The sequence below is a fragment of the Vicia villosa genome, linkage group LG5 (genome assembly GCF_029867415.1).
Source record: "Vicia villosa cultivar HV-30 ecotype Madison, WI linkage group LG5, Vvil1.0, whole genome shotgun sequence".
NCBI classification, from domain to species: Eukaryota; Viridiplantae; Streptophyta; class Magnoliopsida; order Fabales; family Fabaceae; genus Vicia; species Vicia villosa.
This window is the reverse complement of record NC_081184.1, coordinates 136,401,471-136,473,559: the sequence shown is the minus strand read 5'-3', so window position 1 is coordinate 136,473,559 and position 72,089 is coordinate 136,401,471. Positions and strand designations below refer to the sequence as shown.

At 34.9% G+C, this 72,089-nt stretch overlaps 3 protein-coding genes across 3 annotated transcripts; 2 read left to right on the top strand and 1 right to left on the bottom strand.

Moving 5' to 3' along the window:
- Positions 1 to 20,840: 20,840 nt before the first annotated feature.
- Positions 20,841 to 24,753, top strand: LOC131602656 (receptor-like protein kinase HSL1). Its single transcript, XM_058874826.1, has 2 exons — positions 20,841 to 23,683; positions 23,906 to 24,753. Exons 1-2 carry the CDS (start codon positions 21,064 to 21,066, stop codon positions 24,295 to 24,297), a joined length of 3,012 nt encoding a protein of 1,003 aa, XP_058730809.1. The 5' UTR covers positions 20,841 to 21,063; the 3' UTR covers positions 24,298 to 24,753.
- A 27,236-nt stretch (positions 24,754 to 51,989) lies between these two features.
- Positions 51,990 to 54,909, top strand: LOC131607458 (deoxyhypusine hydroxylase). The gene is made up of 7 exons (XM_058879459.1): positions 51,990 to 52,374; positions 52,639 to 52,772; positions 52,887 to 53,122; positions 53,211 to 53,349; positions 53,766 to 53,892; positions 54,198 to 54,316; positions 54,407 to 54,909. Exons 1-7 carry the CDS (start codon positions 52,209 to 52,211, stop codon positions 54,437 to 54,439), a joined length of 954 nt encoding a protein of 317 aa, XP_058735442.1. The 5' UTR covers positions 51,990 to 52,208; the 3' UTR covers positions 54,440 to 54,909.
- Positions 54,910 to 56,532: 1,623 nt separating this feature from the next.
- LOC131607457 (F-box protein At2g26160-like) lies at positions 56,533 to 57,890 on the bottom strand. Its single transcript, XM_058879458.1, has one exon. The coding sequence runs from the start codon at positions 57,826 to 57,828 to the stop codon at positions 56,704 to 56,706; it is 1,125 nt and encodes a 374-aa protein (XP_058735441.1). The 5' UTR covers positions 57,829 to 57,890; the 3' UTR covers positions 56,533 to 56,703.
- Positions 57,891 to 72,089: the final 14,199 nt, after the last annotated feature.

Here is a 72,089-nt window from a genome sequence, read left to right as displayed (position 1 = left end):
ATTATCTTCCAAGGTATGACTCTGGCAATGTAAGTCTTCCATTAGGTTGATTTATTTAGGTATGACTCGGGCTCTCAAGAAGTAGCAACTCCTAGGAGCGAGAAAATGGGACTGTTAACTCCCTATTATTTAGGAGAATATGGTATACTTCCATGTTGACTCCATTTTCGCACCATTGTGGATTAGGACACGTTATTTTCTACGTACCTATGGGAGGTATAACTAAGAAATTAGTGCCCGTTTCAATAAATGGGTGTCTAGGAGACGACGGTGGGCATCATGTTACGTTGCCTCCCCTTAGTGGATCTTTTATGCTACCTCTTGAGGCTCCTTTACAAATATACCAATAGATCAAGTGATACATGTCCAGTAAGAGATACTTATTAAAGAGTTTCCTACAGTTGAAGAACTTATCCAATAAGAGACAACAATATCTAAAAAATGGATCTTCATTAATATTATAACTCAAGCTCATATGTTATATATGATCTCAGACCAACATATAACAGTCACGTGGAACACACGAGGGGTCTTTAATGAAGAACAACTATTCATGTCAGATTCTCGACATGTGGGCAAGTTTTCCACTTCAAGATACTTCCTTGAAAAACGATCATCCGCCACAATCCCTGGTTAAGCATCGTTAGATTGCCCATTTCTAAGAAGAAAGCTCAAGAGTTCTACGCATTTTACTAGGTCGTGAGGATAATAAATACCTAGTTCATAAGATCAAATTCTTTAAAAATCACTTACTAAAGAACTCTTGCTAACACATTGTAGGCAGAACCATTGTAATTGTACTCCTCGCAAGAACATTTGGCTTTCAATGTGGGATCTGGTAAAATGTTTATAGGCCACACTTTTTCAAAAGATTTGTTAGCCTAGTCGTTTTTCACAATAGTAGATACAAACATTACATCTAGTTCTTGAAATAAAAAAGCCCTAGCAGAGATGCATACAATGATGGATGAATTGCTTCACCAGAACCTAAACTTGAAAGCAAACATCCATAAAATCCAACACCAATAGCAACAAGATGATGCACACCAGGATGGGATAGACATTGTAGACCCTTAACCCCGCTATGCCAAAAATGGGACTTTCCACTCATAAAAAATTCCAAGTTACCCTCCTCCGGTGACGTTTAATGGGGATATTGGTCCTTAGGAGCACGTGACTACCTTCAACATAAAATGAAAGTCATAGACATGACCAACTCACTCATATCAAGACTAATCTAGGAAATTGATCCACTAGTTCTCGTTTAGTAAACACTGCAAATGTGTCCACCACGAATATCTTCAACATATGTCGGGGATACTTTGATCCTTTACATGACTACTTAGAACTTTCAAAGAATATATCATTGAGGTGGTAAACCCTAACCAATATATGTTCGCATGAGCCTTCTAGAATAGGCTAAAAGCTATACATTTTAATGAGTGTCCCATCCAAAAATATACAGACTCAATGTTTGGTTTAATGGCGAGGGTAAGTGTTATGTGAAGGGTGAGGAGAGAAATACAGAAAAAAAGATGTAGAGACGCGAAGGAAAGGAGAATCATCAAATCAGACTCCTCTATTCATTGCAATGGAAACTACCTATAATACCAATAAAAACCATGGGAACTTTAAACCTCATTCTAGGAGGCATGTGGAAAATTATGCGCCCTTGAATACAAGACGAGAATGCATATGGGAACTTTCCACCTCCTTATGAGAGGCATGTGGAACTTTTAACCTCCTTCTAAAGATTTATCACATGAAAGTCATTCCCGAATCCTAAGCCCCTAGATGGGAGTTTATGGGAAATGAACTCAACAAATGTTGCAAATACCACAAGGTATATGGCCACCATACAAATGATTGCCATTTGCTTCAGAATGAGATATATTGCCTTATTAAAAAAAGCATCTCAAAAGCTAGTTTTGGAGAGAGAGTTAGAACTACTAAGGGTGTCGGGCCTATGCACCTCTAACACATAAGAGATCAAGAATTAGAAGAAAGGAGCGAAAGAGAACTTGTTTCGTACTATAAATTTTGATGAAGTATTGTCAAAAATAAATAAATAATGATGAATTGAAAAACCAACTATACAAAATTCAAATTAATTAAACGTTACACAACTTTCAACTTTCTAAATTCAAATGAGTTCAACTTTAAAGAAAAGAAAATAGTAAGGTGTATTCTATCCGAGAATGCGATACAAAAATATTGTAAAAAAATTATATAATTAATTTTTTTAAGTTAATAAATTATAGAGATTAATTACTATGCATTATCAGTGTAAAAAGTTTATACAGTCAATTCATCTCCATCATCAGTTTGCATTATTTTATAGAAATTAAAATAAATTGTCAAATTTCTTTTAACATCCAACGTCTATGATTAATTGGTTGTGTAAAATCCTTTTACACTGTCAATGCATTTCAATTAAATTCTAAATTATATTTTTCAATACTAAATTTTTATTTTAAAATTCTTTAATAATTACCTTTAAATTTTAGCTTCCATCTCTAAATATAAAATTTTATTTTTTTTTTAAACTTTCAAATTTCAAAGTGTTTAAATAATTATTTTATCCATATATCCCTCATTAAGTCATACTTTTTTATACAATTCACACTAGATACTCTTACGCAAAGATAAAAAGATTTTTCTCTTAAATTTTTTTTTTAAATTATACAAATAATCAATAAATTTATTACTTCTACCTACTTTCTTAATTTTCATAATAGGTTTATAGAATCTTATATTTAGCTACATGTAGGGCCCGTTTGTTTTGGATTTTTTTAAAAATGATTTTTATAGTGTTATCAAATTTTGTGAAAAAACTTTTTACAAAGAAACTTTTTATAAAAGCTTCAAATGAAAATTTTATTTGAATAGTTATTCTTAAAATGTGATTTTAGGTATTTCATTTATTTATGGGTAAAATATTTGGATATCAAAATTTCAAAAAATCACTTAATTTTGAAGCTATTTCAAATAGATTTCATAAAAATCATTTTTGAAATACGACTTTTTGAAAAAAATTATGATTTTGACAAAGTTTTGGTCTTCAATTATGTATGTTTATGTTATAAGATGTCAAAGTTAGTGTTTTATTTTAGAAAAATCAAATATAAAAAAACTTGTAATATTTTAAAAAACAGTTTTAGAAAATCTATTTTCAAATATACAAAGAAAAAATCCATTTTTTTAAAGCTGAAACAAACTGGCCCGTAGTAAAGTTACAGCAAGACCACTAAAAAACGTGTGATTCAAAGAAATCGCTTTTTATGTTTCTTTAGTCAGCCCATGCATGTTGTATAAAGTGTAAAATAATTTACGTGAGTAATTATCTATTGTCGATACCGGTATTAAAAATGATAAGCATGCTTCTATTATAGCAAACCAAATAAAGAGAGAAAGGTAGAGGTTTCACACGCAGCACACAAGAGCAGGGACCAGGGAGACAATAAGTAGCATGGATTGTAGAATACGCAATCATATAAGGACAATTTTCACTGTGCATGCTAGGCACACATTATCGTGAAAAATACACATGTCTAATATATTTGAGAGCATATTCAACCCTATTTTGTCGATCACCTGCAGCTAGGTATATAGCATGAATAATGGACGTTAGCAGGCCAAGTAGTTATAAAGTGATCACTTAATGTTTTCCCGCGGGTGACTTGCTATGATTTATAGCTAAAATAGTATTCACCTAATCATTCATGTTCATCAAAACGTATGATTAGAGTAATAAATTTATTAACATAATACAACATTTGACTCAACATGTCTATGTTCTAGTTATAAAGTTTGTTCAGCCTCAAAACCAATTGTCCCCAACTGTTATCTACTAGTAGTGTTTATTTGATTGTTGGATCAAAATGAGTTGAGATAAAGATGTGAGAAATTGTTTGATAAGAAGGAAAAAGATGAAAATAAAATAGATTTGATATATTATTTAATATAAAGTGTAGTATAAAGAGAAATAGAAGATGAAGAAATGGTATTTTTAAAGTATAAGAATAACCTTTTTTTTTCCAAAAATACTAATATTAATTGAATGTTTTAGTTAAAATAAAATAGTTAATCAATTAAATTATTTATTACTTTTCTTAACTAATTCTTGGGTGAAACGATTTATTGCAAGGGGATCCCGGTCATCGACTATTAAAGGTGAATGACCGTGATTCCTTTTGAAATTGTTGTACTGTCGATGAGGTTGGTTTTGATCACATGAATACAGAGGGCTTAACGTTTCGAATTTCCTCAGGGACCGTAAGGGTTCTCCTTGGGAGTGTAGTGCTTTGATTATAGTTAAGTGTAACCAGGATCCTTCGCGATGATCTACCATTCTATTTGCCTCAAAGGGAGACAAGGATCTCTCTGGGGGATCCAGCATTTTGATCACCTCCTACGGCAGCAAGGATCCCACTTAGGGATCTAGCATTTTGATCGCCTCCAAGGGTGGCAAAGATCCCTCTTAGGAATCCAGCATTTTGATCGCCTATGAGGGCGACAAAGATCCTTCTTAGGGGTCCAATATTTTGATCACCTCCAAGGGCGACAAGAACCCCTCTTAGGGATCTAACATTTTGATCGCCTTTGAGGAAGACAAGGATCCCTCTTGAGGGTCTAGCATTTTGATCGCCTCCAACTGCGACAAAGATCCCATTTAGGGATCCATCATTTTGATTGTCTCCAACAAAGTCAAGGCTCTCTCTTAGGGATCCAACATTTTGATCGCCTCTGAGGGTGGCAAAGATTCCTCTTGGGGGTCTATTATTTTGATCTCCTCCAAGGACATCAAGGATCCCTTTTAGGGATCCAAGGTTTTGATCGTCGCTAAGGGTGACAAGGATCCCTCTTAGGGGTCCAACATTTTAATCGCCTCCAAGGGCGACAAGGATCACACTTAGGGATCCGGAATTCTAACCGCCTTTTAGGGAGGAAAGGATCCCTCTTGAGATCCAACATTTTGATCTCCTCTAAGAGCGATAAGGATCCCTCTTGGGGGTCTAACATTTTGATCGCCTCTTAGGGATCCAGCGTTTTGACCGCCTTTGAGGGCGGCAAGGATCACTCTTAAAGGTGTAACATTTTGATCTCCTCCAAGGGTGGCAAGGAATCCACTTATAGATCAACCATTTTAATCACCTCTAAGGCCGGCAAGGGCACATCTTAGGGATATGACGCTTTGTTTTCCTCTAAGAGCAGCAAGGATCCCTCGTGGGGATCTAGCATTTTGATTGCCACCAAGGACAGCAAGGATCCCAATTAGGGATCCAACATTTCGATCGCTTTTAAGGGCGGTCCTCTCCTGAACCTTTAGGTTTTTTTCAAAAAGAATGGATTGAAAATGCAGATTCTTAAGATTAATATAATGATGAGTCTCATTAAAAACTCTTGCTCTATATAAGGTACAAATGGAAAAAAGCGCTCCCTGTACAAAAATGTCCTTACAAGCGGAAGAGATATAATACTCGCCTAATCAAAAATAGCAGTAAAGCAACTAAATAGATGTTAAGAAGATAAAAACATGAAAATAGAGTGAGTGGCACTTGAGGGCACTTCTTTTGGGCTTCCAATCTTTAATCTCCTTGCCAGATTAAGGGGGAGCCTCTTCGCCTCTAGGGGCCATTCCCGACGACTTTATTCCCGAACCAACCTTCTAGGTGTTTGCGCACAGGGTTGAGACCCTTTTAAGTATGAGACTCTACATAACACTTCTTGGCAATCTCTTGATCTCCTTGGAAAACTCTCACCTGCCTCATAGAGAGCGGATAATTCAGGCACAAATACAATATGGATAAGGCGACACCCAACTGATTAAAAGTTGGATGCCCGATAATCATATAGGAAGAAGAGGGGATTCAATAACCAAATACCTAAACTTAATCTCTTTGGCTTACTCCTGCACTCCAAAGGTGGTATTCAGTACCATGTAGCCTTTCACTTGCACCTGTTCCCCGGAGAATCTAGCTAGTTATCCCTTAAATGGTTTTAGGTCGTCTGGGTTGAGGTGGGGCCTCTCAAATGCATCTTATTAGAAGATATTAACAGAGCTTCCATGTCAACAAGAACTATTCTAGTCTCCTATTCATCAGACCTAACGGTGATGACCATGTGATCGTCATTGGGCAGGTGGACGCGGTGATAAGAAGTAAATATATTATGTTTCTTGCTTGTTCTTCTATTCATCCTAGTTCTATTTTAGGTGTTTTGTCTTCTTCGTTTATTTTCAGGTAATAAGAGGTCAATAAAGCGAATCCGAATGAAAAGGGCCAAAGATCCTACGATAAAAGGGTACCTCCCATTAAAATTTCCCGTGACCAACACGCCATAGCTATGTCCCATGACACGGGTCGTGTTGGCCCGTTTGAGCCACCTCCATACAAGCAACAAAAGGCTAACACGGCCAACTCGTGTTCCTTGACAGGACATGTATTAGCTTCTTAGGAATTTTCAAACTTTTGAGTTTTTTTATTGTTTTTATGACTTTTGGATCTTTGTAACCCCCCAAGACATTATGTTAGGGGGTGTTTGTTTCAAGTTTAAGAATTAAGTTCCCATGAATAATTTTTAGAAAATGGTTTTACCCATGTTTGGTAAGAGTTTGAAGAAAATTTATTCCTAGGTATAAAGGTTCCACGGAATAAAATAGCTTCCAATAACTTCTATAATTCCAATGATTTTATTCCCATGTAAGAAGGTGAGAATGTTCATTCCCATGAAATTTTTTATAATTTTTTTTATTAAAAAGTATAACTACTAATTTTCCTAGGAATATCAAATAATATGCCAAACACATTTTCTTAAAAATATCCAGGAATCAAGTTTTTTTATTTTTATTTCCAGGTAACCCATTCCTGGAAATATCTTTTGAATCCTTGAACCAAACACACCCTTAGTGTTTAATGATGATTATGCATGAATTAATGGTGTTTAAAGTACAAAATTATTATTGTTGGTGAGGGAGTTATAATTAGTTTTGTTATAAATAAGACTTGAGTTTCAAGCAAAATGAGAGAGACACATTTTGGGGGGATACGTTAGAGAGGCCTAAGGGTGAGACTTAGGAAACTCTATCCACCATCATTTGTATCACTTTATAAATTTCATATTTTGCTATTTTCTCCAATGATGTTTACTTTGAGAGCTAAAAATCTTGCTTCTTTTGTAATAATTATTGGTATTGTAATCTTTTATCTTGCCTTCATTTTAATTGCAACTTATTCTTAATTTTTAATTGTCTGCTTTAATTTATTTACCTTTCTTGCAATGTTTCTAAGTATTGCTATCGTTGTTTTCAACCTCACCATTATATGTGAGTAGTTCCTTAAAGACATGGGGTTGTGAGAGTTGATCGCATGAAAACCCCCTAGGATTTTATCCTCTGTGTATTATGAGAAATTTTGAGTTTATTTTTATTTTAGAATCCAAGTCACAATTCACACGTCTATGTCGGTTGCAAAAGCAAATGCAACATGGACACGAGCATGATTCAAAAGAATATGCATTGATGTCGAAAAGTGAATTGCTAAATAGTTGAGTTTCGAGATCACTGCCTAGATTGTGCACTCTAAGAAAGTGGGTGACACACACTTTTATCTACTTTTCTATAAAAACTCTCAACGAAATATCGTAAACCACGTGTCCTATTTTCATCATTTGCTAATTTCAATTTTAAACTCCATCAAACAAAATGTTTTGCGATAGCATTAGCTAAAAATAGTTAGAGTAAAAATTCCATAACCATACATCTCTTTGTGGGTTTGATCTTTTTACTACTTGACACAACCGTGCACTTGCGGTTCACACATGATCATACATCTCTTTGTGGGTTCGATCTTAGAGAAGGAAATTTTGGTTTCTGGCGTCTTCCGTTCGCCTTCATCCACCTTATTGGAGAGGTCTTCTGTAATCAGTATTTGGAGGGCATACCTTCAATGGCAGAGCTAGTCTCCCCGTCTTTGGCGAATCCTCCTACAATAGTGTTGAGCATATCAGTTACAACTTTGTTACCCTCCCCTATGAATTCCTCTTTTGATCTATTGGGCCTGGGGCTTCTCGCGTCATGTCGCCCGCAAGAGCTTGATTTGTCTGACCCACGGGAGGAGTCGCCTTTGACATACTTCTTGAGGTGTCCCTCCTGGTTCAGCTGTTCGATTTCCTTCTTGAGTTGGTAATTGTATTTCGTGTGATGTCCCTTAACATTATGGAACTTTCACCATCTACCTAGTTTGGGCCCCATCACATCTGCTTTCAAGGCTAGAGGCACAATGATGTTGTGTAGGTGGAGAACCTTGCGCCATATCTGTTCACGTCGAGTGTTCAAGGGCGTGAAGCTCTCCGTCATTTTTTGTACTTGCTTGAATGCAATTTTGTCCTTAATGGGAGAGGTATAGTTACTATTCCTTTAGTGGTGCGAACCTTCAGCGATATGAACACTCTTTAACGTTCCACACCTTCTTCTTGGTGTTTCTCTCCTCGTCTTTTATGTAACATTTTGCCATGATGACTACCTTCACTAACAAAATTGCTGGCTTTTGGATGAGAGACTCGTTGAAGGGTCCCATCTTGAGACCGTTTTGGAATGCCCCCACAAAAATTTCTTAGTTCGGGAGGACGGCCCTTATGGTGGCTTCGTTGAACCGGGCGAGCTACCCCCTCAACGACTCCAAGGGACCCTAACATATGTTGATTACACTAGTGGTGGACATCTTTCCGCGACGGTTGGTGGCAAACTAGTGTACGAGTTTCTTCACTAGCTCTTGATAGTTGGCAATGGAAGCTCGGGGAAGACCCATATGCCATTGCAAGGTTGCATCCTTGAAGGTGCCAGACAACAATTTGCACTTTAGAGAGTGAAGCGCTCCGATGATGGTCATTTGTGTATTGATGGATGTGATGTGTTGAAAAGAATCACTATGCCCATCAAACTTTGCCAGAGAGGGAGGCTTGAAACCTTCAAGTAGAGGCGCTTCCGATATTTCGTTAGATAATGGTTAGGGGTCCAACACTTCCATCTTCTTTGGGGGATTGGTCTCTTGTTGGCGTTGTCGCATGTTGAGGACGTTGTCCTATAGACTTTGATTATAACAGTGTAGTTCATTCATGGGGGCCCACATCTCCTTTAGAGCATTATAATCATTGCTTCCCCTAGTGTCCTTCGACGTAAGCGATGGTGCTTTTCTATTAATTTTGGCTGAGAATGTTTAGGTACAAGAATGGGGTAATAGATAATATGGTTATTGTAAAAGAAGGTGTGGCCTAGGTTAGTTTTACTAGGGTCCCACGATGGGTGTCATTGTACTTGTCAAAAAGTACAGGAGTGCATGGTATTCCTACGCGGATATGGGTTACTTAGAGGCCTAAGTAAAGTATGGTGGTTAGAGCTTGCTCACGATGGTGAGAAACTCTATTTAGTGATGTTTTATGGTGTTTATGGTGGTATGAGAAGGGCAGCTCACGTGAGGTGGGATACTCTATGTTTGTGTGTTATACAAGGTAAGTTATGATTTGTCTAATACTCAAAGGGTCAAATATTTATAGAAGCACTTGAGCCTAAGGTTTAGAAAATCCTAAGAGGTGATAACCACCCCTTGACTGGGGGAGACTATTGAGTAGCTATTTTTCAGGGAGTCGTGGTATGATTTATTTTATGTGACTAGTGGAGGGATAACGATATTGTACATGTCTATCTTGGGGGCGAGCCCCCTCATGCTACGCAAATGCAACACCCGCGCTACGCCTCACGAGGTGGAGACCCTAATGTCACCCTTATTTAGGACTCTTACAAATATATCATTACACAAAAGATCCAAATCTAACTCTTAGCAGTGTAAGTTCCAATAATGTAATCGTACTAAATGAAGTCATGTTTTATATTGGGATTGAAGTTAGAACTTTTGGTGGTGATCTCAATGAAGATAATTTGTGAAAAGAAAATTTCTTCACCCACCTCCTAACCTTCTTGCCCACCCCTGATGAATTTACCACACTACCCCTTGTTTCGTAAGTTCATTTCCGAAAAGGTACTTTTTTTGTAAAAAAAGGTGTTTTCGGAAATGTATCTCCGAAAACGTGTTTTTTTTAATATAAAATATTGATTTCGGAGATGCATCTCCGAAATAAAGTTACTTTTCAGAAAATGTGGTGTTTTCGGAAGTTCATCTCCGAACGCACCCCCCTTGGGGGAATTCAGAAATGAACCTCCGAATTTATGTCTGGACAGAAGAAAAATGAAAAACAACAACGATTCGCTTTATTTAATCGGGTGAAGATTACAACGATAATATTACTGAAAATTAAAGTTATATATTGTTGAACACGGGTAGTGAGGATGAGTCAACATTTTGATAACGTCGTCCGCCGATCTTTGAAGTTTCGCGTCCAACTCGATCGGGCCTTTCGAAGAAAATCGGTCGAACGTTGTCCACAAAACCGCTACATCTTCGTCGTTCTTGATCTCAAAAGGTGTGAACTTAATGCCTCCCTCGTCGTTAAGCGATGGCGAGCGGTACTCGAGCTTGACAACCTTTCGATTCTCGGGATAGTGCAAAAGCGTGTTGAGCGACGGTATCAACTCCGCAAACGGCGTGTCGCGCGAGAAGCGAAATTGGAACGGCATCGGGTAGCCGGTTTCAAAGTACACGAATGCTAGGTGGGGGTAGGTTTGTGTCATTTGTGTTTTGTGGTGTGAAGAGGATGAAGAAGAGTGTGTAGTATTTATAGACTTATTGGAGCATTGATGGCCCAACAGAACTTATCCTGCCTCAGGGGACTTTTCGGAAATGAACTTTCGAAAATAGGAGGCAGAGATGTATATTTCGGAAGTTCATTTTCGAATTATGCAGAAACAGACATAAATTTTGCATTTTGTTGATTGCTTAGTGTGTTGTGTAAATTGAACAAATGGAAGGTACATTAAACATAAATTAGACAAAGATGACATAAAACATACTTATATTATATATGTATTGAATCGGTCCGATTTGACATGATAAACAACAATACATACAAAAATGGTCATTACAAACCAAAAACGATCCAGAACGAACTAAAATTCACCGAACCAATCGGTGGATCCTAAGTCCAAAATAGGCACGTTCTTCGACCGCTCTCTATTTTGCTCGCGCTCTTGGCTCATCATTTCTTCAAACTCCGCCATTCTTGAAACGAAAGGATCCGGCCAAGTCTCCGCCTCATTTGAACGATGTGCGGTCCATTGACAACAAGTAGCCGGTATAGGACACCCCGGTTTCAAAAACACTTGGACGAAGTGACGCGATCGTAGATATCCGATGCATATGATCCAGCCCGACGAGTCCAATGGCGGTCGACTATGAAGTGGAAAGAAAGTCTCACTTAGTCCAAACCTCGTCAAATCGACGCATACAATATCATATGCACTTGCTATTAGATGACCCATATCGGGGAATGACATCCACTTCGAGACCGGAGCGATACCGGTAAGTGATGGAACAAGTGAATCATGAATTTTCGCAAACTTTTCTTGATTTTCATATAGTAGGCCGTAGATGTCCCGATACGAAGTCAACTCCGCAATAAGTTCCCGTCGGACTAAAGTGTGATTATTTTCCCCTTTACCGAGCAAACCCGCAACGGCCCGATATCCACAATTGTCGTCGCCTCTAACATCAACGATGTTATCGATATATTTGTGCATAAAAAGTGGCATCTCATCAATGTAGACAATGGGTGATTTTTTTATCGGCGGTGTGCGAGGTGGCTTCGAAATACGGGCACCTTTGTTACCACTACACTTGGACTTAGGTGTCTCATGAATTTCCGGGAACGATGCATCAACATGTTCAAAGTAGGAAGGAGATCGTTTTGTTGACGTGTCATCTTGTGTAATTTTTGACTTTTTCGGTGCACCTTTCGTCTTAACCGATTGAGATGGCGGTTTCAAATCGGCGGTCTCCGGAAATGCGATCTTTCGCAATTGTTCTTTTATATGCATTTTTGTTGTGTCGTCCGCTTTAGCAAACTTCTCCATTATCACTTCCAACTCGTCGGAGATGGTGATTTTGGAGTCATTTTCTTTCGGCGGGTCAAAATCATCAAAACGAAGTTTCTTCCAATGGTCGGCTACCTCATCCATGCGTATGGGTGAATTCAACTTTTTCTTTTTTGCAAGTATACAAGCACATGGAAGGCCGTATGTCTTTCTAATGGTGCACCCACATAATGAACTATCCGTCCCCGTGGTCTCCGACCGCTTAGCTTCATGAAACAAAAAATTCAAACCCGTTCGAGATATGTTGTAAATCAATTGGGAGAATAGAATTTGGCCCTTATACCGGTGTTCCATAACCGTCTTGCTCCGACCGAACGATGTTTGAATTTCATTGTGTTAATTTTGGAGCATTTGGTTGACGGTGTCCCATCCCCGACACAAATCTCCCTTGCTATCACCCAACCACCTCTTGAAGACCGCATGTGCGGATTCAACTCCGTTAGTCGTGGTGCAACCAAGATGTCTAACCCGATTTGTCCAAGCGCACACGACTTTTTCTCTAACTTTGTCAAGAATGGTGGATTCGACGTAATGACAAAAAGTCTTAATAGAACCACACAAAGACCTAAAGTGTACCAATTTCTCGGTATACACCTCTTCGGAGTATGCATCCAAAATTTCCCTCCATGCCGCCATTATCCTATCAACCACAACACCGACTTTGACAACTTTACCATTTTCATCCGGCCTATCTTTTGTCCCAACCGCGGGTTTCAACTTGCTTCTCACGTTGCAAGTTATGTGATACCGGCAAAGTAAAGCGGTAGATGTCAGGAAGACGGTATCGACCGCATTCATCAAAGCATTGTCCCGATCGGTGACAATGACGTTTGGCATTACCTCTTGATCAACTAACAAAGACTTGCAAATTCCCAAGGCCCACGTAAAGTTGTCTTCTTTTTCACACTCCAAAAAAGCAAACCCCACCGAATAAGTCTTGTCCGTCGAGGTCACACCGACTATCTCTAGAAGCGGAAGCCTATATTTGTTTGTCTTGTACGTCGAATCCATGACTAGAACGGTTGGAAATGTGTTGAATAATTTGATACTTTCGGGATGAGTCCAAAAAATATCACGCACCGTAACTTTATCCTCGGAGGTTCGGAAGCTTGAAACATATTTGTTATCGCCTAGTAGTTTCAAAAGTTGTTGCATTTCCGACCGAGGGTCCATATTCAATACTTTGAGATTGTGCCGTTCATTGTAAACTTGCTTGATATTTGAAACGCTATCCGGATTCTTACGCTTCAAATCGGCAAGTATGTTGCGAGGCGCCACTTTGACTATCGTTAGGTCCGATATCACATTCCTCTCTTCGCGGGACAAACGACACGCCATTGGATGTTCGTGTAACTTGACATCCAAGGCATGATTATGAATTCCACAAATTACGGTTAACCGCCACAAATCATCAACCCTCCGAGTAGCACGCAACTTAAACGGACACCCGCACTTTCTCGATCCCGTGTCCTCGTGTTTTAGCACCCGGTTTGATTGTACATAACTACCACCCCGTTCGCAATTCAAAATAACGAAAGCTTTCCGCCTACTATTTCTGTTGTCCGACCTTAAAATAACAATTCCAAATCCATGTTTGTTAGCTTCCTTCCGAACCCAATCAATCAATTGTTCGCGACTACCGAAGCTCCGATCATTTGTAAAATGTTGCCGAACATCAACCGCATTGATCATAGGAGTAACGTCAATAACCAGATCGTTATTAACGTTGACAATATCCGGAACTAATACTCCATCGTCTCGCACAATGTTGTCCGGATGCACCATACCTAACAAATGAATAAATTAGCAAAATTGGCCAAAACTGTTTTTTTTAACTGCCAGGGCATATTTCGGAAGTTCATTTCCGAAATTTATTAGGTAATATATTTCGGAAATGAACTTCCGAACCATATCAGTTTCAGCATAAAATTTATCAATCAATGTAGTGAATTAATAGGGGATGAAATGAGTGATGTTTACCTGAAATTGTAGCTTTCTATGCTCCCTTTAACGTGATCAACGGTTTGAAACTTGATTTTAGGGCGAAAAATGGATGGAGATTGATTGGGTTTTGGAGAGGGTTTTGAGATGTTTTGGAGAAAAATGATGAAATAGTGAAGGAGGGAAATTTGTATATGCAGGAATATTTTCGGAAATGAACTTCCGAAAATATTCACGTTTTTAAATTTTTTTTAACTTCGGAAATGCATCTCCGAAAACACCAAAAAAAAAAAACTTCGGAGATGAATCTCCGAAGCAGGGGCAGTTTTGGTTTTTCGCTGGGGGTGACCCCCATAGGGAGGTGGGTAAAGAAATTTTCTAAATAATAAGTATACTTGTAATGAATGTGGGATGATGTCGTAAAATAAAAATCTTTAATTGATTTATTAATGTCATCAATGTGAGCATACTCAACAATAGCAGTCAAGAGGTAAAAAAAATCTAATGATCATACTAGAAAGAAAGAAGAAGAGATTAACTCGAATCTTTGATAAAACTCATCTTTTAGTGCATTCTTCCGTATAGTTGTAAAAAATAATAATTTATTGTACTAGTATTTATTTATTAGCATGATCGGTTTTTATGTTGGGTTTATTTAACATCAAGATGTAATTAATATCTAATGTTTTGTAGTTGGACCCCTTAAAGGATGTGGAATTTATCACCTTAATGATGTAGCAACAACCCACATGGAAAACTTGGTAGTGAGTAGTGAGTATCACCCATTAAATTAAATCAAAGAATAACTATGAATCTACCATATTACTTACTTTCGTCTTATTTAACTCCAAATTAAATGCACACTCGATCAATAAAACAAGATATCAGAATCTAGATGGGGTCTTTACCGTTGTTACCAAATGCCATATTGAGGAAGCAATATGTCTCATAATATTTGCAGTCTGTGATAGTAATTCCTCTGTCATTTTGTCACCAACAATGTTCTGTTTTCAATGTAAATCAATCTAGTTGGTACATTTACATATGGGTTCCACCTATTTCTACTATCATGAATCATTGTTTGGTTAAAAACTTATAAATTCAAATGCAGAGTAATTGAATATTCAAACATAAATGTAACATTGAAGAAGTGAATTTTCTCGTGAATGTATTTAATTTTTTGAGCGTCATTGGGTTATGTGGGGCTTGCTTCGAGGCCTTCACATTTAAAACAAGAACCAACTAGTCAAAGGATAATTCATGTTTCTTTGTAATAAAAATTAAATATTGAGATGGTAAATTAAATATGTAGATTCCATTACATCAAATTTAGCACTTGTGCTTTAACTATTTGTAGGTTTAGTTTTGTTAATGCACCACCAAACTTTTCTTAGATAAATACACAATGTGTGACCAAACATAATAAAGCACACCAACCAAGTCACTATATAGAACTTTCAAGTTGACACATGGAGTAGATGTTTGGTAGGAAGCAATAGACTCATTCAAGACACACATGAGACAGAATTAATATTAAATTATTAATTCTATTTTGGAAAATTATTATAGACTAGATCAATTAGTGTGTCTGGCTACCCTATTAGTATCTGCATCTGTTCTTTTTTAAATTAAAAAAAAACATTATTTTTATGAATGCAAAAATGTATTTCTAAAACATTGATGAAGGCAATATTAACGTTCCTTTTATTCCAAAATTATTTGTTACTATAAAAAGGAAATGCTAACTAGTGTTTTTGGGGTACTCTTTAAGTAATTAAATTGATAAGTTTTTATTAAAATGCGTGTATTCAATGCATTAAAAATGTATTGAAAATTGAAATGTTAATTTTTATAAAAAATATTTTCTTTATTTAGTATGTTTAAACAGTACCCCTGAGGGCACTCGTTAGTTAAACCTAATTTTTAATGTAACATTCCTAATTCAATGTGGTCTTCTTTTTTTTCTTGAAGAGATGAAAGAAACAAGACCAAGATGGAGGAAACACAAGACCTTAATTTGAACGCCTTTCATTAACCCTCACCATATTTAAAACTTGGAGTTTGGAATTGGGTCAATCAATGGAGAGCCATTAACTAAACTTGTTCCTTTGTTTTTAAATGCATTTGAAATTAGCGTAGCACATGCATTTATGTGTGCTGTTTTATTGATATCAAAATAGAAATGATTCTTTTAGTAATTTTCAATTAATCAATATAATCACTGGTTTTTTCTTTTCTCCTTTTTAAATTGTTACAATTAGTACTTTGTCTTTTAATTTTTTTGTTTATTAAATTATAAATATATTTGATCTATATAAAATATATTAATTATTCAATAGATAATTAATTTTACTGTTGAATGAATAATAATAATCGTCAGCTCACTTTATAATTGTGCAAAAACATATGTGTATGATCGCGGATTTGAGTCTGGAATATTTCACTTGTTCATCTTTAAAAGATGAACTCCAACTAATAGGCTACATGACCAAATATATATATATATATATATATATATATATATATATATATATATATATATATATATATATATATATATATATATATATAGCTTTAAATTATCAACCTGATATTTATTATAATTATTCATAGTACTATATATTTATTTGTTTTTTTTGTTTACTCTACTATTGATTTTTTTATTATAAGTGTTTTGGACGCTTTCAAACTATTCAAAAATATTGTTAATTTGCGTATGAAAATAAATTAAGAATTATTTTATAAAATTTTATTTGTTAATAGTACTAAAAATATATTAAGAAAATTTAAAAAAATAGATTTATAAATATCTTAAGGGTATAATAAAACACATATATTCTAAAATTAATAATAAAAAACAAAGAGAGTATTATACTTATTATATTTAGTAAAATTATTTAAATAAATAATAATAATAATTTTATCATTATAATATACATACTAATTATTTGCTTAAAAACATACTACAATCTAATAATATTATATTTGTACCAAATTATAAAAAAAAATACTAAATACAAAAAATAAGTTTTTATTGGAAAGGTCCATATCGACCCATATTTCTTCTTTTTCTTAACTCATGAAAAAGTTTAAAACCAAAATTTATTAGTTATATCATGGATAAAATGAAAGGGGAACATTAAATACTATTTTACTATTTTATTATATTCTATTTGTTATTATAAAAATTTCAATTTCATCTTTAAAAAAGTATCCACTACTTACAATATATCATTTGTACTGTCTAAAAATTATTTAATACTAATTCTATTATTCTTAATTCAATATTTTCTACTTTATATTTGTGATGAACCTGAATACAACAATATCGCATGTATATATTATAGTAAAAGTACACTTATTTCTCTTTCACTTACACAATTTTTTTAATATTACATGATAAAGTCACTTTTTTAAAATTATTATTGTCACAATTTCATTTATATAATTTTATTAATATGTGTCTTTTTTTTCTTCCTTCCTCCTCTCATGTTGTAGAATCTCTACTACTTGTTTTACGTAAAGGGGTTGTTTGATTTTGTTGTTACATGGAGTAACAACTTTTTACACGAAAAGTTGATGTCTAGATAGCTTATATTAAAATGTAAAACAAAAGGAAGAAACTTTGACCTAAGGTATATAATCATAATATGTATGTTGTAACTAACACCAACATCAATGATGTATCATTTTCTTACCAATTCAAAACTACTCTTGTAATGGTTGTTAGTTGTTGTTACTTTTCACTCACATTTTGTTTGTTTGTGTAAAAAAAAATTAAAAAACTAAGGTAACCTTAATAAAATTAGAAGAAAAAAATGTTATTTCGTAATTGTACTATTTATATACTTCATCTATCCCTTAACTATGAGTCTTGAAAAAATATTAATCTATAAATATAGTATAAAGAGATTATTATGTATGCTTATTTTTTTAAGGATACGTCTTACTAATATTATTAGTTTTATTTAAAAGCTAAAATGTTAATGTTAAATATATTAATATAAAAATAACTAAGGAGTACTATATTTTAAAAAATCTACTTATTAAATAGGACAATTGTATTGTGTAATATCAAGAAGATGATTTAGTGACTTTACTCTATGTGTGATTATAGTGTATTTATTAGATGAATATATAATTAAAATAATTTATTTATTGAGAGAGAAATATTAATTTAGAGTGAGACAGAGTGAAAGTTACCAAAGTTATCAATAGTCAATCTTGATCCATAATATTAGTGTGTTTGTACTACTCAGAAAGACAGAGTCTAAAATTTTCCATTTGAAGCATTAAACATACTGGTACTGTTACATCAAAAATAGTATAGATCTGACACATGTACGTGGAATAACGTAAGATACATCAAATGTGCATCTAAGTTCAACATTTCATTGTACAGGGTAAAGTGAACACGCAACATAACTAATAAACATAACATAAACCATTTGATATTCTTCAAGCTATCTTCCTTTTTTCTTTACTAGCTATTAGTTCATTTAAAAAGAATTGAATAAACATGGGGTGAGATGACATGCTCACAATTCATTTAGGTATTCAACTTCTTAAGGTAGAATCTTGGAGTATAACTGATCTCACACTTTTTAGGGATAACAACACAGTGTCCTTACATCTACATATACCACATATTGTGTTTAGTATTACAAGATTGTTAACGTCTTGTTAAAACCTCAAACATCAAGTCTAGTATTACAAGAATACTTATATCCTACTAGTACTTGATAATTCTTACATCTGATTACGGGTCATACTTGCACTAAGTCATGTCATTCTTACACGTTGTCAATTGTCCATCTCTTAAGACATAGTAATCATTGTAATACTCACACATTTCATCATCTGGTGTGTAAATAATTAAGGTTAAAAGCTAATCCTCTTAACCATCTATTTTTCATAACTTATAAATATGTTACAATTCACTACTTGCCCTCCTACCTTGGTTTACTAAGTAAAACTCTTCCTATAGCCAATCCTTTTTGAAGTTTCTTCGCATACATAACCTAATAGAAATAGGATACGTTCACTAGGAGGTTTGGGCCCAAAAAATGCAAGAAATCAAAGGAATTGGGTCAACTATGACTTAACCGTATGGTATGCTACAACCTTATTACTTCAGGAAGCATCCTGGTACAAAAACCAGAGGCGCCTACGATCTACCCGCAGCAGGGACTATGGGTTGTAGCACTGGCCAAAATTGTTACTTTCCTTATGCATTTTTCCTACACACGACCCAAGAACCAACACTCACGTCACTTCAAGCATCACTTAAAGGCAAAAAATTATGAAATTCGCCAACATTAGGCAAGGAGAGTAACATTGTAACACTAAATGACAAAGAATCATAGATACTAACAACCATAATCTTCACATGCAACACCGAATTTAATTTAAGCAAGTTAAAGCCTAAAGAAGAATCACACATCAACTTTGATTCTAACTTTTCAAAAGGGTTTGGTGATTGAGATGAAATTGATGATGGTTCCTTGCTTTCCTTCTTCATTCTAAACTAGTTGATCAGTTTTCACCATACAAGAGTTTGGAGAGCTTGAGCTTTGGAAATTCCTCTCTTCTTTTCACGTTGGTTTCTCTCAAAATTTAGAAGTTGAATAAGATGGGAAAAATGAAGGAAGAGCCTTCACTTTTGGTTCTTATATGAAAAATTAAAAGACCAAAGTACCCTCAAGTTAAGCCAAAAATGCCCTTTCATGCCATTAACTTATTAGAATTCTCAATTTTGCCCTTGATATCTCTAACTTGATAAAATTTATAAATTTAGTGACATCGTCGATACTATCTCAAGTTAATGCATTATTTTAGAAAATGTTATGGGATATTACTACGTTCATCTTTAAGAATCATATTATGTAATACGCGGTATGTTCATTTTCAACAACCATGTTATACAATATGATGCACATATCTTTTATATGTTGGAGAGCATCTAAATATCAAGATTGCGTCAAATCATGTATGATATCAAATCGAATTTGGAGAACTCCAAATGTCTGTTTAATATCCTTTATTGCGCCTTCATGACGTTGGGCAAATAATTTTCTTTATCTTTGTGAGTCATTGAAATGTTTTTTATACTATTGTGACTCATTGAAAATAAATGTCATCTCTTAAATAGAAACTCTTGTTATACTTTGTACGATTCACTCTATGACGAATCTTAAGAGTCAGTCCCTTGAGAACATCATTGAAGACGTCAAATTTGTTTAGCTCGTTGATATTATTCTTTGAACCTGCAACTCTGATGAATGACTAAAATATTATTTGTTGATTTGAAATACAAGAAGAACTATCACCATTTTGTATAAAGTTAGACAATAAATTATGGTGATTGAGATTTATTGATAAATAAAATATGTAATAAAAAAAATAAAATTAATTCTTCAAATTTATATTACATGTAAATGAAAGATTGAGATAAAATAAATCGGTTGACGTTTTATTTATACTAAAAAAATGTTAACATTGCAAAAATAATAATTTGGAATCTATCCAACCGGTTCCAATCTAAATAGTGAATCCATTAACCTGATTCCGAGGTTTAGATGAATAACTAACTATCTAAACCTTATTTCTCTCGAATTAAACTTGGATAGTATGTGAACGATTTGTACTTAGTGAAAGCTTTACCATTGCAAAATTTTGATACTATGTTCTCATTACTAATTTTAAACTAACTTATCAATACTGAAGTTATTATCCAGAAGATAATGACCCTGTCTTCTATTTACAACTGAACAAAAATAAAAATAGACATATCATAAAGCAAGAAATTGAAATTCCCATATTAATATTTAGTTTCACAAATTAGTGAAAGTGCAAACACATTCCAAGTTCCCACCACCAGTGCCAACTCAGCACTACTTCTTGTATTGTTGGTTTGTTCCTAAAAACCATCTCAGTAGTAATCAGTACCACTCGTACCATGCGTAGCAAACTACACTCAAATACTCTCTCTCTTGTTCACATAAATAAATTGAGCTCTCTCTGAACCATTGCAAAACTGGACACAACACAACACAACCATTCACATTTCACAAATCACAATGGAAGAAAAACAAAAACCATTGTTAATGTTTTGCATTGTTCTTCTGTCAATGCTATCTCTATCAACAAACGTAACATGTCTGAACCAAGATGGGCTCTACCTGTACCAATTCAAACTCACCTTAGACGATCCCGACTCCTCTCTCTCTTCCTGGAACCCAACAGACACCACACCATGCAACTGGTTCGGCGTCCGCTGCGACGCCACCAACACCACCGTAACAGAACTCGACCTCTCCGACACCAACATCCAAGGCCCATTCACAGCCTCAATCCTCTGCCGTCTCCCCAACCTCTCCTCCATCAACCTCTTCAACAACTCCATTAACCAAACCTTCCCCCTCCAAATCTCCCTCTGTAAAAACCTCCTCCACCTTGACCTCTCCCAGAATCTCCTCACTGGCCCCCTCCCGGAATCTCTCTCCTCTCTCCCTAACCTCCGTTACCTCGACCTCACCGGAAACAACTTCTCCGGTAACATACCTATCTCCTTTGGTACATTCCAGAAACTCGAAGTACTCTCACTCGTGTCGAATCTTCTGGAAGGTACCATTCCTCCGTCTCTTGGAAACATCACTACTTTGAAAATGCTTAACCTCTCTTACAACCCGTTTTTCCCGGGTCGGATCCCGTTGGAGCTTGGAAACTTAACGAACCTCGAGGTTCTATGGTTGACGCAATGCAACCTTGTTGGTGTGATTCCTGAAACTCTCGGGAAGTTGAAGAAGCTTAAGGATTTGGACCTTGCGTTGAATGATCTTTATGGCTCTATACCGAGTTCGCTCACTGAGTTAACGAGTTTGAGACAGATTGAGTTGTATAATAACTCGTTATCCGGTGAGTTGCCGAGGGGAATGGGGAAACTTACTAATTTGAGGCTTCTTGACGCGTCGATGAATCATTTGACGGGGAGGATTCCGGAGGAGCTTTGTTCGTTGCCGTTGGAGAGTTTGAATCTCTATGAGAATCGTTTTGAGGGTGAGTTACCGGCGAGTATAGCTGACTCACCGAATCTTTATGAGTTGAGGTTGTTTGGGAACAGGCTTACCGGGAAGTTGCCGGAGAATCTCGGGAAACGTTCTCCTCTGAGGTGGCTTGATGTTTCCAGTAACCAGTTTTGGGGAAGTATTCCGGCGAGTTTGTGTGATCTTGGTGAGTTGGAGGAGCTTTTGATGATATATAATTTGTTCACCGGTGAGATTCCGGCGAGTTTGGGGACGTGTCAGAGCTTGTCGCGTGTGCGTTTGGGTTATAACAGATTCTCCGGTGAGGTTCCGGCGGGGATCTGGGGTCTTCCTCATGTGTATCTTCTCGAACTTGCTCAAAACTCGTTTTCCGGTTCCATTTCGAAGACCATTGCCGGAGCAGGGAACCTTTCCTTGTTGATTTTATCGAAAAACAACTTCTCGGGAACTGTTCCCGATGAGGTTGGGTGGTTGGAAAATCTCGTCCAGTTTTCTGCCGCTGATAACATGTTCAGTGGCTCACTTCCCGACAGTTTGGTCAATCTTGGGCAGCTTGGGATTCTTGATTTTCACAACAACAGGCTCTCTGGGGAACTACCAAAGGGGATTCATTCTTGGAAAAAGCTCAATGATTTGAATTTGGCCAACAATGAGATTGTTGGGAAGATTCCTGATGAGATTGCTAGCTTATCTGTACTTAATTTTCTTGATCTTTCGCATAATCAGTTTTCAGGAAAAATCCCTCATGGGTTGCAGAATATGAAGCTCAATCAGCTGAATTTTTCGTATAATCGTCTTTCGGGTGAACTTCCTCCTCAGTTGGCTAAGGAAATGTACCAGTCTAGTTTCTTGGGTAATCCTGGCCTGTGTGGAGATTTGAAAGGTTTGTGCGATGGTAGGAATGAAGTGAAGAATTTGGGTTATGTTTGGTTGCTTCGAGCGATCTTTCTTCTCGCCGTTTTGGTGTTCCTTGTGGGTGTTGTCTGGTTCTATTTTAGGTACAAGAATTTCAAGGAATCGAGAAGGGCCATTGATAAATCAAAATGGACTTTAATGTCGTTCCATAAGCTTGGTTTTGGGGAAGACGAGATTTTGAATTGTCTTGATGAAGATAATGTCATTGGAAGTGGCTCTTCAGGAAAGGTTTACAAGGTTGTACTTAACAGCGGGGAAGCTGTTGCGGTGAAGAAGATATGGGGAGGTGCCAGAAAGGAAGTGGAGAGTGGTGATGTTGAGAAGGGGAGGGTTCAAGACAATGCTTTTGATGCAGAGGTTGAAACTTTGGGAAAAATCAGACACAAGAACATTGTTAAGCTATGGTGTTGCTGTACTACTAGGGATTGCCAGCTTTTGGTTTACGAGTATATGCAAAACGGTAGTCTTGGTGATTTACTTCATAGCAGTAAAGGAGGGTTGTTGGAATGGCCAACAAGATACAAGATAGCTGTGGATGCTGCAGACGGACTCTCTTATCTCCATCATGACTGTGTTCCCCCAATTGTTCACAGAGATGTTAAATCTAACAATATCTTGTTGGATGGAGACTTTGGTGCAAAGGTGGCTGATTTCGGGTTAGCTAAGGTTGTTGAAACCACAGGGAAAGGAATTAAATCCATGTCCGTCATTGCTGGTTCTTGTGGCTATATTGCGCCAGGTTAGCAGAAATTTCTTGTTATCTTATTTCATTTCATCTTTCTAATTATGTTCTATGTAATATAGTACTTTTTAAGATTCTGATATACATTTTGTGGCATTTAGAAGTGTAACAATCATCCAATTTGTTTCATGATTCACATTGTTGCATATTAAAAGTTTCCTAATGTTTAGTATTTGTGTTTCTTTGGAGACAAACTGACATGATCCATTTCATGCGCAGAATATGCATACACGCTTAGAGTGAACGAGAAGAGCGACATTTATAGTTTTGGTGTTGTTATACTTGAATTGGTTACTGGAAGACGGCCTGTGGATCCTGAATTTGGGGAGAAAGATTTGGTTAAATGGGTTTGCACTACATTGGATCAGAAAGGCGTGGACCATGTAATTGACTCGAGGCTTGATTCGTGTTTCAAAGAAGAAATTTGCAAGGTTTTCAACATTGGCCTAATGTGCACTAGTCCTCTTCCAATCAACCGGCCTTCCATGAGAAGAGTAGTGAAGATGTTGCAAGAGGTAGGAATAGAGAACCAAATGAAACCTGCCAAGAAAGATGGAAAATTAACCCCTTATTACTATGATGATGCCTCAGATCATGGAAGTGTTGTTTGAATCAATCATGTCCTTGCAAGGGTTGGATTATTTGATTCTGAAAGGGAGTTTACTACATAAGCCAGCTCCCCTCCATGTTTTCCATGCATGATGTTCTTTGATTTACAAAGTGGGCTAAAGAAAAGGGGTAATTTTGTTTCTAAATTTGAGGGAAAATTAGAAGCTTTGAGGAGTTGATATTTTACCCTATAAAGTAGTCCTAATCAAGGCAAAACCCTGCCACAAATATAAGTTGGTGTTAGCTAGTTGTAATTTTACTAACTCTTGTATTCAGGAAATATATTTCCATACTATAAAGAAAACAGTTTCTGTCAATTTCTGTTAGGTAAATTTGTTAAAAGATTTTTACCTGCCTCTTGAGTGGGTTTGGTAGGTGGCTTCAAAATTGTGACATTTGTTTGGTTTTTCACATCTTTTTAGTTAAGGGGAAGGTGTTATTATTGGACCAAAAGAGAATCTAAGTGGAATCAAATTAAATTCACATAACTAATAACTTATGCCCTTTCATAAATATCAATGGAAATATATGAAAAAAATAAAACTAAATAGAAGTTTAGGCAGGCTACATCATTAATTTACAAGTTTGTAAGCCTAGTTATATTTAATTACAGAGTTTGTTATTTTTGGGAGCTTATTTTGTATCTATGATGCCTTTTTTCATGGGTGAATGGCCATTAGAATTTAGCATTCGTTTTATTGTAGATGTTATGATTAGACTCTAAAACTATGGGGTAAATTCTAGTGGCTCCAATTAAAATCAATTACGGAGATCATAATCAATTCTAATTATGATAAACAAAACCAACAATATTAATATTGATGTATTTGTCTTCTTATGTGTGTTGTTGGCCAAAAGAAAAAGGTGACAGAACATTTAAGCAGGAAATGGGTGGACTTATCCAACCTGACCCAGAGTCCATATATTTCACCAGGCCCAACCCAAATGTCTGTTGCTGGGTTGATTCTTGCATAATTTGTCAAATTGACCGACCCGACTCATGGACAGTCACAATATAGATCTGCTGTTACTTGTTTAGCTTGCTGATGCTATATTTAAGATACACTTCACCTTGGATATATTTGAATTTGAAATTTTTACAAGAAACAAACTACTCCATAATTTCCATTTACTTGAATTACAAGTCAAGGTAAAATGAAATAGCCACTGATGTTCAAATACTCATAATTTGCTGCTTGTTCTAGACTAGTTTAAATGCATTTGAATGTTAAAAACTGAGAATTTTCAAGTCACAGTGCTTGAAGATACATATGTGTTGGGGACAGCTATAGGAATTGAGTCAATGAGTTATGATTCTGTCCTCCCTGGGCCCTATTTCAAGAACAGATTCTGTCTTAGAACAGGCTTCCATTTTTGTTTGTGGCTAATGTGATGTGATATTATGTACATCTTTTTAGAAAATGACTAATACCAATGTAGTGGATTTGATCTTTTTGCAGCATGCAAAGCAGTGGAATTTTGGCAGTTCTTGCGAGCGAGTTTTAATTCAATCCAGTGGTTATTTACATGTCAATTCTCAACTACTGTACTCCATTGTCCCAAGAAAGAAATGCAGTACTCCTAGTAAAATGAAATTGAAAGATTAAGCCTTTTAACCACTCTACTTTAATTCAAATTCTCTCTGTGCATTACTATTGTGTATTGCTATTGTCCGGTGGATTATATTGGTAAACGCTGTGTGGGTTGTGCCAAATGATAGCATCACATCACAATCCATGGCTCCCAAAACGTGCCACACATGCATGTGTCTTTGGAAAACAGCGGATGCAGTGAGGCAGTACCAAATTGCAAGGAAATTCAAATGCATGGGTTATTATAAATAAATGTTGGCGCCTGGCCCTGCCTCAATCGTATCCATAATATTCGCAAATCTCATACGTACTACCGTAACTTTCTTCCCTTGATTTATTTCCAATTTCCTACATTGTCTAATCTTAATACTCCATATTTTATTAATCTTTTAATTACGAGTGTAATTTTAATTAACACTAGACAGTAACCCGCGCGATGCAAACTATATATTCTAATTAATTGTTTTAACAAAATTGTTGTATTTTTTTCATAATAAATTGTGATGTTTTAATAGTATTTGAAATTATAAAATTTAATGATGGTGTAAAAAGATATTAATAATAATGATAAAATATAATACTAATTCAAAGTTTCAAACATTATTATGGCATTGAAGGGTTAAAATATTATATACATAAATTAAATTAAAGGGTTAAATAAGTTTTTTGTTCATATAAATATTGCAGTTTTTATTTTTATTCCCTCCATGCTTTTAGGCAACGATTTTTATAAAAAAAAAAAACTGTTGTCAAAACCAGCTAAAACCGTTGCCAAAACTCAGGAGTGACTAAAAATGAAACTGCAATATTTATAGAGATCAAAAACTTATTTAACGTTAATTAAATTATAGAATAACATGTTTGGAAAGAAAAATATAATGACAGAGATAGACTAAAATATTGAGATCAACTTGTTCAATTTTTTTATTAATATTTAAATTTGAAGTGAAATATTTTAGTTATAAAATTTTAACATATTTAATTGTTTTTAAATTTTATATTAAAATATGTAGAAATCAAACAATACTTTAAGATAAATTATATTTATTAAAATAGAAAAAAAATGGTGTACCTTACAATACACCATAATAAAAAAAATCTTCTACCGTAATTTGAATTTTCAAAAAAAGTTGTAAAAGATATTTTATTATAGGTTATTTTACCAATAACAAAACATAGTCACATATATTAATTATAAGTAATATCATATAATATAATTACATTCACTTATAAGTAATTATAAGTTTCACAAAATTCATATAGATGTATAAAATTAATATTGAAATATTAACGTTATACAAAAGAACAACAAAAGTTATAAATATATTTTTTTCATAATTATAATCTCTAGAATAATATTTCTCACACATCCAATCAAAAGTTGGTCTTTGCCAATTAAAAATTCTATTTTTTAATCAATGGTGACTCAATCTCTCATTATCGTGGGACAGAATATGTGACTTAACTTGAAAAAAAAATAAATTATAATTGATCAAATCTCCTATTTGATATATAATTAAAAAAGATAAATGAAAAATAAAGACAAAAAAGGAATAGACTTGAAATTTTTTACCTTTTTTAATTCTTCCAATTAATTATAGAAAAATAAAAGTGAACTCAAATAATAAATTATTCTAATTCTCCCTTAGCCTTTGTCAATCCAAAGTTCAATCTTATAATCAAATGTGATTTATCAACTCACTTTTTCTCGATAAAAAATGTGATTCAACACCTCTTTATCGTCTGACAAAATATGTGACTCAACCTAAAAAAATAAAGAAATTTCATACGTTTTTGTTGTTCCAATTAATTATAGAAAAGGAAAAGTGAACTCAAGTAATATATTAGTCTAATTATCTTTTAACCTTTGTCAATCCAAATTTTAACTATATCAAATGTGATTTACCAACTAATTTTTTCTCCATAAAAATGTGACTCAACCTGAAAATTCAACAAAAAATGAAATTATAACTATTCAAATCACATACATGAAATAATAAAAGTGAATTATATAAAGTAAGAAGGAAAAAAATCTTCAAAATTACATAAATTTCTTATTCTTCCTTTAACTATATGAAGGGGAATATAAATTCAAATAATATATTCGACCAATTCACAGTTAACATTGTCAGCTGAGGAAAATGAAGGGAAATTTTTTAAAAGAAAAATGGAAAAAAAAGAATGAGATTGAAGATCATTTCTTTAGGTATTTATAATGAATGCATAGAAATTAAATTAAATAAAGATTGATTGGATAGTAAAAAACGTACATTAAAGTATATTTTTTTACATTAATACATTTATATATTTTAAAAATTGATTAGTCAACCAATTATTTATCAAAATAGTAACCGATAAATAATAATAAGTATTTCACCAAGGACCTATTCAAATAGTATTTTTATGATATCTTTAATAAAGATTGAAAACTAAAAAAAAAGGACAACTTCTCTACCCATCACAAAAAATTGGGTAGTGTACCTCCAACCAATCACATGATTCCATTTCATTTAACACATTTAATTATTTATTAAAATACTATAAATGTTGGTTGTTTTCAAAATATTTTACAAAGGAGGTAACCTTACCCAACTTTTTGAGTTGGGTAGATAAGAATTCACCAAAAAAAAACTAATAATAGTAGGAAGTTATGGAATAGAAAAGAAATTGCTATAAATTTATAATAGTTCGAATCAAAATACATTACTCCCTCCGGTCTCAAATATAAGCAAATTTGTAAAAAAGCTCACCCTTTAAGGAGAATGTCTCAATGCATTTAATTCTTACTCTCTTTCTAATTCTACCCCTATTTTTTGCTTTGGAAATTGTTGCAAACATTTAAAATGTAAAAAATTGTAGGGGTATATTTGGAATAGTGACATTGAATGTAATAAATATTGATTTTTTTTGCTTATATTTAAGACCATAGATTTTTTTTTTTTTGCTTATATTTGAGACCAGAGGGAGTATTACTGTTAGAATTATATTGTCTTTTATGATATCTTTAATGAAGATTGAAAACTAAAAAAAAAGGACAACTTCTCTACCCATCACAAAAAATTGGGTAGTGTACCTCCAACCAATCACATGATTCCATTTCATTTAACACATTTAATTATTTTTTAAAATACTATAAATGTTGGTTGTTTTCAAAATATTTTACAAAGGAGGTAACCTTATCCAACTTTTTGAGTTGGGTAGATAAGAATTCACCAAAAAAAACTAATAATAGTAGGAAGTTATGGAATAGAAAAGAAATTGCTATAAATTTATAATAGTTCGAATCAAAATACGTTGTCTTTTATGATATCTTTAATGAAGATTGAAAACTAAAAAAAAAAGGACAACTTCTATACCCATCACAAAAAATTGGGTAGTGTACCTCCAACCAATCACATGATTCCATTTCATTTAACACATTTAATTATTTATTAAAATACTATAAATGTTGGTTGTTTTCAAAATATTTTACAAAGGAGGTAACCTTACCCAACTTTTTGAGTTGGGTAGATAAGAATTCACCAAAAAAAAAACTAATAATAGTAGGAAGTTATGGAATAGAAAAGAAATTGCTATAAATTTATAATAGTTCGAATCAAAATACATTATTACTGTTAGAATTATATTGTCTTTTATATAAGAATTTCTAAATCTATATATTACCTATAATTATATTCAATTTGCATTGTCAATTCAGAAAAAAAGAAGGGGAAATTTTTTAAAAGAGAAATGAAAAAAAAAATGAGATTGGGGATCATTTCTTTAGATATTTATAATAAATGCATATAATTTAAATTAAATAAAAACCGATAGGATAGTAAGTAATGAACATTAAAGTATATCTATTTATATTTTAAACCAAAAAGTTTAATAGTTAATTTTGTAAAGCATTTATATTAATAAATTTATATATTTAAAAAAATAATTAGTCTATCAATTATTTATCAAAATAATAACTGATAAGTAATAAGTATCGAAGAAAAACCTATAAAAGATTATTTATGGTATCTTTAATGGAGATTAAAAACTGTTAAAAAAAACTGATAATGGTAGGACGTTATGGATTGAAAAATGTCTTACATTATTATTCTTTTTTTTCACTAAATAAAATATTCATTCATTCTAATCGATAAAGTACATTGTTATTCTTTTTTTTCACTAAATAAAATATTCATTCATTCTAATCGATAAAGTACATTGTTGCAATACAAATTAAAAATCGCCAAAAACAAAAAGGATAAATCTGCAAACAAACTCACAACATCCATGTTAATAGCATAAAATGGCAAATTGCATATGCCTACGAATATATATAACTATGACTATATTGAAATATCTGAAATATTCATGCCTCCAGATCTGTAGCGTTAACAGCACCAAAGTCATAGATAGAATCTGCACTAGATCGAAACTCATCTTTCAACTTGAAATAAATGAACACTGCGCACAAAGACCGAAAAACAAAATACATCGCACAAAGACGGGAAATCAAAACAAACAACGACGCACTAAAATGACGAAATCACAAAAAGAACACTAAATATATGTGAAAATCACTTATTAAACTAATAGAGGAACAAGAACAATTTGGAGGGGTGATTTTGGATCAAAATCGATCCTAAATCACCCCACTTTAGGGGATACAGAAGAAGAAGAAAAGTGACGACAACTAGGGTTGGTCTACATTATTACTCTTAAAAATATATTATCTTTTTTATAAAAATTTCTAAATCTATATATTACCTAAAATTATATATTTTATAAAAACACCTATTTTTTTAATCTTTCATTAATACAAATATGACAGAAAATAAGACCAAAAGGAATAGTATTATAATTTTATTTAGTATACCAAAGACTATTATAATTTTATATTTTATTAGAATATTTTAGACTAAAACATGTTAAACAATGTTTCAATATTTCAATTTAATTATGATTAACTTAATAAATTTTTTTTATAGTTTTCTATATATTTTTTGTCATAACAAAAATGCAAGGGGAAATAAGACTTCAATAGAAAATATTATTACTATTAGAATTAGATCAATATTTAAAGTTATAAATAAAATTAAAACATAAAAATGTTACTATTTTTTATAGAATTATGTATTTGATATTTTAATGTGTTGTCTTTATTATAAGGAAATATAAGTATATATATATTTTAAAATATATTTTATATAGTAGTATCTATTTTGTAATTTTTCCTTAACAATTATAAGGGAAAAATAAGACTAAATTAAATATTATCTCAAAGACTATTATAACTTTATATTGAATTAAAATATTTCAGGCTAAAAAATTTGTCTTAACTATCTACTTAATATAAATTTATCTCCTTAATATAATTTTATATATTATTTTATTATTATTAATAGTGATAGTTTAATATTATTATATTATTATTAACCGTGATGGTTTAATATTATTATATTATTATTAATATTATTATTATTATTATTTATTTTAATATTATTATTAATTGTGGTATTGAATTGGAGTTGTTGTGAAGAATTAAAATAAGAGTGATAAAAATTCTAAATTTTAATATGACGCCACATAAGCATTAGGATTCTAATATGATGCTACGTAAGAATTAGGGTTAGGGTTGTGTTCAAGGTTGCCATCATGACAACCTTGAATTTATATTAAATAGATGTATTAATGGGTGATTATTTAAATTAATGGATAATTAAGTTAATATAGTTTTGATTTTGAAATTTAAAATAAAATTTAAATTTTTCTACAAAACATGACCCTTGCACTATGTTATTGAAGAGTAATTCAATATTCAGAAGTTGTGATGTGGGCTGATCTTCTGATGGTTACTCAGAAGATGTCGTTGACCAGAAAATGTTATCTTTTGGGTCCCATTAGCTTAGCTGTTTAGTAGTAAGGGTACTTTAGTATTTTGTAGTACTGTTTGTACCTTAGACTTGTTCACTAAGTTTACTGTTTTAGGGCTTATGTGGCAAGATTCTTTTATAAATAGCCTTGTAGTAGCTATCATTTATTAACAACGCAAGTAGAATACAATGTGAAGGCAAGCTTCTACAATACTATGTTTTGATGAAGACAACTATCATGAGCATGCATCAATAAAGGATGAGAAAAAAAGATCAAATTAGCTATGGATCAAGATTGCAACTTTCATGGAAATTAGCTTTGATTGATTGATCTTCATGTCATAATGGTACAAGCTAAATTCCTTTTACTTTGATATTTCTTAGTGCTCAAAAATCATATAAACTTTCATTCATACATACTCAAACTTATATATGCATGGCATAAGTTTCACTCCAAAGTAAACTCTTGTTGAAACCTTTTTCAAAGTCAAAATCCTAAATAAAGGTTTTAGGAACCGGGTTGTCCCTATGGGGGAACCGGTTCCCAGCATTCTCAATTTTCAGCATTCTGTGGTTTACTATGAGGAACCGGGTTGTCCCTATGCAGGAACCGGTTCCCACGTTCAAAATTCAAATATTCTGCTGTAACGTTCAGCAGGAACCGGGTTGTCCCAGACAGGAACCGGTTCCTACTGAACCAGTGTGTTTTTCCATTGCATGTTTTCACTCAAACGAAAATATATTTTCAAACCTTAAACATTGCATTGGTTGATCATTTTATACTCTTTCTAAAGGGTGTAAATACCTATATAAATACCATAAACTTCAGATTTAAATCTCACCTCTTTCATTACAATTTACCACACTTTTTGATCATATATTTTCATCATATATTTGCATACAAGTGTTTCATACTTGAACTTTCATTGAAACTTTTTCTACACATTGTTAGATAAGTTTCTCATTCATACATAAACACTTGAGCACTATTATATCATTGTAAATTGTCTTGCTTGAAAGAGAAGATCAATCTTATTGATTGGTATATGCTCATCAACATTTCTACTCAAATATATTTTGTTATTATTGACTTGCTATCCAGGATTGTTGGAAGCAAGGGTTGTTGATTAGTGAGAGGATTGTTCTCATAATCAAGTTAGTAAATCCAAGAGGATTGTTCTTGGTGGTTGTAACCTTGTTGTCCATAGTTTTGGAAACAAGAGGTATCCTTAGGGAGGGTGTTCTCTTAAGGACTTATTGAAATCCAAGAGGATTGTTCTTGGTGGTTTGGTTAGAAGATTGTAGGAGGAGTCTTGGTATAGGCTTGTACAAAGATCTAACAATAGTAAAAATCTCTTTCGTGTTTGAAAGGGGACTGGAGTACTCTGGGATTGTGAGGGGAACCAGTATATATCGTTGTGTTCTTTACTTTTCCGCAATTTACCGCTTTCGTCACTATTATCACATAAGAAAAGAACCATTCAAAAGCCTTCAAACACTTAACCAAAAAAATAAGTACAAGTATTCTAAAAACCGGATAAATCTTCGAAAACCTAATTCACCCCCCCTCTTAGGCGCACTCTTAAACTTACATACAACATTTATTCTCTCATCTCTTTTGCGCCGTTATTCTATTATTCTCTTTGTCACCATCTTTATTCATTGTGCACCAACAATTGGTATCTAGAGCTCCGGTTCCAAACACAGGGAAACACGAGTGAACGTGAGTTTGTGTGACTGTGTGATTGATTTTGTTTCTGGGAAACAAAGTTGTGTTGAATCACATTTTTCTTGATTGTTTGTGGGTTGGGAAACACTGTGTGAGTGTGAGTGAAATCTGTTTTTGTCTGCACAAGTTTAAAGATGAGTGGAAGCAACTTGAATACCAAACTTCCAGTTCTTGATGGTAAAAACTGGAATAGATGGATGATTCAAATGCGTGTATTATTTGGTGCTCAAGATGTTCTAGATCTTGTCACTGGAGGATATATTCCGGTTGCAGCGGATGCAACGGAAGAACAAAGAGAAGCGCAGAGAGAGACGAAGAAGAGAGATCAAAAGGCGTTGTTCTTCATCCATCAGTGTGTGGATGTGAATGTGTTTGAGAAGATTGCTGATTCTATGACGTCAAAGGAGGCGTGGGATATACTGGTCAGATGTTACGGTGGTGACGTATCAGTGAAGAAGGTGAAGCTTCAATCCCTGAGAAAGCAATATGAGAATCTCAACATGAAGAACAATGAGAAAGTCTCTGAGTATATCTCTAGAGTGATTGTGATCACTAATGAGATGAAGGCTTGTGGAGAAACTCTTTCTGAACAAGTAATCATAGAGAAGATATTGAGGTCACTTACTCCTCAATTTGATTATATTGTTGTATCCATTGAACATTCTAAAGATCTGGAAACCATGAGAATAGAAGAGTTGCAAAGCAGTTTAGAAGCACAAGAGTTGCGTCTGACTGAGAGAACTTCTGAGAGAGAAGTTGAGCAAGCTCTGAAGGCTTCTTTTGTCAAGAAGGACCAGAAGCATAGACGTGGTGATAGATTCCAGAAGGAAGCCTCAACTTCTGATGAGAAGAGATATCAGAAGGTAAAGGATAAGAAGAAAGTTCAATGTTACTGTTGCAAACAGTTTGGCCATTTTGCTAGAGACTGTTTGGCAAACAAAGGAAGGAGATCAGAAGAAGCAAATATAGCCAGAGGAGGATCAGATGATGAACCTGTGCTATTGATGGCTTCAGAGTCGGACAAAAGATGTTCGTCAGAATGGTGGTATATGGACACTGGGTGTTCAAATCACTTGACTGGAAACAAACAATGGCTGATAGACTTTGACTCTGAAAGGAGGACAAAGATCAGATGTGCTGATGATAAGTACCTATATGCAGAAGGTATGGGAAATGTCAAAGCCAAGGTGAAGAATGGAAAGACTGTTCTGATCAAGGATGTTTGGTATGTTCCTGGAATCAGAAGCAATCTGATGAGTGTGGGTCAGCTCATTGAGAAAGGTTTCTCAGTTGTTATGAAGAACAATCTCTTGAAGTTGTATGATTCCAATCAGAAGTTGATTATGCAATCTGAACAGGGAATCAACAGAACATTCAAGGTGAATGTAGAAACAGCTGAAACAGAGTGTCTGAGTGCTGAAGGCTCAGAAGGTGATAGTAAGCTGTGGCACAAGAGGTTGGGGCACTTGAACTATAGAAGTCTGGGGCATCTAAGTTCTAAGAAGCTCGTACGTGGCATTCCTAAGATTGTAAAGCCTGAGAAGTCATGTGAGGTATGCATGAAAGGCAAGCAACCCAGATTGCCATTTGTATCAGAAGTTGCTCCAAGAGCAAAGCATGCTCTGGGAGTAGTGCACTCTGATGTGTGTGGACCATTTCCAGAACCTTCACTTGGAGGAAATAGGTATTTTGTGTCTTTTGTGGATGAGTTCACAAGAATGACGTGGGTAACTCTCATTAAGTTTAAGAATGAGGTGTTTACTGAATTCCAGAAGCTCAAGGTGAAGGCTGAGAAGCAGAGTGGTCAGAAGATAAAGATTCTCAGAACGGATGGTGGAGGCGAGTATAACTCTACAGAATTCCAGAAGTTCTGTGATGATAATGGAATTGAGCATGAAGTTACTGCTCCTTATACTCCTCAACACAATGGTCTTGTTGAACGTAGAAACCGTACTTTGCTTGATATGACGAGAAGTATGCTTAAAGAGAAGGAGCTTCCTCATAATCTATGGGGAGAAGCTGTTGCTACTGCAGCATATGTGCTCAACAGGTGTCCAACAAAGAGGCTGAAGGAAATTGTTCCTTTAGAGAAGTGGACTAAAGAGAAACAGAGTGTTAGTCATCTGAAGGTTTTTGGTTCTGTGTGTTACAAACACGTTCCAGAAGCTAGAAGGAAGAAGCTGGATGATAGAAGCAAAGTGATGTTATTGGTGGGGTACCACAGTACAGGTGCATACAAGCTCTATTGTCCAGAGACTAACAAAGTTGAAGTCAGCAGAGACGTCATTGTGAAGGAATCAGAAGTTTGGGATTGGAGAAAGTCTCAACCAACTTCTGATGTAGAGATAACTTTTGAAGAAAAGTTAGAGTCAGAAGATGAAGAATCTTCTGAAGACGAGTCAGAAGATGAAGCATCTTCTGAAGATGAGTCAGATGGAGAATCTGATTCTGATCCAGATTCTGATGATGATCCAGAGTCTGGTGGTAGTCATGATTCTGGAAGGGAAAACTCTGAAGACATAGGGTCTGGAGGACAAGCTTCTGGAGATGATCATGGAGGTGGTGACTCTGGAGTAGCTGACTCTGAAGTAACTCAGCGACCACAAAGAGTCAGAACTATACCAAGAAGGTTTGCAGATTTTGACATGTTGCAAGACACAGAAGTTGACTCAGAAGGAGAGGTCATTCAGTGCGCCATGTTAGTAGATTCTGAACCAGTGAGTATAAAAGAAGCGCTCAAGAAGAAGGTCTGGCTGAATGCCATGAAAGAAGAACTTGAGGCTATAGAAAGAAACAAAACTTGGAAGCTGACAGAACTTCCAAAGAAGAAGAAAGCCATCAGCGTCAGATGGGTTTTCAAAGTAAAGCTGAAGCCAGATGGATCAGTTGGTAAACACAAAGCAAGGCTAGTGGCTAGAGGTTTTCTTCAGAAACCTGGACTAGATTACTTTGAGGTGTTTGCTCCTGTAGCTAGACATGAAACAATCAGATTGGTGATTGCGTTAGCTGCGAACAGAGGTTGGTCCTTAATGCATCTGGATGTAAAGTCTGCATTTCTGAACGGTCCATTACAAGAGGAGGTATATGTGTCACAACCACCTGGCTTTGTGAAAAAGAATAAGGAAGGGATGGTGTACAAATTACACAAAGCTCTGTATGGACTGAAGCAAGCGCCCAGAGCTTGGAATTTGAAGATTGATTCTTTTTTCAAGAAGCAAGGGTTTCAGAAGTGTGAGATGGAATATGGAGTTTATGTGCAACATTCTGGAAGCAATATGATTCTGTTGTGTCTGTATGTTGATGACATATTGCTTACGGGGAGTTGTCCAGAAGATCTGATGAAGTTCAAGAAGGTGTTGATGAATGAGTTTGAGATTACAGACCTTGGGAAAATGTCATATTTTCTAGGGATGGAGATTTTGTACTCAGAAGATGGTATCATTCTGCATCAGTTGAAGTATGAGTTAGAACTTCTGAAGAAATTCAAGTTGGAGAATTGCAAAGCTGCTGTTACACCGTCAGAAGTGAATCAGAAGTTGGACTCTGATTCTGAAGGTGAAGATGTTGATACTACGGTATTCAAACAGCTGGTTGGTTCTCTAAGGTATTTGTGTAATACCAGGCCTGATATATGCTATGCGGTTGGATTGGTTAGTAGGTTCATGAGTAAACCTAAGTGGTCCCATTACCAAGCTGCTGTCAGAGTCTTGAGATATGTCAAGGGAACTCTGAAGTTTGGCATATTGTTTCCTTCTGGGAAAAAGGAAGAATCAGAGTTAATGAGTTATTCTGATTCTGATTGGTGTGGAGACAGAGTTGATAGAAGGAGTACTTCTGGATATTTGTTCATGTTTCTGGGAGGCCCTATCTCTTGGAGTTCCAAGAAGCAACCTGTTGTTGCTCTATCAACCTGTGAAGCTGAGTACATCGCAGGCGCTGTAGCTGCATGTCAAGCTGTGTGGCTTCTGAATCTATTAGAAAACCTGAAGATTAGGGTGAAGAAGCCTCTAAAGCTGATGATTGATAACAAGTCTGCAATCAATCTTGCCAAGAATCCGGTGTTACACGGAAGAAGCAAGCATATTGAGACTAAGTATCATTTCTTGAGAAGCCAAGTCCAGAATGGAACATTAGAAGTTGTGCACTGTAGCACCCAGAAGCAGATGGCTGATGTTCTGACGAAGGCAATCAAGACGGATCAATTTCTGCTCTTGAGGGATGGAATTGGCGTTGTCAGCTTTGAGTGAAGAATATGAATTAAGGGATGGTATTGAAGAGTAATTCAATATTCAGAAGTTGTGATGTGGGCTGATCTTCTGATGGTTACTCAGAAGATGTCGTTGACCAGAAGATGTTATCTTCTGGGTCCCATTAGCTTAGCTGTTTAGTAGTAAGGGTACTTTAGTATTTTGTAGTACTGTTTGTACCTTAGACTTGTTCACTAAGTTTACTGTTTTAGGGCTTATGTGGCAAGATTCTTTTATAAATAGCCTGGTAGTAGCTATCATTTATTAACAACGCAAGTAGAATACAACATTTATTCTCTCATCTCTTTTGCGCCGTTATTCTATTATTCTCTTTGTCACCATCTTTATTCATTGTGCACCAACATATGTTTGGTATAAGTGAGAAAAATTGGTAAGAGAGAAGTCTGAGAGAATCATAAAACTTCTCCCCTTAAAATATGAGAGAAAATAAAATTTTAGTGGAAAATTATATGAGAGAGAAGTGTTTTTTTTAGTCATAACAAAAATGCAAGGGGAAATAAGACTTCAAAAGAAAATATTATTACTATTAGAATTACACCAATATTTAAAGTTATAAATAAAATTAAAACATAAAAATGTTACTATTTTTTATAGAATACATAATAAAATTAGAAAAAGATTAACATAAATAAATATAAAAATAAAAAATTATAATAAAAAGTAAAAAAAAAATGCAGTGATTATAATTTTTATCAAATAAAAAGAATAATTTGAAATTGAAAAATAGTTATAATAAGTTCATGGAAGCAATAGAGAAAAATCACAAAAAAGAAAAATAAAAACACGAAAGAGAGAAAATAATAATTTTTAAATAATAAAATAAAATTGAGGATGTTTTAGTAAATATATGATTTTATTAAATAACAAAACTCACATTCCCTCCCATTTTCTCTGATTTTCTCCGATTCGGGAGGACGCAAAAAGTGTCATTTGGAGAGATTTTGCTTCCTTCCCCTTCTAAAAATTGAACCAAACATATTTCATTATAAATATCCCCTCCCTTCCCTCCCCTCCCCTCCATCTACCTCAAACCAAACACACTTAGGAATGAGACATGTGATTGTTAGAATAAGGCATTTTTCAAAAATAACGTATAGTTTTTTTCCTATTTTTCTCAAACAAAATAAAATAGCATCTTCATCATCAAAGATACACATAAAAAAGAAGAAGGAAGAAAGGAAAAAATAATTTGAATTAAGAAATCAAGAACAAGATAAGAATCATCATGGATCTAGATACATTCTTATTATTTCTCATAGAAATTAGAGTGTTGTAAAAAATCATAATATCAAGAACCTTAATGAAATTAAACTAACAATTGATATCAAGGCATGATTACCGACATTATGATTTTTCGATAATAATTAACTGATTTGTCTGCCCACGGAATAAATTTTTTGCAATAGACATATATGAATATATTTGTATTCAATATTTGTGGTATATATTCTTTTATAATCAAAATATATTGAAGTGAGTACAAGAAGTACTCCAATCCAATACAAGATGGTAAGAGTTTAAACCCAACATCACAAAGAGTGACCTCTAGTAACGTTCTATGAGGGGTTGAAGATGACTCTCGCGATCCTTTGTTCAAAAGCTAGATAAAACCAACGGTAAATCCTAATAACATAACAAGTTTGTTGAGATTGTAATTCCTTGTGTTGAAGCATGTTGCTCGGTAGAAACAAGATTGTATCAAAATAGCCTAGCGTGGCTCGAAGTTGTGCAGTTGTCGAAATGTCAAAGAAGTAAGCCTCAACAGAAATTTTGACTTAGGCCTAATTATGTAGTCTTAACAGAATTAGATTTTTTTGGCTTTGTTTTGGGCTTTGCTTAGGGAGAAAGCAAAATAAAAAACTATAAATAGGGAGTTACTACTATTGTTAAAATATACTTGCAGTTGCATAATTCAATAAAAAAATTCGCAATTGAGAAGCAGAGAGAAGCTCTGCAGAAAATCTTTTCTTTTCTTCTTCCCCTATTTTTCGTTCAACCTTAATTTTTCTTTCTTCCCAATTCATCTTTTCTGTTCTTCTTCCATTATCATTGTGCATCAGAATCATCTTGCAAACAAGGTTGGTTGATTCACTTAAGTGAATAGCAAAGAACAATAGAGAATTCGATCGGTTGATTGAATCTTGTTCATCAAGATTGATTCACAATTCTCCATAGGTTTGAATTAGTTCCAACAAAGTTGAATATCAACTTCTAATCCTTCTTAATACCCCCAACCCAACAGTTTTTAGTACACTAATCCACGATTAGGTATCACTTAAAGTTCAATTTAAATACACAATTAGTGTTAAATTAGTTTGAATCCCTGAAATTTATTCAAAGCCTTAATGTATGATCATCTCTTAATTATTTGCAGTTGCTACTAATATGCTTACTTTGGGCAATGCAATGCCAAAGTTTTCTACATCAAAATAACATTTCTCTGTTTTTTCAAGTTTTCGACCTCAAAACAATATTCCTTTGTTTTTTCGCATCACAAGGAGAAAAAGAACCTGCAATATAAAGTAATGTACATGTATTTCCTTCCTCAATACTTGCTAGAATTTGGTTTTTGCTTTGAAAAAATGGACGCTACGTTCGGAAGTGTAATTCCGGACCATTGTTGAATGTAATATGAGAGTGTATTTTCGGATTATTGTAATATTGAATTTAGTGAGTTTTTAATTATTTTCTATTATGATTGGCCTTTGATATGATGCACTCTGATGTTGTTCCCAAAGCTATGGTGTATATGGATGTTAAACCGGTTAATGTTGAGGTAGATGTTGGTAAATAATTTACAAATGAATATGAGTATGTCATTCGTGAACATATGCTTCAATGAACCCGCATGAAGGTTGTCCAATTGGGGCTTGATATTGTAATTGTGAAGTCATATAATTGAAGGATAGAAAAACACTTAGAAAGGGGGGGTTGGAATAAGTGTAGTCTAAAAACTTGAACGATAAAAATAATATGCACAGTTATTTTTATCCTGGTTCGTTGTTAACTAAACTACTCCAGTCCACCCCCACGGAGTGATTTACCTCACCTGAGGATTTAATCCACTAATCGCAACAGATTACAATGGTTTTCCACTTAGTCCGCGACTAAGTCTTCTAGAGTATCCTGATCACAACCTGATCACTCCAGGAACAAATGCTTAGACACAAGCTAAGACTTTCTTAGAGTATCCTGACCACCACGTGATCACTCTAATTACAACTGCTTAGACACAAGCTAAGACTTCCTAGAGTATCCTGATCAACACTTGATCACTCTAGTTACTTACAAATTAATGTAATCAAATAAGAGTTTTACAATGCTTCTTAAAAGCTATAATCACAACAGTGATATTTCTCTTAACGTTTAAGCTTAATCTCACTAATATATTACAACAGCAATGTAGTGAGCTTTGATGAAGATGAAGTTTCTGAGCTTTGAATTTGAACAGCGTTTCAGTAAGTCTTTCAGAATAATTTCGTTCAGAATTGGTAACCTTGCTTCTCATCAGAACTTCATATTTATAGGCGTTTGAGAAGATGACCGTTGAGCGCATTTAATGCTTTGCGTGTTCCGTACAGCTTTGCATTTAATGTTTCACGCTTTTGTCAACTACCTCGAGCCTTGTTCACGCTGTGTCTACTGACGCTGCCTTTAATAGCTTCCAACGTTCCTTTTGTCAGTCAGCGTAGCCTGCCACCTGTACTTTCTTCTGATCTGATGTTTGTGAATATAATATTTGAATATCATCAGAGTCAAGCAGCTTGGTGCAAAGCATCTTCTTGTCTTCTGACCTTGAAGTGCTTCTGAGCGTGATACCATGAGAACTTCAGTGCTTCTGCTTCTGATCTCAAGTTCTTCTGATGCTTCCATAGACCCATGTTCTGATTCTGCCTTGACCATCTTCTGATGTCTTGCCAGACCATGTTCTGATGTTGCATGCTGAACCTTCTGAGACAAAGCTTCTGAGCGCTGATATGTGCATACTCTTTATATATTTCCTGAAAGGGAAATTGTAATGTATTAGAGTACCACATTATCTCACACAAAATTCATATCCTTGTTATCATCAAAACTAAGAATATTGATCAAAACAAATCTTGTTCTAACAATCTCCCCCTTTTTGATGATGACAAAAACATATATAAATGATATGAATTTGCGATCAGAAAGAGCAGACGGCTAAAGACAAATTACACAGCTATAGCATAAGCATGTGAATATGTCTCCGCCTGAGATTAACAATCTCCCCCTGAGATGAATAATCTCCCCCTGAAATAAATACTCGAAGAACTTTAATAATAAAAGACTTCCCTGATTATTTCGGTAGAGACGATCACATAAGCTTCTTGCTTCTGATAATTCATAGCTTCTGACTTCTGCTTCCATTGGACAGCTTCAGAACTTGAATTTCTTTAGATCCCTAGAACACTCACAGCTTCTGATTCCTGCTTCCATTTAGGACAGCTTCAGAACTTGAATTTCTTTGATCTTCAGAACATTCACAGCTTCTGATTCCTGCTTCCATTTAGGACAGCTTCAGAACTTGAATTTCTTTGATCTTCAGAACATTCACAGCTTCTGATTCATGCTTCCATTTAGGACAGCTTCAGAACTTGAGTTTTCTGGATCTTTAGAACATTCACAGCTTCTGATTTCTGCTTCCCTCGGATAGCTTCAGAGCTTTGAATTTCTTCTTACATCTCTTCATGCTAGATTGTATCAGAACATTGTTGAATGTACCAGAGCATTATCAGAGCATCTCTACATCCTGAAATGTTACAGAACAAAACTAAACGACAAAAGTCAGCATGAATGAGTTAGAACATAAAATGTGTATCAGAACACAAAATATGTATCAGAGCCATATAAGCCATATAGAATATATCAGATCCAATAGACAATGTATCAGAGCAAATAGACAATGATTTGGATCATATTCTATTATCAGAATTTCTGATCATTCTTCCTTCTTGCTTCTGATTCTGAAGCTTCCTAGCACTCAGCTTGCTTCAAGAATCCAAGAGATATTTCTGATCATTCTTCCTTCTTGCTTCTGATTCTGAAGCTTCCTAGCACCCAGCTTGCTTCAAGAATCCAAGAGCTTGATTCATAGAGATATTTCTGATCATTCTTCCTTCTTGCTTCTGATTCTGAAGCTTCCTAGCACTCAGCTTGCTTCAAGAATCCAAGAGCTTGATTCATTTTGTTGCTTCTTATGTTGATCTTGAATCTTTGATTCCTGCAACAACACAACTTAAAAACATAGAACTTTGCAAGTTCTGTTAGTAAATGTGGAGCCTTTTTACTCGGTAACTGATAATATTAATCAGATCATTTATCATATATTTTCTCCCCCTTTTTGTCATAACATCAAAAAGCATAAAAAGATTCAGATGTAAAGCAAGAGACAAAAGGAAAGAAACATAGATAACTTTTCATTGATTTCAACAAGAAAGATTACAAAAGAGGAATGCAGGAAAACAGATGCAACAAGGAAAGAAAACTACAAAGACTTAAAGCCTAAGACTCTATCCTACGCAAAGACTGCGCAAACAACTCAAGAACCCTCTGGTCTTCAGTTTGTTCAGCCATGGAAGCTTGAAAATTCTTCATGCCTGTCCAGACTAGAACCTCCACTGTAGGAGAGATCCAAGAGACCAAAGAGGAAGTGAGGGACAGTTCATAGACAGGGAGCTAATGTTGCAAACGGGCTCCAGTGACTCAAGAAGGTCTTCTTCCTTTGGATAAATGTTGATAACAGCATTGAAGAAGAGATCTGTCTTGAAAGAGACTTGGAGAGCCATCCCAAGATATGCTTCACATCCTGTAACTGATTAACCCTTCCATCCGTTCTCATTGAGTTGAAAGGATTCATGATGAACGCTAGGTTGAAGATGAATGAACTAGGGTTTATGCCAAAGAAAAACTTTGTTGGACAAGAGAGAAAAAAAAAAGAAGAAAGAGAGCCAAGACTTATTGAAAAAATGCAACGAAAAGACGGAATAAATAGAGGGAAAAAGAAGAGGGAAACGTTCGAGGAATATAAAAAAGAAAAGAAGGACAATAAAAGAAATGATGAATGGCATTTAATGTTATTTGACGTGAGGAGAGATAATAATGACAAAAGACGAGATTTGCACAGCTACCTAAGTAGACGTCCCCTCAACTGCACGCACGCTTGTCCAGGAATAGTGAACACGTGTTTACCATCTGGATAGCCAGTTACAGCTGTTTTGCTTTTAAAGAGATTCTGAATCAACTTAGACAATGAAACGTTAGTAATAACTGAATCACAATTTCTAATTGATTTCAATCAGAACTTCTTATAACAAAAAAAATCCAATTTCATTTCAGAAGATACTCATACAAGATCTTCTCATCTTCTCATTCTGGGCATAAATCCATACTGATATTCTTCAGAATGAACTTAAACCTATCTTCAGCAAGGGGTTTTGTAAAGACATCAGCCCATTGATGGTCTGTATCCACAAAGTTTAAAGATATAACACCCTTCTGAACATAGTCCCTTATGAAATGATGTTTAATCTCAATATGTTTAGCTTTTGAATGTAAAATAGGATTCTTAGATAAACATATAGCAGAAGTATTATCACAGAAAATAGGAATGTTACTCTCATATATCTGATAATCTTCCAGCTGACTTCTCATCCAGAGCATTTGTGTGCTACAACCAGCAGCAGCAACATATTCTGCTTCTGTTGTTGAGAGGGCAATAGTAGCTTGCTTCTTGCTGTACCATGAGATCAGATGACTTCCAAGAAATTGACAACTTTCAGAAGTGCTCTTTCTTTCTATTCTATCTCCAGCATAGTCAGCATCACAAAATCCTACTAAGTTGTAATCTTTAGATCTTCTGTAAACTAAACCAACATTAGTAGTACCTTTCAGATACCTTAGAATTCTCTTAACCGCTGTTAAATGAGATTATCTTGGATCTGATTGGAATCGAGCACACAAACAAACACTAAAGAGAATGTCAGGTCTAGAAGCAGTTAGATATAGAAGAGATCCAATCATACCTCTGTACAACTTCTGATCTACCTTCTTACTTACCTCATCCTTACCCAGTACACAAGTTGGATGCATAGGAGTTTTGGCTTCTTTGCTTTCAGAAAGATTAAACTTCTTCAGAAGTTCTTTCACATACTTCGTTTGATGAACATAGGTTCCATCGGAAGTTTGGTTGATTTGAATCCCAAGGAAATACTTGAGTTCTCCCATCATGCTCATTTCGAATTCAGCCTGCATAGACTCGGCAAACTCCTTTCCAAGTGTAGCATTAGATGTTCCAAAGATAATATCATCAACATATATTTGACAAATTAAAATATCCTTTTTAAATGTTTTACAAAAGAGAGTAGTGTCCACTTTTCCTCTAGTGAAATCATTTTCCAGAAGGAAAGAACTCAAACGTTCATACCAAGCTCTGGGAGCTTGTTTCAATCCGTATAATGATTTCTTTAATTTGAAAACATGATTTGGAGACATGGAGTCTTCAAAACCAGGAGGTTGATGGACATAAACTTCTTCATCTATGTAACCATTTAAGAAGGCACTCTTAACATCCATCTGATAAAGAGTGATGTTGTGTTGAGTGGCAAAAGAAATTAATAGACGAATAGATTCTAACCTAGCCACTGGTGCAAAGGTTTCTGTATAATCAATCCCTTCTTGCTGACTATAACCCTGAGCAACCAGTCTGGCTTTGTTTCTTACCACTTCACCTTTCTCACTTAGCTTGTTTCTGAAAACCCACTTAGTACCGATGATGTTACATCCTTTTGGTCTAGGAACCAAGTCCCATACATCATTCCTTGTAAACTGATTTAATTCTTCTTGCATGGCAATTATCCAGTCTGGATCTTCTAGAGCTTGATCAACAGAAGTTGGCTCGATCAAAGAAACAAGACCTAATTGACATTCTGCATTGTTCTTAAGGAATGCCCTTGTTCTGATGGGATCATCTTTCTTCCCAAGGATCACATCTTCTGAATGAGCTGAAGCAAGTCTAGGTGATCTTCTGACTGTAGGTTCTTCAGAGATTCTCAGATTCTCTAAAGATGCAGCAACTTGATCTTCTGATCCATTGCTTCTGAGACAGCCAGCTTCTGCAGCTTTGCTTCTTGATTCTTCAACTTCTGAGATATCAATATCAAAATCTGCAAAATTCTCAAACTGCTTTGGTTTTTCAAGACCAAGCTTATCATCAAACCTGATATTGATTGATTCTTCTACAATCAATGTTTCAGTATTGTATACTCTGTAGCCTTTAGAGCGTTCAGAATATCCAAGAAGGAAATATTTTTGTGCTTTGGAGTCAAACTTACCAAGATGATCTTTAGTATTCAGAATAAAACATACACATCCAAAAGGATGGAAATATGAAATGTTTGGCTTTATGTTCTTCCACAATTCATAAGGAGTCTTATTTAGAATAGGTCTGATAGAGATTCTATTCTGAATATAACACGCAGTGTTTATTGCTTCTGCCCAGAAATGCTTAGCCATATTGGTTTCATTGATCATGGTTCTGGCCATTTCTTGTAGAGTCCTATTCTTTCGCTCTACAACTCCATTTTGCTGTGGAGTTCTAGGACAAGAGAAATCATGGGCAATACCATTTTCTTTGAAGAACTCCTCAAAGAATTTGTTCTCAAATTCACCACCATGATCACTTCTGACCTTTATGATCTTGCACTCTTTCTCAGATTGAATCTGAGTGCAGAATTCAAAGAACACTGAATGAGACTCATCCTTGTGTTTCAAGAACTTTACCCATGTCCAGCGGCTATAATCATCAACGATGACTAATCCATATTTCTTCCCTCTGACAGATGCTGTTTTGACTGGGCCAAACAGATCAATGTGCAAGAGTTCTAACGGCCTTGAGGTAGAAACAACATTCTTAGACTTGAATGCAGGTCTGGAGAACTTGCCCTTCTGACATGCTTCACAAAGAGCATCTGATTTGAATTTCAGATTGGGGAGTCCTCTGACCAGATTTAGTTTGTTAATCTGAGAAATCTTTCTCAAACTAGCATGTCTTAATCTTCTGTGCCAGACCCATTGCTCTTCAGAAACAGACATAAGACAAGTCACCTTCTGCTTCTCAAGATCAGAAAGATCAATCTTATAAATGTTGTTCTTCCTCTTGCCTGTAAATAGGATTGAGCCATCCTTCTGACTTACAGCCTTGCAAGACTTTTGATTGAAGATTATATCATAACCATTGTCACTTAATTGACTTATGGACAATAAGTTATGCGTTAATCCTTCTACAAGAAGTACATTAGTTATGGAAGGAGAGTTACCAAGACTTATGGTTCCAGAGCCAATGATTTTGCCCTTCTGATCTCCTTCAAACTTGACTTCTCCACCTGGTTTAAGCACCAGGTCTTGGAATGTAGACCTTCTTCCCGTCATGTGTCGCGAGCACCCAGAGTCCAGGTACCATGACATTTTGCTTTTTGTCCTCTTTTCCGCCAAGGATATCTGCAATAGGAATAATCTTTTCCTTAGGTACCCATAATTTCTTGGGTCCTTTCTTGTTAGTTCTCCTCAAGTTCTGATTGAACTTGGGTTTAGCAAAATATTTAACGGGAGGAACAGCATGATATTCCTTATTCTGAGTTCCATGATATTTCTTAGGTTGTGTTACATGCTTCTTGGTGTGTGTTATGTGAAAACTTTGTGCATGTGATGTGTGCTTTATATCATGGGAGTGGCCAAATTTAAATTGGTTATACAGAGGCTTGTATGATATTTTCATATCATCCACAGATTCAAGCTTGTATGGGATTTCACCCTCATAACCAATGCCAACTCTCTTGTTCCCAGACACAGCATATATCATAGAAGCTAGCTGACTTCTGCCAATACTTCTAGATAAGAACTTCCTGAAACTTAAATCATATTCTTTCAGAATATGATTCAGACTAGGAGTGGATTTTTCTGAATCAGAAGGAGATCCAACATTATTGGATAATTTTAAAACTTTTTCTTTTAATTCAGAATTTTCCAACTCAAGCTTCTTAGTTTCAAATTCAAATTGCTTTTTCAGCTTTTTGTATTTGATACTAAGATGAGCTTTTAATTCACGAAGCTCTATTAGACTGGAAACTAACTCTTCTCTAGATAGTTCAGAAAATACCTCTTCAGAATCTGATTCTGATGTAGATTCTGATCCATCATCTTCTGTCGCCATCAGCGCAAAGTTTGCCTGCTCTCCTTCAGAGTCTGATCCTGATTCTGATTCAGAATCATCCCATGTTGCCATAAGATCTTTCTTCTTATGAAACTTCTTCTTGGGATTCTCCTTCTGAAGTTTCAGACACTCATTCTTGTAATGTCCAGGCTCATTGCGCTCATAGCAGACAGCCTTCTTCTTGTCAGATCTTCTGTCACCAGAAGATTCTCCACGTTCAAATCTCTTTGAACTTCTGAAGCCTCTGAACTTCCTTTGCTTGCTCTTCCAGAGTTGGTTCACCCTTCTGGAAATCATGGACAGTTCATCTTCTTCTTCAGATTATGATTCTTCAGGATCTTCTACTCTAGCCTGAAAAGCGTTAGTGCATTTTTTAACATTAGATTTTAAAGCAATAGACTTACCTTTCTTCTGAGGTTCATTAGCGTCAAGTTCAATCTCATGACTCCTCAAGGCACTGATCAACTCTTCCAAAGAAACTTCATTCAGATTCTTCGCAATCTTGAATGCAGTCACCATTGGGCCCCATCTTCTGGGCAAACTTCTGATGATCTTCTTTACATGATCAGCCTTGGTGTAGCCTTTGTCGAGAACTCTCAATCCAGCAATCAGAGTTTGAAATCTTGAAAACATCTTTTCAATGTCTTCATCATCCTCCATCTTGAAAGCTTCATACTTCTGGATTAGTGCGAGAGCTTTGGTCTCCTTGACTTGAGCATTTCCTTCATGAGTCATCTTCAAGGACTCATATATGTCATGGGCCGTTTCCCTGTTAGATATCTTCTCATACTCAGCATGAGAGATAACATTCAGCAAAACAGTCCTGCATTTGTGATGATTCTTGAAATCTTTCTTTTGATCATCATTCATTTCGCTTCTCGTGAGCCTTACACCAGTAGCTTTAACAGGATGTTTGTAACCATCCAACAGAAGATCCCATAGATCAGCATCCAGACCAAGAAAGTAACTTTCCAGTTTATCTTTCCAATATTCAAAGTTTTCACCATCGAATATTGGTGGTCTAGTATAACCATTATTTTGCTCAGCAGAGCCAGATGTAGATGCAGCTGGATTTGTTGGAACTTCACCAGCCATCTTTTACTGAAGCGTTTTTCTCTTCCTGAATCTTTTCTAAACACGGTTAAGTGCTTGCACCTTAGAACCGGCGCTCTGATGCCAATTGAAGGATAGAAAAACACTTAGAAAGGGGGGGTTTGAATAAGTGTAGTCTAAAAACTTGAACGATAAAAACAATATGCACAGTTATTTTTATCCTGGTTCGTTGTTAACTAAACTACTCCAGTCCACCCCCACGGAGTGATTTACCTCACCTGAGGATTTAATCCACTAATCGCAACAGATTACAATGGTTTTCCACTTAGTCCGCGACTAAGTCTTCTAGAGTATCCTGATCACAACCTGATCACTCCAGGAACAAATGCTTAGACACAAGCTAAGACTTTCTTAGAGTATCCTGACCACCACGTGATCACTCTAATTACAACTGCTTAGACACAAGCTAAGACTTCCTAGAGTATCCTGATCAACACTTGATCACTCTAGTTACTTACAAATTAATGTAATCAAATAAGAGTTTTACAATGCTTCTTAAAAGCTATAATCACAACAGTCATATTTCTCTTAACGTTTAAGCTTAATCTCACTAATATATTACAACAGCAATGTAGTGAGCTTTGATGAAGATGAAGTTTCTGAGCTTTGAATTTGAACAGCGTTTCAGCAAGTCTTTCAGAATAATTTCGTTCAGAATTGGTAACCTTGCTTCTCATCAGAACTTCATATTTATAGGCGTTTGAGAAGATGACCGTTGAGCGCATTTAATGCTTTGCGTGTTCCGTACAGCTTTGCATTTAATGTTTCACGCTTTTGTCAACTACCTCGAGCCTTGTTCACGCTGTGTCTACTGACGTTGCCTTTAATAGCTTCCAACGTTCCTTTTGTCAGTCAGCGTAGCCTGCCACCTGTACTTTCTTCTGATCTGATGTTTGTGAATATAATATTTGAATATCATCAGAGTCAAGCAGCTTGGTGCAAAGCATCTTCTTGTCTTCTGACCTTGAAGTGCTTCTGAGCGTGATACCATGAGAACTTCAGTGCTTCTGCTTCTGATCTCAAGTTCTTCTGATGCTTCCATAGACCCATGTTCTGATTCTGCCTTGACCATCTTCTGATGTCTTGCCAGACCATGTTCTGATGTTGCATGCTGAACCTTCTGAGACAAAGCTTCTGAGCGTTGATATGTGCATACTCTTTATATATTTCCTGAAAGGGAAATTGCAATGTATTAGAGTACCACATTATCTCACACAAAATTCATATCCTTGTTATCATCAAAACTAAGAATATTGATCAAAACAAATCTTGTTCTAACAATAATGGTTCTAATATAAGATAGGGATTTATGACAGTGAGATGTGAAACAAGTGGCAAACTTATCCTGAAGTTGAAATAGGATGACACCAATTTGAAGAAATGTGAGTGTCCTTTTAAATTGTGCGGGTACCTTATGGAAAAAATAATACATGGACATTTAATGTGATTTGTGGTATACATAATCATGACATATGGTACAAGTTAGCCGGTCATCCCCTTACATGTCGACTTAATCCTGAAGAGAAGGATCTAGTTTCTAACATGACAATAATCACAATGTAGCCCAAAAACATACTTGTAACTTAGAAATGAAAAAAGACCTCGAAATGTCTAAAATATCAATCAATTATACAATGTTCGTGCCCGAAACAACAAGGCGATAAGAGGTATAAGAACTAAAATGCAACAACTATTGAAGCTTATGGATAATAACCATTATGTATCTAGGTACAAAGTGTGTGAGGATGGAGAAATAGTTCGAGATATATTTTGGACTCATCCTGATTTCATCAAGTTGTTATACACATTTCCCACTTTGCTCATTATTGATTCAACATATAAGTCCAACAATTATAGGCTTCCACACTTGAAAATTGTTGGTGTTACTTCTACAAAGATGACTTTTTCAACTGGGTTTGCATTTTTAGAAAGTAAAAGAGAGGACAATGTTATTTGAGCTTTATAATTGTACCGGACTATGTTAAAGGACCAAGAATTTATTATCACACATTCTAACTAGATAACAAGAAATGGTTAAAGTAAAGCTTGAGTTAGAAGGACACCTAGTTATGGGCGACTGATGAAGTAGAAGGAATGAAAAAAAGACAAAAGCTTTGAGGGAAACACTGAGTCGCTTCTAATGATACTCTTAAAGAAGAAGGAACAAAGACTTTTACTAGAAAGTACCTATAAGCTTGAAAGCTAAAAAGTTGCTAAAATTTCTAAATTCTTAACCCACTCTATTTATAAGCAATAACATCTGAAAGACCAAAACTAAATGTGAAAAGAATTCACAAGATCAACGATTAAATTTCCACTTATGGGTGCACGTCAACTCGAGTGCACTCGAGTACTCTATAAAGTGTAAACTACGTCATACCCAGTTGGTCACGTCAATAAACGTGTCAGAAAAAGGTGACGAAGCATTTCAACAATGGGATGACATTAAATGCACTTGTTCCCCATTACTCTTTCAAAAACTGATCCCAATTGTTTTAATTCTATTCCATATTGAATCGTGATATGAAGGCCAGTCAATGATACTTAAGGCTTTCCATGACTCCTTCAATGCCCGAAAAAATCTTGAGAGAAACTATTTTAGACCAACCAAAGACCCAAATAACCAAGACCCAATATCGGATTAATTGCTAATTGTAGATAGATAAAATAGTGATCGACAACTCATAGTGGTGGTAGCATATTAGAGTTAAAACAAAAATAAACATTCTAAAAATTATTTTTATAATTTTGATACTCAAATAAGAACTAAAAAACTAGAGAATGAAAATATATCAATCCCATGTCATACAATTAATTAAAAAATTTCCCATGATCTCTTTTTTTTCAAAAACTATACTAAAAAAACAAATCCCACCTGTTTTAAATTTAACTTTTAAAATAAAAAAAAAAAAACAGAAAATCGGCTAGCACCCCTAAATTAGCGGATTCTTCTGCATCACTTTACGCACAGTGAGTCCCTAACTCCAGATTAGCCGTATTCTCGCCGTTCATCTCCGTTAAACCCCGATTCGCCGTATTCTCGCCGTTCGTCTCTGTTAAACCCCTTCTCCTCCAATTGCCACCGTCTCCATAAACCCCAACTCCGACACATCATCTCACAGTTTTTAGCTGCCATGTCTGTAGATTCGGTAAACGACGTCGCTTCATGCTCCCCAGAGATGGAAAAGTTCCTGTGCGAGTTACTGTTGGACTCCACTCAACCCATCTCCGAACGCTTCAGAGCCCTCTTCTCTCTTCGGAACCTCAAAGGCCCTGCTCCTCGCACCGCCCTTATTCTCGGTAAGTTTCCTCTTCTCTTCAATAACCCTAGATAGTGATTGTATTAATTTAATTAAACATATCTATTTGCATAACTATAACCACTTTTGAGTATATTTGATTGAATTTATGGAATTAGCTTATGAAATAAGCTAAATACTATAGCTTATATAGTAAAGTTTCAGTTTTTTGATTATTAAAATTGGGGCTTTTACCAATAGTTATTGTTAACTGGTTTATATTGCATTGATTCTGGTAAAATTTTGTTCTTTTGTTCTTTGGCAGCAACTAGAGATTCGTCGAATTTGTTAGCACATGAAGCTGCATTTGCATTAGGTCAAATGCAAGAACCGGAAGCCATCCCTGCATTGACCTCAGTTCTTAATGATCTTTCTTTGCATCCCATTGTTCGCCACGAGGTAGTACCGTTGTAGTAGCCTTCTATTTCTTCCTTTTTCTATGTACTAGTATCACTTTTTTTTTTTTCCAGTCTATCAGTTTTAAGATGATGTGTTTGTTATGATCTCGTTTAGGCAGCTGAAGCACTTGGTGCTATTGGTTCGGATGGTAATGTTTCTCTGTTGAAGTGTAGTTTGGAATCTGATCCGGCTCAAGAGGTTCGAGAGACGTGTGAATTGGCTCTTCAACGGATTCTGAATTTAAAAGATGCTGCTACTACGGATGATTCGACTGCATCCGGTGTTTCTCCGTTTAAGTCTGTTGATCCTGCAGCACCGGCAACCTCTTGTTCTTCGGTTGACCAATTAAGGTTTGTTTGGTTCATACTGTTAGAAGAGACTCTTTTTAACAAGAGAGTGTTATCTGTTGGTTGCTAACTCAGTGGTAATTAATATTAGGGAGTTACTTCTTGACGAGGAAAAAGGGATGTATGAGCGCTATGCAGCTCTTTTTGCACTTCGAAATGACGGTGGAAACAAAGCTGTTGCTGCTATTATTGATTCCTTGGGTTCCAATAGTGCTTTACTAAAACATGAGGTTTGATAAGTACACTCTTATATTTCTATAAATAAATGTTTTCCGCGTTAAGTAAAGTTCTATGAACAGTACATGAGTGATAAGTCACACACTTCACATGAAAAACATTAGGTCGACCTAGAATACTCCAATAGCCTTTTTTCCAATAGCCTTTTTTCAAAAAAAAAAAAAAATTACGCATTGTATCTACGTTTAAATGTTGAACAGTTATAATTACATTATCTTCCTTGGAGACAAATAAACATGTAATTGATTTGTCAAAAGTAGTCAGTTGTTGCTCAGTAGTTTAATAAAAATACAATTATTCCAACCTAAATTAGTAATGCTATTAGATGAATGCCTTAAGGTCGGAGCTTAAATTTAAGTGCAGCTGTTTGAATCTCAATTTTTGAATGCCAATATTCGCTGTGATTTAGGTTGCATATGTTTTGGGCCAATTGCAAGACAAAGCTGCTTCAGCTGCTTTATCCAATATACTTAGAGATGTGAATGAGCATCCAATGGTTAGACATGAGGCTGCTGAAGCTCTTGGTTCAATTGCAGGTATTGCATTTAAAACCAAATATTATGGAATGATGTAATTGTTTTTGCTGTCAATAATACAAGTTACTGAATAACTGCCATGCTTTGTGGGGCCATCTATGTACAAAAAGAGAACGCAAGCATATGGTGCAATGTATGGAATTCATGAATAGATAGTATAGTATAATAGTAGCAATCAAAATAAGCATTCTTTTTGGTAATGAACAGCCCAACTTAACTCACTCAGGTTGCAGCTTTTTGGTATAGAGTACTGCTAAGTATTTGAATCTTCTCGTTTACATAGTTCTTTTGTTGTATGCCCTTAGATGACCAAAGTGTAGCCCTTCTTGAGGAGTTTACGGCAGACCCAGAAGCTCTTGTCTCACAAAGTTGTCAAGTTGCTCTAAGCATGCTAGAAGCTGAAAGATCAGGGAAATCTTTTGAGGTATACACCATGGTACTTACTGAAAATTTGCGTATTTTGTTTCAATGTTTGTTGACTCATCTATTTTTTATTTTTTTACCTTGGTTGCAGTTCCTGTTCATGCGCACTCCAACTGTACAATAAATAGTTTCTTAATATCAAGAAATGAAGAATTTGGACGAGAATGAAGGGACAAGGACAAGATAACATAGACAGAAAAAAACTGGTGGATTTTTACTTTTCTTAACTCAAGTTGATGGAATTAGGAAAAAACTAGCCCCCATGAAACAAGGGTTGAACTATGGTTTTGTTAATCTATGAAACCAAACTTTTTTTTTTGATGAATTTATACTAGTCAAATATAATGTCTACCTTTTATTATGGCCTCTGCCACTGCAGGCACGAGACATTTTAACATTATTTACTGTTAAATAATCTAAAACTCTAGGGGGTTTAGGATTTCTTAATAGAGAAATGAGAGAAAGTGCTTTGTTATGAGAATCACAAGAGACAAGGTTGGTGATTGTGAAAGATTGCTGATCTCGTTTTGGATGCTTATTGAGTTTGTCGCTGTGTAATGTTATCATTCATGTTTAATCTTCCTCCCTTTAGCATTCAGCAGAACATTCCTATAATTTACTGCTCTTGACACTCTAGAAATGGGAAATTCAAGCTAAAGGTTTTCACTTGACATGTTTACTTAATTCACATTACAATTGACTTAAATATTGAATTATTGAAAGAAGAGATTGAAGAAATATTTTTTTATTTGATTTTTGTTTTAATACTACAAAATTATTTAAACAATTATTATTTGTTGTTTGACTTGAATGACATTGCTATTTGATTTTCATTGCTGAATACTAAGAGAGCGATTTCATTATCAAATTAACAACAAAATATGAATGAATGAAAATAAACTTAGAAGTACATTGTATGCAAAATGATGACGAGGTTGATGGAGTTGAAAAAAAAAATTGTGCTAGAAATTTTAAAAAATATGAAATAGATTTGTAAATAGGGGTGAGAATAGGCTAGGCTAGGCTTTATAAGGCCTATGTCTGACCTACGATAAACTTACAAGGCCTGAGTCTGGCCTATGGCCTACTATAGGCTCGTTTTTTTTAGCCTGAAAAAGTCTGGCCTGAAAGCCTATTTAAAAGTCTCTTTTTTATTAATGTTTTCAATTAATTCATATTACTTAAGAAGTCTTATAGGTCGCATATATATGAACATTTAGACCGACTTATTTAGCATTTTTTTCGAATATATATGCATATATAGACCAATCTATTTAACACTTTTTCTAATATATATGCATATATAGGCCAATCTATTTAGACTAATTTTAATATATATGAAAATATAGGCCGGCCTACAAGACTTTATAAGCTTTTTTAATAGCCTAGGCCTGACCTATTTTGTTAAATAGGCTTTTTAAAAAGCCCAAGTCTAACCTTTTTATCAAATAGGCCTGACCTTACCTTAAGTAGGCTAGACTATAGGCCCCTGTAGGCCGGCCTGACCTACTCCCACCCCTATTTAAATAATGTTTAAAAATTTGATCCAGATATACTTAAGCATAAGCTTCAAAAGAATTATTCTTAACAAAATGAAAAACTTAAATTTTTATAGAAGTCTAAAAATACCAACAAAAATAATAAGGGCCATTTTATCTTAAACCTCTTTCCTCATTTTCCTTAAAACCTCTTTCCTCATTTTCCTTTCCAATTTGAACGGAAAGGTTTGTTTGTTTTTTTTATTGAAGTGACAAAAATAGAAAGTTTTTAAGAGTGTATATTTTCATCATTTAATTGAATGGTCAAAAGGAAAAAAAAAAAGAAAGCATGATTTTTTTTACACATGGAATTATTAACTTATTATAATTTTAATTAAAATCCCATTTTCTAGAGTTAAAAAAACTTCAAGTTCAATTTCATACCGATACTAGAAGAGACCAAACAAAAAGAAAACTTTGCATTACTTAAAAGAAAAAACAATTCAAAAGGACTTTGCATCATGGATGGAAGGTTGAAATCTTTTTATCACAGCAGCCTTGAAATCAGTCCAAGCAGGATAATTTGCACCAAATTCCTAGTCATCAACAATTAAGTCATTTTTAAAACAAAAAGCAACAATAAGTGATTAGTCTGTGAAAAAACTTAAAAACTAGAATTGCACACAAAGTTTGTTACCACCCTTCCACAGTTCCACTTGCATAAGAATAAATACTCATGTCAATTAACAAGATCATACCATCATTAAAAAGTCAGTTTTTCCAATCTGGTTTAACAAATGATTGAACTTTCTGTCAAAAATTCAAATTCACACCCAATTTACAATTAATAGGCTATACATAAAAACACCAAAACCAAAGTAACATTCTAGTGCATTATAATACTTTCAAATCACTCATTCTTAGGCTTAAACAGTGTTGGACAAGGCCAAAAAATATTAGGAGGCTTAGACACTAAACTCTCCAAGCTAAAACAAAAACTCCTGAATTGAGAAGAGAAGTAAATGCAGTTTCCTTCACATCCATAATAATCTTTAGCCAACAATGCAAAGTTTGAGTCTTTACCTAAAACAAATGAAACATCACCCAAATCTTTCACATCTAACCATTTACCCCATTCTTGATCAAGCTTAAAAACTTCCACAAAAACATCTTTGGAGAAGTAACCATTGTAATACTTTTTATCATCAATAAACAAATCAATCACATAGAGACTTCCATCACACTCTACTAACTGCTTCTTGTATATATCACAATCCATAGATACATGCATCTTCCTTTCACCACAGCACATGTTTTTCGGCGAAAACTGAAACAACTTCAAGGACAAAGCATTGATCCAAAAAACTGTTCCAATTTTATCTACAACATAAACCTGTCCCTTATAAAGTATTATATCATCAAAATACTTGTTTTGTGCACCATCATCCTTTAAGACTGTCTTTTTCTTACCGATATTGGAAACTGTCAACATTTTATTACTGCAGAGTTCGAAGACCATGCAACGATCCTCAACAGGAAACAAGATCACTTTACAAACATAACTATTAGGCTCAAAGCTGAAATCATTTTCAACTTTACGACAAAGAGTATATAATTCGAACAACTCCACAACTCGAAACTTCATCAAATTCAAATTGTTTTCCATAGTATCCTCAATTCTTAGTCTCTTATTAGTGAAGAGATCTAAGAGGTAAAGTTTGGAGGAATTTGGATCCTGAAAAACTTTAATGAGCCACCCTTTATTAGCACAAGAAGAAGCTGAACTTGAAGGGTTGTGATCATTTGTTGATGGTTGAATACGATATATTTTAGTTTGTAGTAGAGAACATAAGTGATGTGGAATGCAACTGTTGTGAGATGAAGGTGGAAGAGGAACAAGAGAACGCCACAAACTGCAAGTGCTACGAAATCCAATATAATCGATTGTATTGTTCAGTTTTTGTCCTATAACTGCCCACACCTCTTTAGGAAAATTTGAGTTTGAACACTCCTCCTCTTTCTTATTCATATTCATCGCATTCACTTCAACCCTTATTCTTTGTTTCTTGACTTGGTCTTCTTATGTATACACCCTACATTAAGTGTCCACTGTCCTTCCCTTTTCTTTTATAAAGATGATAACCACATTATAATAATTAAAAGATTCAATTTCATTAATCAAGCCAATGAATCTAGTTAAGAAAATAAAAAGAAACCGAATCTTTTTTAAAAGTGTATTAGAGTTGCGGTGGAAAACACAATTAAAAGGAAGCGAATCTTTTCTAAAAGTTTATTAGACTTGCGGTTGAAGGAAGCAAATCTTTTTTAAAATTCTATTAGACTTGCTGCTGGAATTTAAGTGAAATGTAGCTGGTTTGCAAAACAAATATTTTATTACGAGAATATCTCATTACACCCTTTGATATTATTAGACACCTGGCGAAATTTCAATTATGCCGTGTGTTTTCGTAGATGTACATCCGAAAGTACCTTTTTTTTTTCAAAATTTTTGGTTTCTTCCATAGGTGCATCTAGGGAAGTATTTTAAACTAGTGTATGTTGTGAAAAATACACATAAATTCAGTTTAGAGATTATTCCGTAGGTGCATCTACGGAATAACTTAGCGCCCGAATATTCCTTAGATGTACTTACGAAAGTATCTGGTATAGTTTGAACCAACTTGATCACTCCCCCATTGTTACATTTCTTCTTCAACACTCACCTCTCCACAACCTAAAAATCATACATCGTCAATATCATTTTCACTCCAAAACTCTAACTTTTTGGTGCAACATATCAAAGGAAGCAAGAGAAGACTGAATTTATGGTGAATATTCATCTTTGTCCATTGCATTGCTCACATTATGCATCAATTTTCTGTCAAAAAATGTAACAGTGCTTCCGTAGGTACATCTACGGAACGTGTTGAAGATGAACACGTTCCGAAGGTGCATCTACGGAACGTGTCTGTGCTATTTTTTCCAGCAGTCTTGTGATTTTGTGTTATTGTTTACAAATTGGTATGGTGCACCCCTATAATATCTCAAGAGAATCAGTTCCTTTAGTCGGTGTTTCTCCGAATGTTGAAGGGGTAGTCGTAAATGCGGTAGATGTCAGCGGTGACTTTAATAACAAGCAAGAGTTTGATGATCGTGAAAGCATGTTCACATGGATTCGTAGGAATGTAACTAACCTTAGTTTTGATGCGGCAATAGGGAGATCAAATAAGGGTACGGAAAGAAGAAAAGCTACCGTAACAGTGTTGTGCGAAAGAAGCGGGAAATACCATCCTCATCTAAGGAAGTTTAAAAGAGACGACACGAGTATTAGAAAACGTGAGTGTCAATTTAAAATTCGTGGTTACAAGTTGGCTAGCAAGAAGAGAAAATTTAGTGTTATTTGTGGTTTGTATAACCATGACTTGTGCGCAAAATTACAAGGTCATCCTAGTGTATGTCGGCTCAATTCAGAAGAGAAGACATGTATTAGTGACATGTCCTTGAATCTTGTCCAACAGAAAAATATACTTTCCATATTGAAACAGAAGTAACGCGACAACGTATCAAATATAAGGCAAGTGTATAACATCCGGTACCGCAATAATAAGGCGATTATAGGAGATATAAGTGAGATGCATCGGTTGTTGAAATTGTTGGATGACAACAAATATGTGTCGCGGTACATAACTTGCGACGATGGGGTTACGATCTAAGATATTTTTGGACTCATCCGAATTCGATAAAGTTGTTCAACACATTCTCAACAGTGCTCCTTTTCGATTCTACCTACAGGATCAACAAGTATAGAATTCCATTATTTGAGATGGTCGGTGTTACATTCACCGAGAAGACATACGTCGTTGGTTTTGCTTTTTTGGAGTGTGAAAAGAGGATAATTTTAGGCGGGCATTAGAGGTGTATCGGTCACTTTTGAAGGAACAAGTCGACATGCCTAAGGCGATTGTTACGGACCGCGATACCGCATTGATGAATGCTGGGGCAGAGGTATTTCCTTCTTCTAATGCATTACTTTGTCGATATCACATAACATGTAATGTGAGAAGTAAGGTTAAACCCGCGGTAGGGACGAAACATGTAGAGAACGAAGGTGGACAATCAGTGAAGCCCGATGTGATTGTTGAACAAATAATGGATGTATGGACTCGTATTGTAAATTCTTTGACAAAAGAATTATACGCCGATTCCGTGATTCAATTTCGGAAAGTTTGTGAAAAGTATCCTGATTTATTGAAATATGTTGAAAGCACCATTCTTGATAAGGTGAAGGAGAAGTTTATGTGTACGTGGATTGATAATGTCTGACACCTTGGGAATACAACCACCAATAGAGTTGAGTTGGCACATGCTAGTTTGAAAAACTAGTTGGCTAATAGCAAGGGTGATTTGTGTCGAGATTGAGACACCATAAATATCATGATTAAAAATCAACACAATGAGATACAAACCACATTTGGTCGGAGCATTATGGTGTTGGAACATCGATTTAGAGACGACATTCTTTATTCTCAGTTGATCGGCAATATGTCTCGGGTCGGGTTGAACTATATTTTCACGAGGCCAAACAATAGCGCAAAATATGGTTGCACTATAACTAGAACGTATGGTATCCTTTGTGCTTTTGTTATTTCTAAAAAGGTGAGACTAGGTGAGCCAATAAGAATAGACGAACTTATCCCTCAATGGAAAAGACTTAGTTTTGATGATGATGGTTGCATCAAAGGAGAAAAATTGAATATCTCTATTACTTCCAAATTGGAAGCAATACAAGAGAGGTTTTCGAAGGCTGATGACAACATGAAATTACACATTAAAGAACAATTGCGGAAGATTGGATATCCCAAAAAAACCGACATGAAACCGCCTTCTCAACCGGTTAAGACAAAGGGTACTTTAACGAAATTGAAGCATATATCGAATGACAACTCGACTACACAGGCTCCTTTTTATTGTGAGCACGTCGATAAAAAATTTCCTGACCGACTCCTAAATCTCAAAAATATCAAACAAGTTCAAACAAAGAAGCTCGCATAAGCAAACCACCTCCGACACCTATTCCGCCGAAAATGCCAATCATCGAAGAGATGCCTATTCCACCGAAAATTACATTTATCGAAGAGATGCCAGTTTTTATGCACAAATACATCGAGCGGATCGTCAATATTATGGGGGACGGTAATTGCGGATACCGTGCCGTCTCGGCGTTGCTTTGTAATGGAGATGATAGTCATACACTTGTCCTTCATCAACTTATCCAAGAGTTGAATACACATAAATACTCGTACACGTGGGTATATGGAGATAAAGTTAAATTTGAAGTAGATAACAAAGCTCTTGTTCCTTGGTTGGGAGCTTACACACCAGTGTCAAAATGGATGAGATTCCCGGAAATGAGACATCTTATTGTATGCACATATGATAGGGTGTGTATTAACTTGACGCGTTATGGTTTTTCGGAAACCTTTTTCCCTCTCTGCACAGCACCACCTATAAATCTAAATGATTTATATCATATGTATTGGATGACTTTCAAAATCGAGTCATTTTGTGCAAGTTTACTTGAAATCGGGATGCTCCATATCACTTACGTCACCGAAATGGGCGCTTCATCATTCTGAAGATGTCGAGACATGGCCGGATCTTTTTGTTTATAGGATGCACGAATTCGAAAGATTGAACAACATCGAAAAGGAAGCGAATAAGGAAAAATCAAAATTGAAACCACCAATAGATTTAGCTGGCGGCAGTTCTTTTGATGTGTTTTATAGTTTCAAAGTATATATGCACTCTTTAGCATTGCAATATAATCATTTTTTGTCAATTATAATTCTAATGGAAGGTTAAGTATGTGTTTATGTTTTTATAAATTCTGCACTGCCTATTTTATGCTGTTATGCTAAACAACTTACATGGAAAGTTCCATAGATGTATCTACGGAATGCTCAAAATTTGAAAACTAAAGGTTTTTTCTGTAGGTACATTTACGGAAACAAAATATCTAAGATCTTTCTGTGGATATACCTACGGAACATTCTGTGACAGAAAATGGGTGGTCCATATTCACCTAAGTTTTTTATAAATTTGGGGTTTCTAATGTTGTATTTCACACAAACACAAAAATGTCTCAATATGAGTACAACATATGTTGGTATGTCGCAAGTGTCTCATACTCCGACGTTGAACACCCAGGCGGACATTCAAACTGCACGAATACACCTCGCTCGATGATATCATTGAAAAAATTCACTACCGCCAACCTTACGGTGACAAACAAAAGGTTGTGAAGCTTGAGTATCGTTCACCTTCATTTGACATCAGAGGGAATGTCGTTTACAGCAACTTTGAGCTCAAGAACTGAGAGGATGTTTTGGCAACGTGGAGAACGTATTACGGTTTCGAAGAGAAATTCCCACTCGAGTTCGTAGAAAAGGTGCAAAGAACGGTCGAGCAAATCTTAGAGATGTGTAAGTGTCCACCGGGATATAGAAATGTAATATTTAATTTTCTGTTGAAATTATCAATGTAATGCCGATTTTAATCTATAAATGTTGCTTTTATCGTTGCAAATATTGTTTTTCTGGTTTCTTGGATCTGGTTTATTCTGTAGATATACATACAGATGTATTCCGTATATACATCTTCAGAACGTTTTCATGTAAATATAAAAAAATGTGCTTCCGAAGGTACATCTACGGAAGCATAAGGGCAATTTTGGAAGCACACATGGTGCCTAAGAAACCCCAAGGGGTGTAGTAAGAGATTTCTTTTATTAAACCTTATCTGGTAACGAGAGTTGTACGCCCTCAAATAAGATTATATAAATATATTTTCACCTCATAGATTTCTTTTTTATATTTTGTTCTATTAGCCTAATAATTTAAATTTCAACTCAATAAATAAGTATATCGAATGTTGTGATGCCTATGCATTGTAGTTATACATATCTATCAACTTGAATTAACCACAATAGATGAACCAAATCTGACCGATTGGGATTTTGTTTCCATTTCCCCCCCTCTCTCCACTTGTTAAAAAAATGAGGATAGTCATGTGTTTGTAGGGCTATTTATGGTGTATACAGTGTTTTGTCAATATTTAGGGCTAGTTGATGTTAAGTAGTGAGAAGCATTGCATATGTTTTTTTGAGAAAAATTGGAAATCTCTTCACTGCTGAGGTATTCATAGGAGTTTCTGTGTGTTGGACAAAATAGGAAGTCAAACATACTTTCTCCACCTTTCCCCTTCATTCCTCAATGAGGAGCGGTTCCTTTCTCAATAATAGGGAGAACAGTTTTTCAACCTCGTTTTTACCATGTTTTGGGTTATTGTGTGTGCCACGTGTTTTATCCACTAGAGTGAGAAGGGAACATGTATTAGATCGAGCATCCTAGCCTAAGCCCAACAATGAGGCTTAGCCATTCTTTAGGAAACCTGGAACCCTTTAATGGGTGGTCTCAAGCCTCACTTTGGGCGGCCTGTCATAATTTATTGATCACTCGTCTAATGTCGGGGCAATTAATTTATATCGCATAATGATGGACCCTTTAGGCGACTCCTCTAAGAAGAATAATGGGTTTCGTCCTGGATTTGGGGAGCCGGGTGCTAACATCCTTGCGTGCTTATGCTTTTTGGTAAAATATTATTCCCCTTTCGAACGTTGTCATAGTCCGGAAGGGAACCAAGGAGAATTTGGATCCGAGGGTAGCTAAGGATTGCTTTAGAATCTTGCAACTTACATTGTTATTTGCTGTAGAAAGCAACAAATATTAGTTGCTTAAACTGTATCTGAGCTTAAGTCTTTCACGGAGCCGTATATGGGTGTTTCGCTTTGAAGAGAGTTGCGTTAAGATGTACGCAATGGCTTGATATAATGCCAAGGTAGTAATACATGGCTATGCTCGAAATATAATGATATTTTATTTTTTGGTCATTTAAAAACTGATGGAGTGGAGCAAAATGAAGTGGTATGAATTTTATTCCATTCCATAACTTACCACCATATTTCTCCCTCTCTGATTTGGGCGGAAAGAACAAATTGCCAAGTTCCGTCCTAAAATGTCTAAACAATGGAATGGTATTTTCGTTCCATTCCATTCCATTATGCTCTATTCCACTATGCTCTATTTCATTATGCTCTGTGCATTTTATGATATCCAAATAATAACTGATTAATCTGTGCAAAAACTTAAAACTAGAATTCCACAGAAAGTTTGTTACTACCCTTCCACTTGCATTAAGCTTAACTTCTTAGGTTCTAGCATAAGAATAAATACTTGTTAAATAACAAAATCACACCAATAGGTAAAAAGTTAATTTTTGCAATCTGGTTGGACACGAATGATTGAACTTTCTATCATAATTCAAATTCACACCCAATTTACAGTTGATAGGCTACACTGATTAATGTTTTTTCTAGCATTCTGCAACTCATCATTCATCTCATGTTCTTGTATGCTGGAAATCTCTCTAATACTTCTAGTTCTCGTTTAACTTTCTTCCATACTTGTTCATTTTTCAAAGCATCAAATTTTATGCTTTCAAGAATCTATTAGTATAAAGGGAAGTTTTTAATAAAGAACTTGAAGCATTGAAGAGATTTTAACCATTAAAGAACGTGAGATGAAAGATGAGTTGTAGAATGCTTGAAAAATATTAATCAGTGTAAATTGTTCTTCAAATATAACACAAATGTTCATATAATTATTTTTTAACCAACTTTGAGAAGTTATATATTCAGTTAGGGTTTAGTGAAATAAGCAATCCACATTATATTTAATAAACAATCATTTTTTACCTGTTAGTTTTATGTCAAAACCGAGGTGAAAAAGTGTTATACCCATTGGTGGAAAGTCAAAACCGAGGGGAAAGATGTTTTCGCCATTTCAGAATTCCAAAAAGGATCTCCCTGGGGAACAGACCCACGACTTTTACATATTACGTGTTGGTTGTTTTAAAACTGAGGTAATACCCAAAGACTTTTCTTGACGCCCTTAATTACCTCGTTTGAGAAATTGAGGTAAGATCTTTTTTTCAACCAACGTAAAAGGTGTTTTTCGTTGTTGTGACACTTACTACCACACCCTACTTTACCATGGAGGACTACCACCTGTGGTAATATCCTTCTCCTAGTATGTCTTCTTTGAAGAATTTGCTCATCACCCTCTAGTATGTTTCTCATACATTCTTTTGGCCAAAGGGCATGACGTTGTATCAATAGTTAGATTGCTTAATCATGAAGGTAGTCTTGTCTTTGACCGGATAGAAGATGGGTATTTTATTACAGCTTGAATAATGTAACAACCGTTTTTCTTTTAATTATTTATTAAATTGTGTGTTATGTGATTCATTTAATTGATTATGTGTTTATTATGTGTTTAGGTGATATTTGTGTTATTTATTGAGAATAATTAGTAAATAGTATAAGTTAGTGAGGCTAATTGGTTATTGGGTCTAAGTTAGTATTAGTAATTGAGTGGTACTAATTAGAGCCCATTAGTAATTTAGAAGTTAGTAGGGGTTTTAACAAAACAAGGGTTTTAGAGAAATAGAAGTTAGAATCTCATTTGGGGAAAGAAGAGAAAGAAAAGAAGAGAAAGAAGAGAAGAGTGAAGAGAAGAGGAGAATCCAAGATTGAAGCTAGAGTTGTCTTCAATCCAAAACCTAAAGTAAGAGTGGGGTTCTTTCATGCTAAAGGGATGTATTATGATGTTTAGGGTGGGTTGGATTGTATGTAGAAACCATGGATTAAGTGTTGTGAAATCTTAGGGTTTTATGATGAATTTCCATGAATTTTTGGTTGAAAACATGTTTTGATTGATGATTGATGATGAATGATGTTAGATGTCGTGATTATTGAAGGTTGAGAAAACACTTAGAAGGGCGGGTTGAATAAGTGATTCTTTTTAACTTGAAGAAACAATAGACAGAACACAGTTATTTTTATCCTGGTTCGTTTGCAACTCAAACTACTCCAGTCCACCCACTGGTGTGACTAACAACACAATGCACGAGCCAAACTGCTGGTGACTCACAACCTGCACAAACCAACTATTTGTAACTGACCAACTTCTAAGACTCAACTAGTCCTAGACTTCTTTAGACTTCTGACTCAACTGGTCTCTCAAGGAATTGTTATAGAGTAACTTCAAATGACAGTGTTTAGAATTGCTTCTATACAACGTTAATCACAACTGTGATATTTCACTAAAGTTTGGTACAAAGAGTTTGAACTCAGAATATGGATATGAAAACTTTTCTTCAGCGAGTTTTAATGTATCTTCAGAATGATGAGGTTTGTGTGAGTAATCGTTGTATTTAGTTGTTTCAAGCGAACATGAATATATAGCTCAGGGATTTTTTGTCCGTTAACTTGATTCTTGGACGAAACATTTAATGCTTGCGTGTTGCTTTTCGTTTTGTTTTCTCCAATGAGCTGCATGTGGATAGCTTCTTCAATCAACCTAGGGAGTTGCGCTTTTTGAGTGTTGCAGCCGCCTTGCTAATGATTATGTTTTTAACGCTATCTTTCTTTTTGAATCATACTTCATGATCTTCTGCTCAACTTGGAATATATCTTTTGTATCAGTATGTTTGCAGCGGTTTTGGTGCTTTATCAAAAGTTGCCTTAAGACTTGAGCATCTTTGCATTTGTTCATCTTTGCGTATCAAGTTCTGATGGTAGTTGAATTGAAACATCTTCTGAAATCAGAAACATATAATTAGAGTACCACATTTGCTTATACAAAATTTATTTGCTTGTTATCATCAAAACACTACAAATATGATTAGAACCAAACTATGTTCTAACAATTATATGTGTATAATTGTTGTTTGGAATGAGTTTTGGGTGGTGGGTGTGTGATTTTGCAGTTCTGTGTTTGCTGTTATTTTTCTGCATAATTGCACGTCCGCTAAGCGGGCTCGAGGCCGCTAAGCGGACGCTGTTTGTTTTTGAAAAATTAATTGAGCTCGCTAAGCAGAGCCGGTCCGCTAAGCGGAGCTCAGATTTCATTTCGCTTTTGTTTTTAGTTTGTAGAAGCGCGCTTCAAGTTGGGTTATTGAATTTGAGTTTCCATAAGCGTGCTAGATGGTCGCTAAGCGGACCATACTGTACAAAACTTGTTCAAACTTTGAAATGATGTATCTTTTGATTCGTAACTCCTTTTTAAGTGTCGTTTGAACCTCCGTGAAGCTTTACTTGATGTCTTTCTAATGAATACAATTTGAAAAACTTTAGAAACCTTTTTGAAGCTTTATTTAAATGAAATTGCTTGATGTTGCGTTTGTTTTTGTGAAGTGATGTATTGTTGTAGGATGTTACAACATAGTGACGTGATGGTGAAGTGATGTATTGTTGTATGATGTAACAACATAGCGACGTGATTGTGAAGTGATGAATTACTATAAAAGTAATGATGTTTAATCGATGTTGGTGATGTGTTGTAACTGTTGTGTTTGTGTGGATGTTGCATTTATTGAGTCACATCCATTGCATAAAAAGCGACGGTGTGCCCAATGGCAAATTTTGAGATGGTGGGAGTTTTACTCCAAATGGTACCACATGCATTTGCATAAGTCGAGTCGCATTTGAATTGCATTTCAATTGCATTGAATTGTGTTTGATTTGTTGAGATGATGAGATGTTTGTTGTGACGTGATGATGAGACGTTAGTGTGACACATTGATATTATAATTGTGAGTTGAGTATGTTGTCATAATTGATTATTGACATTGTTGCCGTTTTGTAAGATGTTATGTGATGAGAAGTGGTGATATATGTATGATCTTTACCATGTTGTGAATATTATCATACGTTTCTTTATAATGAATTATATCCCACCCCTACTGTTTGAATGTTACCCTCTATTGGTAACGTGCAGGTAACAACGTGGAGTAGGCGTTTACCTATTAGCTCGAGTCGGTGTGTCTATGCTTTGATATGTAACACTCGGGGGACGTTTGCCTTGCTTGTCATTTCATGATGTTATATTTGGATTGGATTTGTTATCATATGTTGGATTATGTTGTTATGTCCTTATGAGACTTGTGGGATTTGTTGTTTTCATGATTGGCATAAATATTATGATTTTGAATTATGATGTTGATGAATTCCGCTGCGATATTATGAACTATATGAGTTGAATGGTTAATGAATTATGAGTTTCCTCCGACATAAGTGTTATGTATCCATGTTTTATGAGTATAATTTGTGATTTGTTTAAGTTGAAGATGTGACTCCTCAAATGTGTTGCTTGTTTCGATGTATTGCACTCTGATTTCTCTTATGAATTGCGGGGTAGATTTGGGGTGTTACAAATAACGTCCATGAACGATAACAGTTTATAACCGGACGAGTTATCCACTAGCTTGCCGATATTAGGGAGTGGATATGAATCTCTTAAGAAGGCTTAGTTGTGGTCGTTGTAGTCAACATACATTATCCACTTTTATGACAATTTTTTCATTAATACAAAATTGGATATCCATGCAATGTATCTAACTTCTGAAATAAAGTTGGTGTCAAATAGACCTTAGGCCGTACTCATGGATGCTTCTATCTTTTTAGAGGATTGACATATCATTTTTTGGGCCACATAATATGCATATGGGTTTATATTAAATTGGTGACAAGTTATATACGGCATCTCATCAGAAGAAATAGTGAAGAAACCGACATTAGCTTTAAGGCTCCCATCGAACATTATTTTCACCATTGATAGAAAATCAGCTCCTATGCAAACCAATATCTTCTGATTATCATAGAGTTGTATAATTTCAAAATATTCGTCTAGAACTGGCTTTAAGGTTTTTTAATTTAACCTTTGACAGAGAGTCTAGGTCATCATATCATAGGGTTTCATTGTCTCGTGTGTTAAGGTTGATCATACTTACGGTACTCTCTTGAGTCTTATTCCCTTTCTTCTCAAGGGCGACAACTGTCCTTAATGGGTTCTTTAGTATGGTTTCATAATTCACATGATCTCCATGTAGATCACCTGAAATGGAAATTGGTTTTTCAAAATCATTGTGATATTTCATCTTTAGATGGACTGTAGAAGCCACTACATCTAGTGTCAAGATGAATGATCTTCGTAGGACGATATTGTATACACTTTTGTAAGGAGTTACTAAGAAACATGTTTTTACTATCCCTTTGGTCCTTTCTCTTCCGATAAAAAATGGTAATTTTACGGTCCCGCACAAGTAAGTATAGGAGTCATTGAACTCAAAGAGATTCCCACCTTTGTAGGACGTGAAATCACACTCATTTAATCCTAACATCTTGAAGATGTTGATGTATATAATGTCATAAGAACTCCCATTATTAATGAGGAATCATGACAATAAGTGATTTTGTACGTTAGTAGTTATGATTAGTGGAAACGTCATATTAAGAGATTCATCAACTTTTTTGTGGTCTCGAAACCCTAGAGTAGGCATGTCTCATTGATGTCTTTTAGATACCATTGTTGGTCTGAAGAGTTTCACGTTGGATACTTTTAATTTCTCTTATTCCTTGCTAAATATTCGCCAACAAATGAAGCAACGACAAGGTAAAGGGATGATCTTGAAATTGATAAATTTGTGGTGACTTCAGCAATTGGATCTTCTTTCGAGCGTGATCATGGTTGTGATTAATTATTTTTATATCAGAAGAATCTAATGGCGGAAATTTGTTAGAAATAGGCGTTGATTTCCAATAGTAGTACCATTATACAGTATAGGAACCAGAAATAGGTGGAGATCAAATAAAGCCGATTTTTGGTGCAATGGTTATCACTCCAACATCCAAGTTAGTGAATAAGTAGAAATTAGTTTGAGGGCGTGAATGAAATAATACCTGAAATGGTACGTGTTTGGATTGATACCATAACAACTTACCTGAACTCAAAACCTCAAACATATTTTCTTCAATACACTCATTATGCACAGGATTACTTCTTATCTATTTTATTTATGCTTTTTGAGTTATGACAAAAAGGGGGAGAAATAGTAGTGAAATTTTGACTTGATAATAATTAACAATTAAAAGACTAAAATACCAAACATTTACTGACAAGTGTACAAAGATTTGTACCTTTTTCTGAAAGTTGCAGGATAATCACATTTTGAAAGAAAATCTTATAATCTTCTAAGAAGCGCTTTGAAAGAAAAAGTTAATCTTCTGAAGAGTTACGCTGGAATATACTCAGGGAAGTTATCTTCTATATTTTTTCTCTAAGTATTTATTTCAAGGGGAGATTATACATCTCAGGGGGAGATTCTCTTTTTATATACAATTTTTTTTATCAGAACTTAAATGTTTTGTCATCATCAAAAAGGGGGAGATTGTTAGAACATGGTTTGGTTCTAATCATATCTTAGTGTTTTGATGATAACAATTAAATAAATTTTGTATAAGTAAATGTGGTACTCTAATTATATGTTTCTCATTTCAGAAGATGTTCTAATACAAGCACCATCAGAACATGAACTTTATGTAAAACTGAACAAACACTGAAAGGAAAAGCCACTGAAGTTCTAATAAAGTAACTTCTGAATGCACCAACCGCTGTAAATAAATTCTGATAGAAGTTATGAAAAAAGTCACAATGCAAAGTTCTGATACAAGATAGAATACCGCCAAAAACATAATGATTAAAAGACGGTTGAAGCACTCATATAGAACAATTTCCGAGAAAGATTGGAGAAACAAAAAACACATGCAGTTCATTGGAGAAACAAAAACAAAAGGCAAACACGCAACAAAAACAAAAGAAGACACGCAACTTTCAATTCCTTCTCCAAAATCAATAAACGGACAAATTCTTGAAGCTATTATATATATATATATATATATATATATATATAAAAGAATCTTTGAAAAGAAAAAGGTGTAAAGAGAGCTCAAATACAAAGAAGAACCGTGAACTCTTACGCTGAAGAAAAATATTTTCATTTTAATATACCGAGTTCATACTCCTTGTATTAAAAACTTAGTGAAAAATCACAATTGTGATTAAAGCTTATTAGAAGCAACCTGAATCACTATTATTAGAAGTTAACTTGTAATTGTTCCCTGAGAGACCAGTTGGGTCAGATTTCTCAAGAGGGCTAGGACTAGTTAGTCTTAGAGGTGTTAGTCACTTGCAGTTGGCTTGTGCATTGTATTGTTAGTCACGATAGTTGGTTGTGCATTTGTAATCAGTTTTGATTATAGTGGATTAAGTCCTCGATTGAGAGAGGCGAAATCACCTTGGCGGGTGGACTGAAATACTATGAGTTGCAAACGAACCAGGATAAAAATAACTGTATTTTGTCTATTGTTGTTACGAAAAGAAAAAGAAAAACTTATTCACCCCCCTCTTCTAAGTGTTTTCCAAACCTTCAATTGGTATCAGAGCACTTGGTTCTGGGTGCAAACACTTTGTTATTCCTTTCGTAATTCTAATTAGTTTGTAATCTCTCTTTTTGTCAAATTTTTCTATTTTTCAATGTAAACAGGTTGAAGAACCCTTAATTCTCCCTTATATGAAAAAAAAATTTAAATATCTAGGTTTCATAAAAAAAATACGAAAAAAACCATGTTTTCGGGGTATTTACCAAACTGTCTAGGTTTGGGATACCAGAACACTGAATGCGCCAAATGAAATGGCGCATAGGTGTATATTTTGGGTGCATGCGCCAAATGAAATGGCTTGCCCTAATATTCCCATTGCATGCGCCAAATGGAATGGCTCATAAGTCTAGGGTTTTGCCCTAGAAGCCAAACCATTTGGCGCCATAGTTCTAGGGCCTTTTTTTTTTTATTTTTTTTTTTCAATTTTTTTTTAATTCATTTTAAATTGGGAAAATGATAATTTTATTTTTTATTTTTTTATTTGTTATGATGTTTACTTAAAAAAATTAGTAGAATATTTTTTTCGGCCTATTATTTTTTTCGATTTCGGTCTATTATTTTCGTAAAAACGTCTTATAAATCAAGTTTGTAAAATCTTATTAACCCTAAATAATGTAATGTATGCGTTATCGATATCGGTTTTTTATTAAAGCTCAATTTATTGATGAAAGACCGATGAACGGTTACAAGAGGTGAACGGTTACAAAAGGTGGTAAGCGAAACTGATACATTGCATTAAAAAAAATACAGATTATACTAAACTTGCGACGATGTCGTGCCACGATTAGGGCATCTCTTTATATTGTGCCCCACCTGACGGCAAATGCTGCATTTTCGTTCCATTTTGTCGCGGACGTCCATTTCGGTCCTAATCCGTGTACTATTGGGACGCCCTTTTT

Excerpts from the sequence above, each read along its gene's own strand:
- LOC131602656 (XM_058874826.1), top strand. The coding sequence starts at position 21,064 with ATGGAAGAAAAACAAAAACCATTGTTAATGTTTTGCATTGTTCTTCTG. Across the intron at positions 23,684-23,905 it reads TTGTGGCTATATTGCGCCAG|AATATGCATACACGCTTAGA; the intron begins GTTAGCAGAAAT and ends TTTCATGCGCAG.
- LOC131607458 (XM_058879459.1), top strand. The coding sequence starts at position 52,209 with ATGTCTGTAGATTCGGTAAACGACGTCGCTTCATGCTCCCCAGAGATG. Across the intron at positions 52,375-52,638 it reads TCGCACCGCCCTTATTCTCG|CAACTAGAGATTCGTCGAAT; the intron begins GTAAGTTTCCTC and ends GTTCTTTGGCAG. Across the intron at positions 53,123-53,210 it reads TCTTCGGTTGACCAATTAAG|GGAGTTACTTCTTGACGAGG; the intron begins GTTTGTTTGGTT and ends AATTAATATTAG.
- LOC131607457 (XM_058879458.1), bottom strand. The coding sequence starts at position 57,828 with ATGAATATGAATAAGAAAGAGGAGGAGTGTTCAAACTCAAATTTTCCT.